This window comes from Podarcis vaucheri, assembly GCF_965113315.1.
Source record: "Podarcis vaucheri genome assembly, chromosome: 7".
NCBI classification, from domain to species: domain Eukaryota; kingdom Metazoa; phylum Chordata; class Lepidosauria; order Squamata; family Lacertidae; genus Podarcis; species Podarcis vaucheri.
In genome coordinates this window covers 72,995,144-73,056,091 of record NC_138765.1, presented here as the reverse complement: position 1 = coordinate 73,056,091, position 60,948 = coordinate 72,995,144, and the positions used below count along the sequence as shown (strand labels likewise).

The 60,948-nt window shown below is 43.7% G+C and overlaps 1 protein-coding gene across 5 annotated transcripts; it reads right to left on the bottom strand.

Annotated features, from left to right (window-relative positions):
• Window positions 1-2,867: 2,867 nt before the first annotated feature.
• TTC34 (tetratricopeptide repeat domain 34) lies at window positions 2,868-34,781 on the bottom strand. Of its 5 annotated transcripts, none has more exons than XM_082229887.1 (9): window positions 34,724-34,781; window positions 31,711-31,825; window positions 29,928-31,553; window positions 28,559-28,784; window positions 19,646-19,838; window positions 17,623-17,789; window positions 12,399-12,669; window positions 11,064-11,278; window positions 2,868-3,725 (listed from the first exon to the last, which is right to left on the bottom strand). In XM_082229887.1, exons 2-9 carry the CDS (start codon window positions 31,725-31,727, stop codon window positions 3,204-3,206), a joined length of 3,237 nt encoding a protein of 1,078 aa, XP_082086013.1. In that variant the 5' UTR covers window positions 31,728-31,825; window positions 34,724-34,781; the 3' UTR covers window positions 2,868-3,203. The 5 variants fall into 5 exon arrangements, with proteins under 5 accessions (XP_082086013.1, XP_082086011.1, XP_082086012.1 ...); XM_082229885.1 differs by lacking the exon at window positions 34,724-34,781 and adding an exon at window positions 32,910-33,074; XM_082229886.1 differs by lacking the exon at window positions 34,724-34,781 and adding an exon at window positions 32,992-33,074.
• Window positions 34,782-60,948: the final 26,167 nt, after the last annotated feature.

The window sequence follows — 60,948 nt, the reverse complement described above, 5'->3', positions numbered from 1 at the left end:
CAGTCAAACCAGAAATTGAGGAAGGAATGGCAGTGTTTTGAGGATTATATGAAAAAACACTGTTCCAAAGAAAATCTATTGATATGCATGGATTAAGTATGTAAAGCTGAACTGGATCACGACAAAATTAATAATATCGAATAATATAAAAAACACAATGTAAATAAGAACATAGAATATCAAAAGATGTCAAGTTGAGGTGGAGGGAAGTCACAGCGGTGGAATTTTTATTTTATGTTTTTGTAAAGGATGGTATATATTTTCTAGAATAAACTTTATTTTAAAAATAGAAAAAAGAAAGAAAAGAAGGGTTGTTCCATTTTCTAGAGAGGTCACTTCCTGGTTTGCAGGGAGAAGCCACTTTCAGCAGAGCCCAGTGATGGAAGCGTTCATCTGTATTGAGGCAGCTCCGGGTTTTGAAATTTTGTGCCCCCTAACAATTTTGTGCCAAGGGAAACCCCCCATGCTATGCCACTGCCCTGTGAGAGGCAGCTTAAGCTGAGAGATGGTGCCTGGGCCCCAGGTCATGCAGCAAGCTTCCTGGCTGAGTGGGGATTTGAACCCTGGCCTGCCAGGTCTCAGTCTTGCACTTTAGCCACAACACCACACTGACTCTTGTCCCAGTTTCTCTCTATCCCTCCTTAAAGTGTGACATCCCAGAACTAGACACGGTCCTTTAGAAGAGGTTAAACCAATGCTGAATGAAGCAGAACCATTATGTCCCATTGCTTGGCAACAACAGCTCTTTTAACACGGCTGAAAATCACATTAGCGATTACAAACATAGGTTCTTGCAGAAACTTGGAAAGTAACCTAAATACGATCATTTGCTTCAGCTGCAGAAATCTGGGGGCTTCTGTTTTCCAAATTAAAGGCCTGTAAATTGCAGCAACCCCAGGCCACAGTAAGCTGGAGACTCTGCTTGCAAAATACCTGGGAAGACTTGATTGCAACCAGACGCCCTCCAATTTGTCTGTCAGAGCGCAGAAGTGGCTCCGTATGACAACAAAAGCACCGGCAAAGTGGGAATGAGGGTATCATATCCATCTTCCGATGGATGAAAGGGAGGCTCGTTTGCTAAGGAGGAAAGGCTGTCAGCTGTTCCTTTTGACACCAATTGTTCAGAACAGAAGAAGCAATTAAAAGGGAGGCGATGATATGGCGGAATCACTGACATTTTTCGGGGAAGGGGGAATATGATGGGTCTCATTACACGAGTCAATCACATTTCCTTCCCCAAAACTTCGACAGTAAAACTCTTTCATTGAATGTCTGCCACTTGAAGTGTGTGGGCGTGGTGGAATGGAAGTCAGAACATGTGCCTGGGAAGAAAGTGTTCTGCGGATTTCCCCCCTCCCCTCTTTTTGATCAGGAGAAACAATTATGCACCAGTGATCCCCCTGCCATGAGGTCTTTGCACAAAAGTTGCTTGGCTTTGGAAGGAGAATTTGGTACAACCAGCCAGGGAACCTGGTGCAACTGGGGTGGTGTGGGGAGGTGGTGAAGTGATACTCAAGTTACACAGCTCATTCTTACACAGAGGCAATCCCTACCAGGCTGAGTATAGCTTACTCTGTAGGAGTTGCATGGTACACAAAAGGGATGAGGGTTGTGATCACTGCATTGCAGGAGGTTGGGCTAGACAAGGGTCAGCAAACTTTTTCAGCAGGGGGCCAGTCCACTGTCCCTCAGGCCTTGTGGGGAGCCAGACTATATTTTGGGAAAAAAAAGATGAATGACTTCTTATGCCCCACAAATAACCCAGAGATGCATTTTAAATAAAAGGACACATTCTACTCATGTAAAAACACACTGATTCCAGGACCATCCACTGGCCGGATTTAGAAGACAATTGGGCTGGATCTGCCGCCCGGGTCTTAGTTTGCCTACCCATGGGCTAGAGGACCCTTTGGGTCTCTTCCAACTCTACAACCCTGTGATTCTATAAGGGGACCTTTTTCAATATGAAGGCCACATTCCTACCTGGACAACTTTCCAGGTGCCACATGCAAGTAGCAGATGAGGACGGGGCAAAGGTGGTCAGAGCAACGAATATTAACTTCATCTTTCACATAGTTTACAAACACACCTCGTCCATTTGGGCAAGCAAGAGGCATTACCAGAATTCAATGACACAATCAAGCCAGGCAAAAACACTCAAGGAGGATATGAAGCAGACCACTGAGGGGTGTGGTCTGGGGAGAGTTCCAGAGGCCATATAGAGAAGCCACAGGCCACATTTTGACCTCTGGACCTGAGGTTCTCTATCGCTGATACATGCTAACATGAAAGCTGCCTTGTACTAGGACATAGCCTCTTGAAATCCTTCACTCTGTGTGCAGGCAGAGAAATTGGAGAGACCATTTCACTGAGATTCTCCATTTTGATAATGCTCACCCTCCTGCCATCCGCGAAGTAGTATGGAGCAGCTTTCTCTATGAGAAGGTCTATGAACTGGGACCAGCAAAAATCCTTGGCTGAGGAAAGCAAGGATGATAAATAATGATGTCAACTAATCCTATTGCTCAAAAGTAAACCCCATTGAGTTAGATCACTCTTACTCCCCAGTAAATATGTATACAAACAGCAGCTGTAAATGATTCTGAAAAATACTGTGTTCACTAGTTGGCTGAAAAAAACTTACCTTCTTCCTGCCTTTCAAATATTCGTTTGATTTAAAAAATTAAAAATTCACAACTTGGACAGTATGATTTTGTTATATGGAGGGCATTCAAGAAACAGGGTGCTACAGAATAAGAGACACCTCCATATATGTTCTCTGGTCTTTACAAGCAAAAGAGAGAGAAAAGAAAGAATAAAGTGTGTGCTTGTGGAGGTTTGCTGAACTAAAGCACTGAAGAATAAGGAAGGATGGATCCATTCATTTGTCTGTCTGTGCCTGCATTGAATGTGCTCGTTCCTAAGTCCATTTCCGCACTACTCTGCAATTTAAAAAAATGCACCAAAAATCACATTAATTTTCAACACACTGTTTCATAAAATACACACTTGTATGTCTCGTCTCTATAATATGTGCTCTGGTACATTTTGGGGGAGCTATAGTATCACAACATTGGGTGATGTGCGAAAACTGATGAGTAACTATGCTCTAGTAAATATGTTACTTTGGAAAATGCAAATTGAGATGGTTGATTTAAAAATGCAGGTCATGAGAAAGCCTCCTGCGACCCAGACTGAATAAATTATTGTACTCTGCATCCAGATGCCTCCCGTTTAAGTCTTATTTTAAGTCTCTTAAGCTCAGCGTTGTTTGGGTTGATCATCAGCCCATACTCTGCAGTCTTCCAGGATTCTTCATAACGTTTTGCTGCAAAGGAGGACTGAGCAGTTTGCAGGAATGCTTTGGACAGTGCATCCCCATCGTGATCGGCAGCAATGATGGTCAGAGCCAAAGACTGTCCCAGCTGAAGAGCTTGGATGTACCGCTTGACCGCCAGTTCTTCCTTGGAGGTGGACAAGAGCAGATGTCCCTGCAAGCAGTAGTCCTCAATCTGAGTCTTCAGGCTGTTCTTCCCGTGGTTGGAGATCACCTTGTCCATGTCCGTCAAAGCCTTATTGTACTCCTTCAGGTGGGCTAGGCAAACAGCACGTTGGCGGAGATATCGTGGATTGCCATTACTTGCCAAGATGGCCAGTGAGTAGTAGCCAACAGCCTTTGTGTAGAATTGCTCCTTCACCAGTGCATTTCCTTCTTTGGAAGCAACCTAGAGACAGGAAGAATATTGGTTACCCCCAGTCCAAAATTAGGTTCTTTTCTCAGAAGTAAGTCTGACTAAAGAGCTGTAGCTCAGTGGTGGAGTATTTGCTTTGCATGCCGAAAGTCCCAAGAAGTTGGCTATGAAGGGTTAGGGTATGTTTAGCCTGGAGACTGTGATATGAGAACCATCTTCAAATATATGAAGAGCTGTCACATGGAGGATGGAGAAAGTTTGTTCTCTGCTGCTCCAGAGGGTAGGACCCGAACCCATTGATTCAAATGACAAGGAAGGAGACTGTGACTAACCATTAGGAAGAACTTTCTCACAGTAGGAGCTGTTCGATAGTGGAATGGACTCACTTGGAAGATGGTGGACTTTTCATTGGAAAGTTTGTAATCAGCGGTTGGATGGCCATCTGTCAGGGATTCTTTAGCTGTGATTCCTGCATTGGACTAGATCAGGCATGTCCAACAGGTAGATTGTGACCTACTGGTAGATCACTGCACATCTGTGGTAGATCACTGGTAGATCACTAGCTCTCCCCAAAGAAGCTCAACAACTTTGGCTCCCCTAAAAAAAGATTAACATGTTTGACCTGAACCCCAGAAAAACGGGGCTTTCCTCCTCCCTAAGAAAAGCACAACAATTTTGACCTGATCCCCCAAAAGGGGGTTAGGTCACTGCCAGTTTTTAACTCTGTGAGTAGATCGCAGTCTCTTGGGAGTTGGCCACCCCTGGACTAGATGAACTTGGACATCCATTCCCACTCTACAATTCTATGATTCTATAATTTTAAACTCTTGAATTTCTGGATAACATTGGGAATTCCCCCTGTCTGTTTTGCATAGATGTTGCCCCAGAATCAATCCCTGGCATTTTCAAATGGGACTGAGAATACCCCGTATCTGAAAACTCGGAGAGGCACTGCCAGTGGGTGTAGACAATACTGAGCTAGATGAACCAATGGTTTGACTTGACCTAAGATAGCATCCTATGTTCCTGTAAATTCACCATGACTTTACTTCCTAAGCACACATGCTTAGGATCCAATAACTCATGATGCTTTCATTTGAAGAAAAATACATAAATGAGGACCGTGTGCTTTTAAAGTTGCTTGCACGACACCACTATTGCTCTCGGATAGTATGCTCTATGTCATCTACTAAAGGGAACACAGAATTCAGCCTGAAGTGACAATTTGAAACCAATCTGGATTTTCCACGCCAAACACTTGTGAGCTATGCAAGAAGAGGTTTAAGTAGCCGTAGCGACATTTCTGCCAGGGGTGGTGGGTGGGGAGGTCACCATGTACCAGCGCAAATTAAGGCAGTAATTTGGTTGTTTTTTCTCCTTCTCACCAGTTTTGGATGTCTTTTTAGAATCCTGGGGCTGATGAATTAAGCTCTCTGTGAAGTGGGTGAAGCTAAAGTGCCTACTGGATCTGGCCAAAGGCGCATCTGATCTAACATCATGCTCTCATAGTGCAAACTGGAAGCTTTGAGTAATATTCTGAGGAAATGGAGGAAGGATCACATTGTAGCTGATCAATCACAACATGCAAAGGATACAGAAAATCCAGTTGCACCATACTAAGACCCCAAATGCACTATACATTTAAAAGCAGTATCATACCACTTTAACATTCAACACATGTTGAGAGTTGCTAGAAGACCCCTATTCTTCACACACAGCTACAATTCCCAGAGCGGGTTGAGAGACAATCCCTCTTCTCAGGGAGCTCTGGGAATTGTAGCTCTTGGGGGGAGGGAGTCTCCTAACAACTCTCATCATCCTTAAGACTCATTGTAGTGCCATAGAAACACAAGAAGTTGTCTTCTATCATGTGAGAACATTGGTCCATCTAACTCTGTAATGTCTAGACCAGTGTTTCCCAAACTTGGGTCTCCAGTTATTTTGGGACTACAATTCCCTGACCACTGGTTCTGCTAGCTGGGGATGATGTGAGTTGTAGTCCAAATACAGCTGGAGACCCAAGCTTGGAAAACACTGGTCTTGACTGGCTCTCCAGGGTTTCAGATGGACTTTTTCAGCTCTAATTGTAGATGCTGGGAACTGAGCACAGACCTTCTGCATGCAAGGCAGATGCTCTACCACTGAGTGTTGGACATCTCTAGGATTCCAGACAGGGGACTGGAAGCTGGGCAGGAAGAGGAAGATTCAACAGCAATGGAGGTGAAAGAGAAATAAATATGGAAAAAGATGGATTTGAACATTCTAACTTGGAATGTAAACGGACTGAATAATAAGACTAAGAGGAATAAAATTGAACATGTTGTAAAGAAGCTAAATTTGGATGTGATACGCCTCCAAGAAAGACACATTGCAAAGAAACATAGAAGAATTTTGATAAATTGAAGTCTGGGAAAGGACTTTGCAACCTCTGATTTAACAAAAAAGAGAGGAGTTGTAATGTATATAAAGCCAGAGTTGGACCCCCCCAAAAAAACTATTTAAAGATGAACAAGGAAGAATATTGATAACTCAGATAACATCACATGGAGAAAAAATCTCAAATATTTTATTACGGGGACCGAAGCCCCCACAGCTCATAGGAGTTAGCTCTTTCCTTCCATTTCAATTCATGAAGGACAATCAGGAGACCTTCATTAGGACACCGTGGCTCTAATGCATTTCTCATTACTGCTCCTATAGCACTCAGAAACGAAAACAGTGCTTTCACCACACTGCTGCAGAGCAAATGTTTAAGTAATAAACAATCAGGACAAATAGGGCATTGCCCCACCACTCTGAATCTTCACTCAGCTGGTCACTTACAACCAGTCTAGAGGGTGGCATTGCCCATCCTCTTCCTTCTTTGTCCCAGCAGAACTCAGCAGGGAGAAGGACGGGGATGCAACTAGAATGGCTCTGCCTCTAGCTTAAGAACATTAACTCCAATGGGTCTGCTCTGAATGCATCCATCCTGAAGTAAATAACGGACCCACTGAAATAAATGGACATGACTTAGATTAGATCTATTAATTTCAGTGGGTCTCCTCTGAGTAAAAAAAGGGGGGGGCTAGTTGGCAATCCTTGTTTTGTTGTTGTTGTTTAGTCGTGTCCGACTCTTTGTGACACCATGGACCAGAGCGCGCCAGGCACTCCTGTCTTCCACTGCCTCCCGCTGTTTGGCCAAACTTGTGCTGGTAGCTTCAAGAACACTGTCCAACCATCTTGTCCTGTGTCGTCCCCTTCTCCTTGTGCCCTCCATCTTTCCCAACATCAGGGTTTTTTCCAGGGAGTCTTCTCTTCTCATGAGGTGGCCAAAGTATTGGAGCCTCAGCTTCAGGATCTGTCCTTCCAGTGAGCGCTCTGGGCTGATTTCCTTAAGAATGGATTGGTTTGATCTTCTTGCCTTATTCTACTCTTTACCAAAAGGACCTCATCCATGCCTTGTGTTCTTGAAGGACTGTGGCATTGTGGTTAAAGTGACTATATCACTGGCTATATTAATAGAATCATAGAACTGTAGAGTTGGAAAGGACCCCGAGGGTCATCTAGCCCAACTGCCTGTGATGCAGGAATCACAGCTAAGAAGTCCCCTACAGGTGGCCATCCAAAACCCCTCCAATGAAGGGGTCCACCACCTTCAGAGGGATTCTATTCCACTGTTGAACAGCTCTTACCGTCAGAAAGTTCTTCCTAATGTTTAGAAGGAATCTACTTTCTTGTCCTTTGAATCCACTGGTTCCGGTCCTGCAGGAGAAAACAAGCTTGCTCCATCTTCCATGTGGCAGCCCTTCAGATATTTGAAGACAGCTATTATCTCACCTCTCAGTCTTCTCTTTTCCAGACTAAACATACCCACCTGCCTCATTCTTTTCATTCCACACTGGAACAGCAGCTCTGAATTTTGAAAAGAGCTATCGCTGAAGACTTTGACCAAGGCCAGGGAAATGCTTCATGTTTAAACCAGCTGCCAGTAAGTTCCTTTATTGCATCTCACATCTTACAGCTGGCAACGCGAGCTGGAAAGAAAATTGCTTCTGTTAAAATTACTGCTAATGCACACGGCAGCCTAATTTAGCTCCCAAAATATCAGGGCAACTGGAGGGATGCCAAAATAACTTGTATAGTTATACTGATTTTTTGGTTGGTTGCTGATTGATGACTGTAGGGGATCAAGGCAGGGGGCTCTGGGGTTGAAGGTCTCACTCCTTTTTCCATGGGGCAATGGTTGGGACTGGGAAACAGGCCCACTGTTCAAATTTCCCATAATGTCACAGGCCAGGGGTGGGGAACTGCAGGCCTGAAAACTGCAGGCAGCCCTCCAGTCCTCTCTATCTGCTCCCTAGGGCACACCTCCTCACTCGCTGTGCTTCACCCCTTCCCCAATAGTTTTCCCCTGGTTGCAATGTGTCTTTAAGCCTGGCTCATGCCTCCTGGCATGACCTGGGAGTCATTGAGAGATACAGTGCTTAGAACAGTCCTGTGTAACCTGGGAGTATCAGGGTTGGCACCATCACTAGACAAAACAGGGCAGCTGTTGGTGGACAGAGGCATGCAGGGCTTGCCAGTAAAATGGACTTCTGCACAGGTGTCAGAGCTGAAGTCAGATGCAGGTCACCACGAACGAGGCAGAGTGCCATGCCAGTGAAGTTAACACTTCCCAGTAGGTCTTGCCCCTATGGAACTGTTTCCAGGACTGAAGGTCCCTGCCTTCCACCCCTTCTAAGGCTCCTCGTCTCCCAGCTGTTTCTCAAGCAGTCTCAGACTGCATCTGCCCACCTATGGCCTCTGTTCTGCTCTCCCCATTATTCTCTGTGTTCTTGCAGACCAGGGTGGAGGGGAGCTTGTCACAGCAGGAGAGGGATTCTTCAGCTGTCTCTTTACCCCCCCTCCTCTGCTGCAGCCTCAGAGTCTGAACTGCTCCCTGTCACAGTTTCCTCCTGCTCACTAACCCCTGTTGCCCCTTCAGCACCCAGCCTCTTCTCCCAATCTTCTCCTTTTGACCTTTCCTCAGTTTCCTACCACCAATCCCCAGGCTTTGAGCCTTTCTCCTCTGGAGTTTCCCTTGGGTTTCCGGCTGGTGCCTTCCACCACTCCACTTCGTCCAGCCAATCCCTGACATCAGGCAAGAAAATGTCTTGGGGTGTCCCTGAATTTACCGTCTGGGACTCTCCCAAAGCCACACATGTCTCTGAGCCACTCGCCTCACCAACCCTGCTTTGAATCCTCCTTGAGTGTGGAATGTGTCCTTGAATTCTGAGAATGCTTCCTGTCTGCCTTGGAGGAGGACAGATAAGGGTGGGTGGGAGTGTTTAGAAACTCGCCTACTGTCCCAAAAGTAAAAATAAAAATGCATTTTTTCCTCTTCCCATGTTTTTCTCTGGACCCACCCACCACCGGCATGCGGCCCCCAAGAAGGGAACATTGCCCTGAGTGTAACTGATGCTGAAGCTGCTGATGTATCTCAACATAAAAAAATTCCTTCCAGTAGCACCTTAAAGACCAACTAAGTTAGTTCTTGGTATGAGCTTTCGTGTGCATGCACACTTCTTCAGATACTTCTTTCGTGCATGCACACGAAAGCTCATACCAAGAACTAACTTAGTTGGTCTTTAAGGTGCTACTGGTAGGATTTTTTTTTTTTTTTTACTATGGCAGACCAACACGGCTACCTACCTGTATCTCAACATGTAAGGAATGAATGGGACAACTGCATTGCAGGGGGTTGGACTAGAAGATCCTTAGGGTCCCTTCCATCTCTACAATTCTATGATTTTATGAATATATACACAAGTCCACTTATGCATGTCAATTTGGAAGTGTCCCTCATTTGTGTGCCCCCCCCAGTGCATTTGTTTATTTGGAATAGGCAAAAAAAGAGGCTTATTTGGAATAGGCTAGGGTTGCTCCCTAACACCTTGGGCGGGGGAAGGCTTGCAAATCTAGTTTGCTAGAAATGCAAACCTCTTAGGGAAAAGGCAGCTAAATGCATGTAGCTAAGAAACATTTCACTTCTAAGTAAGGAGTCACTTTGCCCCCCTGGAGTAATGTTCTTGGTCGTCCTTTTAACTCCCACATTAAGTCGGTGATTGGCAATTAGTTCTTAAAATCTCCCAGCTTCTTTCTCCCAGAAGAGATATGCCCCCTCCGACTGCCTGCCTGATTTAGAGAAGAGAGGTTCTTTGCCTCAGGGATTGATAAATTAATACTTGCTTACTTAACACCCTCCTGCTGGCTTGCGAGGGGTGCATACAAAACAGTCCTCTCCAGGCCCTTCATTTATTAAGCATATCAGCACACAACACAGGGTGGTGTTTTTTGTGGCTGGTTTTTTTTATCGGGAGGGGCTGTTTTGTGTTTGTTCAGGCCAGCCTGATTCACAGAATCCACAAACAGCTTGCTTGTTTTTGAAAAAGGATGGGTGTCACTTGCAATGGGAGAGAACAGGATCAGGGGAACAAAGCCAACATCCTGGGTAACCTGAACAGGCATCCTCTGGGAGAACCAGGATGCAGGATCTCTCTTTCACCTCCAAACTGATATTGGTGCAATCCTGAGCAGAGTGAGTGAGTGAGAGAGAGAATGAACGCAGATGAGGTCCCAACTCCCTTCTACCCCAGCCAGCATGGTGAACAGCATGGTGAATACAGAACATAGGAACAGACATGATAGGAGTTGTAGTCCAAAAATATGGTGATGAGGAACCTGTGGCTACTCTATACATTGTTGGGACTTTTCCATTGGCCCCAGCTGCTCTGGGCAATGGTGAAGGACAGGGTTTCCCAAACTTGGGTCTCCATCTGTTTTTGGACTACAATGCCCATCATCCCTGACCACTGATTCTGCTAGCTAGGGATGCTTGGAGTTGTAGTCCAAAACAGCTGGGAAGCCATGGTCAAGGATGATGGTATCTGCAGTTCAGCACTATATTGAGGTCCACAGGTTCTCCAGCTTGCATTGTAGAAGAGATTGTGAATCTGTGATCCTCCAGGTGTTTCTGGGCTCCAACTCCCATCAATCCTACTGAGGAACACAGAATGTAGGAACAGAGTCAGACACGATAGCAATTGGTGTCCAGCAACATCTGGAGATAAGGAACTTGTGGTCCTCCATGCATGATAGGAACTCCAAGTCCCATCAGCCCCAGCCAGCTTGGACAATGGTCAAGGATGATGGGAGCTGCAGCCCAACAAGATCTGGAAGGCCACAGACTCTCCATCCCAGATCTATCTGTTCAACTGCTCTCTTGTTTCTCCAGCATATCTCCCAATATGATAGTGTTCAACTAGACGAGTTGGTATGTTCACTGGTGGAGAAGCGGGGATAACTTCAGCTGAAAAACAGACATCATTTGCATCAAGCAGGCAGCTTTACCTGAGCAAGGCTTTGCCGTTGCTTGGTGTCCAGGAAGCTCATCAGGTATCCTATGTCTTTGTAGTTATTTGTGGCCAAACTGGCCAAAATATGGGCTGCGACATTCATGTGGCTCTTCTTGGCCTGGAGCATTCCAAAGCGAGCATTGATGGAATCACTGGGTGCAGAGTGACCAAACTCTCCCTGGAGGTGCGCCAGAGCCTCATTGTCTCTCCCTGCCAATGAACATCAATAAAATGGTTACCGGGATAGGCTAATATAGTTCTTGCTTCTCTCAGTTTCTCATTTTTCCTTCTTAAATTTCCACATCAATTTGAACTTAAAAGGAAGAAGATGACTTTCTCATGAAAATTCATCAGAATCTTAGCATGCCTTTCCCTTAACATGGACATTTTTGTACAACCAAAGCAGAATAGAGTGGTATTATTACTTTCCTCTGGTCACTATACTTCTGATGATGAAGTAAATGGCAGCTGCCTGCCCAATGGATCTCTGAAGGGCTCCATGGAAATATTGGTATCAGCCTACCTTACAAAACTGTTGTAAAGGTGACTGACATGAGACATGCACATGCAACATACTCTGAACATAGTAAATTGAAATGTGTGCCCACATTTCAAACTGTGATTTTAATATTCCGTGCACTGACACAAAGGATTTTTCCATTAGAAAACCAGTTCATAACTGCTGTTGATAAAATAAGGAAGCTTTTGGAACCCCTTTGTGATCAGAACAAGAAGAAGCAAAATGGGAAAGTTATTTTCTCAGTCTCTCCCTGCCCACCAGGGAAGCTCACCTGGAGCTTATTTTGATAGTGTTCCATGTGGCGCTTTGTCCTGGATCTTAGGCAAGTCAATCAAAAAATCACTTTTTTTGCGTTTTTGTTAAAATGTTTGGAGTGTCCTGGTTTTTACTTTTTGAAATATAGCAACCCTAGATCATTATCACCATTCTGCTTAATGTCAGAATAGACTTTGAAGCTGTTTACGAAGTATAAAAACAAGCTACAGAAACATTACAACCTAAACACCCACAATTAAAATGCACAACAATGACGCAGCAGTTCAAACAGGAGACTCAGGTGAAGAGATCAAGGGAACACCTGGGTAAACAGCTGCATTATCAAAAGCCGGCAGAATGCCAATGCTGATGAGGCCTCTTCCATGTTTCAGCAGGGAGCGTATCCTGCAACACTGGGGCTTCCACCCTATCATGAGCTGATAATCATCACACCTTGGCAAGACTAACCAGGTTCCATTTGTTGCTAAGAAACAGTGGGTGACAGTAATGCCAAATAATGAGATGGTACTCCAAGATATTTGAAAGTTCTCTTACCATCAGCAGCTAAAAGGTCCACATAAAGCGTGTGACTCTCTGTGTCCTTGCTCTTTATTTTCACAAGCAATGCCCCAGCTACAGCGAGGTCCTTCAGTGTATCTCCAATGGGTGGCTCTTTGGTAGCAATGAACTCCGAGAGCCTAGTCCTGCAGTGGTCATACAACCACTGATGGATCAACACCTGGGCCTCCTCCTTTAATGAAAGAATTTCTGGAACTGCTATGGCTGGGTTGGCTCTTAGGGCTGAGGTCAGATCGTGCACAGCCTCCTATGTGGATAAAAGAAGAGTAGTTTTTGAAAAGCCTGCTAATTGTTTGCACAGCTCTGGTTGGTTTATATCATCTGTTGTCATGATTATCAGTTGTCTCCCATCCACAGGCTTGTGGTCATCCCTGGGCACCTGGGCCAGGACAATGGGGAGGCTGCCTCTTCTTCTTCTTCCTCCTCCTTGCAGTGATCTGCTCACACCATGGCCTGGCTTCCCCTCCCCTCCCCCCCTCTCCTTGCTTGCTTCCTCCAGCGCCATGGGCTTCCCTGCTGCCTCCTGCTAGAGCAGCCAGAGTGAGGAGGAAGAAGGGACGGCTCAGCAGCCTGCGGGTAGGGCTCACAGCGGCCTCTACCTGTGGGGAGGAGCAATAGCACAGTCGTGTCAGCGTTGGTTGTGTGTGTGAGGGGGAAGGATGAAGAGTCATTGGTTCAGGAGTTGGTTCATGCCAGGGCTCAGCACCATGAGTTGTTGTTTGGAGGCTCCGGAAAAAGGTGCTCCAGCACACTCTGGCTGGGGGGGGGAAAGCCCTGATTATCATGATCAACAACAGAATTATTTGCATTTATTTTCCACCATTTTCTTCGAGGAGCTCAAGGGCATACAATGACTCTGTGAGGTACGTCAGGCTGAGAGGCAGCGACTTGCTCAAGGTCACCTCTTGCCTTCCGTTCTCAGTCATTGTTGCGACACCCTCTTGGCTCAGCGCACAGTGCGCACAGACCAGTCACTCTCCCCTATACTGGCTTCTGCCCTGTGCCAGGTGTTATAAGACACTCCTGTGTGCCCTTCAAAATCAAAGGAGGCGCTAAAAGAGTTTAATTAGCCAGAGCAAAAGTATTGTGAGCTAATTTCTATGCTTCCCCTGCCCGCCTGCCCTGCTCAAAGCCAAAATGACATTTAATTATCTGCCTTTTCTATTAGTTTGGTAAACAAAGGGCTTTCTTTTCAATCCCGAGGTATTAAAGATGCAAGCAAGATGCATGCGACAGGGAACATTAAAGCCTCTTCACTGTCATGCGCCTGCTATCTCGGAAGGCAGATAAGCTAGCCATCACAACCTTCCCCATTAAGACGGGCCACTTGGGGGCTGCTGATACGGACACAGTTTGCATTTAATGGTTGAAAGGGGGGGGAGAGAAGTGGGGGGGGAGGGTTTCAAAATGTTTCAAAATGTTAATCCTGTTTAACCTTTATCAAAATATCCCTTTTTGTCCCCTTGCAGGCCTTTATGGGATTTAGCAGAGAGAGAAAGGAAAGCCTTTATAGCTCAGTCAGATCTTCTCTCTCTCTTGTTGTCCCTCTTATTCTTCCCCTCCTCTTTCTTCACATAATTATCCTGGCATGACATGAGAGCCAGCGAGTGGTGCAGTGGTTAGAGCAGCCCTGAACAACTCCCCCTCCCCCAAAAAAAATCAGAGTTGGCACCGCCATTTGGGATAATTGGGCAACAGAGGTTGGGGTCCTGTTGGAGGGCAGAGATCTGTCAGCCCCACCAGCCCAGCTGACTCCCAGACTCTGACTGAGAGCATTGTCTTGTCCTTTGCCTCAGCCAGCAATAGCAGGGTTTGGGCTTGATAACCCTTGGGGTCCCTTCCAACTCTACAGTTCTATGATCCCATGGTTCGTCTCGGACTGTCCTTGTATCCACTAGGCCAGGATGGGGAAAACCTCAGGCCCATAGACCAAACGCAGCCCTTTTTGCCTCTCTGTTTTGCCCTTCATACTTTCCCTAGGCCACACACCCCACTGAGCCATGTCCCTCACTAGCCTTGTTCTGCACCCTCCTTGAATGTTTTTCCCTGGCTGGACTACGTCATTGAATGCTGATTTACACTCGTTGGTCAACCCACTTTCCCCTAACTTCAGGTGAAGATCATCTAATCCAACCCTCTGCAGGAATATACAGAGGTCCAACTTGCAACCTTGCAATATCAGCACCATGCTCTAACCAACTGAGCTATGATTCTTCCTCTGGCTCAAAGTCTTGTTTAGTAAGTAAGTAAGTAAGTAAATAGAAAGACAGAAAAATTTTGAATTTGCCAATAAGTCAGGGAAATGGCTTGCATGGCAAGTCAAAAAGAGAAAGGAACAAAAAACAATTAACAAAATACAATTAAATGGAGAAGAGGTAATAGATCCAAAAAGAATTAGAAAAGGATTTGTGGATTTTTACGAGCAACTATATAGAAACAAGGATAAAAACAACAATAGGAAAATAGAAAGATATCTAAAAGAAAAAATGGTGAGGAAAATCTCGACAGAGCAAAAAGAAAGGTTAAATGCCCCAATTCTCAGAGAAGAGGTGGAAGAAGTGATAAAGGAATTGAAAAGAGGGAAAGCTCCTGGCCCGGATGGGTTTACTTCAAGTTATTACAAAGAAATGAAAGATATATTGATGACTCCGTTAGTTAACGTGATGAATAACATCTTAAAAGAAAGAGAGATCCCAAGTACTTGGAAGGAAGCATTTATCACAATAATTCCAAAACAAGACGCAGATCTAACTCAAGTAAAAAATTACAGACCCATTTCTTTATTAAATACAGACTATAAGATCTTCGCTGGAATCTTAGCAAAAAGATTAAAAAAGATATTAATAAAGACCATCCACAAAGACCAAGCGGGCTTTCTACCGGGAAGGCAAATAAAAAACAATACAAGAAGTATAATTAACATAATAGAATATTTATCGGATAGATATGACAAACCAGCTAGTTTAATTTTTGTAGACGCGGAGAAAGCCTTCGATAACGTAGCCTGGGATTTTATGTTGAGAAATTTGGAATTTATGGATGTGGGTCAAAAGTTTTGGAATGGGATAAAGGCAATATATACAGAACAGAAGGCGAAGTTGATAATAAATAATGTCATCACTGAAGACATAAAAATTTCCAAAGGAACAAGGCAGGGCTGCCCGCTTTCGCCACTCCTCTTCATAATTGTTTTGGAGGTTCTACTAAATGCGATAAGGCAAAACAAACAAATTAAGGGAATAACATTAGGCTCAAATGAATACAAGGTTAAAGCCTATGCTGATGACGTGGTCTTAACGGTAGAAGAACCTATAGATAGCATAAAGGGAATTATGGAAGAGATGGAGGAATTCGGGAAGCTAGCAGGATTTAAATTGAATAAGAGCAAGACTAAAATGATTGTTAAAAATCTGGACCAAGATAAGATACAACTATTACAACAACAAACAGAAATCGAAGTCGTAAATAAGGTAAAATATTTAGGTCTCTGGCTCACTAATAAAAATATTGATCTATACCAAAATAACTACATCCCGGTTTGGAACGAAATTAAAAAAAATTTGGAGATCTGGGCCAGGATGAAACTATCTTTCTGGGGAAGAATATCTATGGTGAAAATGATGATACTCCCTAAAATGCTATTCCTATTCCAAACGATACCCATAATAAAAGGCACTAAAAACTTTAAAGAATGGCAAAAGGCGATCTCCAGATATGTCTGGGAAGGAAAGAAGCCCAGAATTAAGTTTAAGTTTTTAACAGACACAACGGAAAGAGGGGGCTTTGCCTTACCAGACATGAGATTGTATTACGAGGCTGCATGCCTTTGCTGGATAAAAGAGTGGATAAAGCTGGAAGACACAGAGTTACTGGATCTAGAAGGGTATAAGAACAGATTTGGGTGGCATGCATACCTGTGGAGGGATAAAATAAGAGTACATAAGGGATTTTGCAACCATATCTTTAAAGGACCCTTGATAGAGGTCTGGAATAGGTATAGGAATATATTAGAACCAAAAACCCCACATTGGTTGTCCCCATTAGAGCTGATAAGTGTAAAAAAAGTTAATATGGAGAAAAAATGGGGCAGGTATGGAGATATGGTAATGAAGGAAGGAGCGAAGTGGAAAATAAAACCATATGATCAGGTTAAAATATTTACATATGACTGGCTGAGCTACTTCCAGATAAATGAAATATTTAAAAAAGAGGTGAAGGAAAGGGGTTATGAAGAAAAGGTATCGATATTTCAGAGAGAGATAATAAATAATGATTGTAAAAACCTGTCAAAAATGTATAATATACTGTTAGAATGGAACACGAGAGAGGAGAAAGTTAAAAAGGTGATGAGTCAATGGGCAAAGGACTTCGGCTACGATATTCAACTAGAGAATTGGGAAAAACTGTGGAGAGTGAATATAAAGTTTACTGCTTGTGTGTTACTGAGAGAAAATATGATGAAGATGCTATTCAGATGGTATATGACACCTGTAAAATTAGCTAAGATGTATAAAACAGATAACAAATGCTGGAAATGCAGACAAAAAGAAGGAACGTTCTATCATCTATGGTGGGAATGTACGAAAGTTAAAGGCTTCTGGGATGAAATTTATAATGAAATTAAAAAAATACTAAGCTATACTTTCGTAAAGAAACCTGAAGCTTTTCTATTAGGCCTGGTGGGAAAAGATATTAAAAGAAAGGATTGTAAAATCTTCCAGTATGCGGTAACGGCAGCCAGAATTGTGGTAGCGCAGAAGTGGAAGCAGGAAGAAAGCCCAACGATAGCAGAGTGGAGACTAAAACTGATTGAATATGCTGAGCTGGATAAATTAACAGGGAAAATTAGATATATTAAGGATCAAAAGTTTATTAATGACTGGGGGAAATTTGTGGGCTATCTGGAGAACAAATGTCTTGTAAATACAACGCTAGTGGGATTTAAAGAGGCACTGTAAAGCATTAAGAGGTACTGCTCATTGGAAATAATGTATGAAGGGAGGTATAAATGGCAGTATGAACGATCGGAATGTGCTATAAAGAAACAAATACGAATGAATGTCAACGACGCTGAAGGAAGTCTAAAATGTATGAGATGTACGCAATACGAATATAATGTATATATATGGAATATTAATAAAATTTTAAAATGCAAAAAAAAAAAAAAGTAAATAGAAAAATAAAACCACCCCGTTCTTACCTTTTTCTGGTTCAGAGCTAGATGAACAAATCCTTTCCCACTCAGTGCCTGGGCATTTGTGGGGTCTTCTTTTAGGATGGCATTGAAATCAAATATGGCAGTTTTCTTCAGCCCAAGATGCCCGTAACACCGGGCCCGGCTAAGAAGCGAATCGACAGCATAACCTCCTGGAGTAAAACAGAAAGCGTGCATGAAAATGAAACATTATCAGTGAAACATTAATGAAAATTGCTTGCACAAATGTTACATCAGTCAAAATGCTGCATATTAAGAGAAATTTGCACTAAAATCCTTATGAATTTTCATGAGGATCGTAGGTTTTTTGTTTGTTTGTTTTTGCTTTTTGCAAATTGCTGCTAAATGTGTAGAAGTGAATTTAAGATTGGGGAAATTAGTGATTGGAGAAGTGAATTTGACAGATCCTTACATGCCTAATCTGAGATAGAACCTTTTCCGTCATCCTAATTAATTCTGATTAGTACTTGTTAGGATCTGTCTAAGATTAGTATTTAATAGCTGCTTTTTTCTGTTATTGTTTTTAATTTTGCATTTTGCAGTTCAAGGTGGTGTGCATAGCTTCTCTCCCTTTCTCCATTATATCTTCACAACAACCCTGTGAGGGAGATGAGGCTGAGAGAAGCAGTGACTGGCCCAAGGTCACCCAGTGAGTTTCTTGGCTGAGTAGGGATTTGTAACCCTGGTCTCCTAGTCCCTAGTCCCAAGGCTTTAACTGCTGCATGGACAGGATTATTATTATTATTATTATTATTATTATTATTATTATTATTGGAGGTGCCCTGGCTCTGCTAAGCCCCAACTTAGTCACAGGTTCACCAGTTTAGTCGAAACTAGACCTAACACCCATTGGTTCCTTCTCTGGGCTCTTGACTGCTTCTCAGTGACTGTCAACTGACTATCACACGACCCAGTCTGAAAAGACTTGTTGCCTCAGCAATCCTCCCTGCGAGGTACAACAAGTCTCTTCCGTGATATGCTCTAGCTGCAAGCAATTCGGGTAGACAGGGGTGCCTTTTATCTCCCTGAACAAAATGGAGCTTTATTCTTTTGCAGGAACTCATGCCATATGCCCAGGGCCCAGAAAACAACCAATTCTGAACCTGGCATCTGGAGAAATAACAGGCAGACTTTTCAAATATGCAAAGATAGCAGGCAGATCTTTCAGATATTTGGGGCCCAAGTCATTTAGGGCTTTTAAGCACTAACGTGAGTATCTTGAACTGGGCCCAGAAAGAACTGACAAATGCAACTGTTTTAAAATGGGGGTAGGGGTGGGGGGTTACACTGACATTTAAATTCTACTCAGTATTGATCCTGAGTAGATTCCAATGTATAGTTAGCAGAGTAACAACTTAAACACATTGCAGGATTCTCCCCAAAATAGACCAGAGGCATTCCATCCAGTAGAGCTTTATTGCTACTGAAGGCAAATGAGCATAATAGTCACAAATCCAATACAGAACACCACACCAAAAGGAAAAGAGAGAGAAAGAGAGAGAATGAAACCCAGGCTCCTTCTGGCCTTACTTTTATAGTTAGCATGACCTTGACAGAAAGAAATAACAGAACCAGTTTAAACCAGCTGAACTCAGCTTCTCTGAAGGAATAACCCAAACATCATGAACCTTCTGCTTGTTTCTTTCACGTAGAGAAGCTTCCAGAACCCCCTTGAATTAAGTAGAATAGGAAAGATCACTACGCTATCAGATCAATGCTTTCTGTACTAAGAAATGCAAACTGACATATATGAGATCTGAATGCAATCCCAGGCAGTAATGTGGCTGCTATGATCTGGAAGCCATTAAAGTTCCCTTGCCGTCTTCAAAGGCAGCCCCACAAAGAGTGCATTGCAGTAGTCCAGTCCCCATATATATATATATATATTCAAGAACATGGGGAATTAAAAAACCCCTGTAGAAATAAAGGAGGAGAGACAGGTTTTGCACATTAGTATTGACCTGCGTGCCTGGTTTTGCGCAAAGATGGCTATAGTGGGGTGTCTCACCTGCTGCGGTGATGGCAAAGGAGAGGTAGACAATGGCTTCTTTGATGTAACCTCCCCCTTGCTTGTTCTTTAGGATCGTCATGGCCCTGGAGTGACAGTGGCTTTGCAACAATGCTCGATCTTCCTCTTTTAAAATCTTCACGACCGTCAGGAGGCAGGAGGTCTCCCCAGTTTGGGTCATTTTCTTGAGCAGCTTCAGTAAAGGAAACACAGAGAAAAGAGGATTCAGCATGAAGATTTAGGGATGACTCATAGAACTGTCGAGTCGGAAGGGAACCCAAGGGCCATCTATAGTGCAGGAATCCCAACTAAAGAAACCCAGGCAGATGGGTGGATCTGTCCATTCTGAGTTTTGGACATTTCTCATCCCCTCGCCTCCTGTCTTAGGTTCGGTTCTCCACATTTGCATGTCAGTTTGCAATTAAAAAAATAAATAAATTCCGTTGAAATGTGTCAGCATTTTAGTGCAAACTTCTCCTAACTACAACTTTTGCAAGCAATTTTCCCCAACACCACATATTTAGATGCACTACATTTATTATTCACACTTCCCCCCAATACACACATTTTTGGATTGGAGAAAGGCATTGCAAAATGTGGAGAAGTGTGAATTCCGAAGGATGGCTGTATTTCAGTTCAGGTATTGTTTTGGAAAGAACAAATCGGGTGTATGCAGATAGTTTCTGGGAAGCGGGGTAGATAGAGTAAAATTTCCAGCAGCTGGGAGCAGAGATTTCATTGCCCCATCTAACTCCTTTCCCTTTCCCAATATGCCTGGAAAAAGCAGATCCAATCAAGCAAATTCCTTACAGATTATAGGATCTTTTTTCAGAGTTGTGATGTGTTAAAATAGCACAGGATTAAGATGTTTTTGTTAGCTCTCCAAAGCCTAGACAGCCATGCCCTTGCATGTAAGCCAGGGCTATATGTCTTAGAGCATCTCTACAAAAAACAGCTAAAATAGGTTCCTATGTGGACACTGTGAGTTTCTGTGAGTCCTAAGCAAAGATGAGAGTGCCCTCTGCTGTTAAGTTATAGGTTGTTCTGAACTAGTTTTCCAAAAGTCAACAATCTTAATTCATGGCCAAAGGACGTGCGTTTGATTTTTGATTTCCTTTAAAAAATAAAAATGCTTACTATGCCTACAAGCACTTTGTGGATGACCCTTGCAAAAATTCCTGCCCTACCAATGGTTCACCGCACATCTGGATTTCAGAATGGGGATTTAGGACACAGCACGGATAGGGAATTGGAGTTCATAGCATCTGTAGGGTACCACAATTGTTACTTCTGGTCTGCTCTGACTGGCAGCCTCTCTTCAAGGTCTCAGGATGAAGACATTTTCCTTGCCTGCTACTTGACCCTTTTAAGTGGCAAAGTCAGTGACTGAACAGTGGCCCACTGAATGCAATGCAGATATTCTGCCCCACTTTCCCATGTGATGGGCTATTCATATAGTTTAGGTCTTAACTGATAGCATAAAGGCACTGGGTTGTATTCAACTGAGTCCTGCACAGAGTAGACCCATTGAAGTGAATGGGGCTAAGTTGGTCACACTCATTTACTACAATGGGCCTGTGCAGAGTAGAAATACCACTGTGGATTATTTCAGCTACCATGCAATGGTTGTGTGCTAAAAGCTAGTTATTATAGTGCAGCATCATTTGGAGTACAGTCACTCAAACAGTGAACGCTTCTCTCTTTCTAGGGTAAGAATCAGTTGTGGGCTGGACTGGAAAACCTGACCAAGAACATATTCTGGTGGCATTTCAGCATATCTAAAGAATATGACTGAGGAACTACAAGAGCATATCATACACAGCTTAGACAGTTTCTTTTTCTTTTTCTTTTTCTTTTTTTATATAATTTTTATTAGAGTTTCAAAAAAAGAAAATATCATATACAGAAAAAAAAGAGAAAATAACAATAAAAGTAAAACCATATGTACAACCAATCATTTTCCTTTTGGACTTCCATCAGCGTTGCTGACATCATTCATAGTTAACCTTTTAATACACATTCCATCTTTTTTGTTCCTATTGCCAGTTATTCCATCCTTCCTCATAATCTCTACTAAACAATATTTATTGATATTTTACAAAGCCTCTTTAAATCCCACTAGCGTTATTTTTGCCCCATAATTATTTTCCAAATAACACACAAATTTCTCCCAGTCCTTTATAAATTTCTGGTCCTTAGTATATCTGATTTTCCCTGTCAATTTATCCAATTCAGCATATTCTATCAGTTTTGTTCTCCACTCTTCCACCGTTGGAACTCCTTCCTGCTTCCACTTCTGGGCTAACACAATTCTGGCAGCTGTCACCGCGTACTGGAAAAGTCTACAGTCCTTTCTTTTGACATCCTTCCCTACGATACCTAATAGAAATGCTTCTGGTTTTTTCACGAAAGTATATTTTAGCATCTTTTTCATCTCGTTATATATCTCTTCCCAAAAGCTTTTAACTTTCTTACACTCCCACCACTGATGGAAGAAAGTCCCTTCTTTATATCTACATTTCCAGCACTTGTTGTCCACCTTATAGATCTTTGCCAATTTGGCAGGTGACAGGTACCATCTGTAGAGCATTTTCATCATGTTTTCCCTCAGTGAAATGCAAGCCGTAAATTTAATGTTCTCTTTCCACAACCTTTCCCAATCCTCTAGTTGAATGTTATAGCCTAGGTCCCTTGCCCATTGTACCATCACCACTTTCACTTCCTCATCCTTCATATGCCACTCCAGTAGTATTTTATACATTTTTGACAGGATTTTATGTTCGTTATCTATTATCTCTTTTTGGTAAGTTGACTCTTTTTCTACGTAATTTCTTTCCTTCAACTCCTTTTTAAACATTTCGTTTATCTGAAAGTAATGCAGCCAATCGTGTGTTAACTCCTTAACTTGATCATAGGGTTTTAATTTCCACTTCCCTCCTTCCTTGGTAACCATTTCTCCATAGTTTCCCCATTTCCCTCTCATATTAACTTTTTTTACAGACATCATTTCTAACGGGGATAACCAGTGCGGGATTTTTGGTTCCAATATGTTTTTGTATCTGTTCCATACCTCTATTAGAGCACCTCTAAAAATATGATTCGTAAATCCTTTATCTGCCTTCTTTTTGTCACTCCACAAATACATATGCCACCCGGCTTTGTTGTTGAACCCTTCAAGATCTAATAATTCCTTATTCTCCAACTTTACCCATTCTTTAATCCAGCACAGACATGCTGCCTCATAATAAAGTTTCATGTCTGGTAGGGCGAAGCCACCTCTTTCTTTTGTGTCTGTTAGTAATTTAAATTTAATCCTGGGCTTCTTCCCTTCCCATACATATCTTGAAATCGCCTTTTGCCACTCTTTAAATATTTTTGTGTCTTTAATTATGGGTATAGTTTGGAATAGGAATAGCAACTTAGGAAGAACCATCATTTTTACCATCGATATTCTTCCCCAGAATGATAATTTCATTCTGGTCCAACTCTCTAAATCTCTTTTTGTGCCTTTCCATACTGGGATATAGTTAAGTTGATATAAATCTATGTTCCTATCGGAAAGCCATATTCCTAAGTATTTAATCTTTTTCACAACCTCAATTTCCGTTCTTTGTTGTAATAATTTGATCTTATCGCCATCCATATTTTTTACTATCATTTTAGTCTTTTTCTTATTCAGCCTAAATCCTGCCATTTTTCCGAATTGTTCCATCTCCTCTAATATCTCTTTTATACTTTCTATGGGTTCTTCCACCGTCAAAACCACGTCATCCGCGAAGGCCTTGATTTTGTATTCATTTACTCCTAATGTCACCCCTTTAATTTGGCTATTTTGTCTAATTGCATTTAGAAGGACTTCCAAAACTACAATGAATAGTAGAGGCGAAAGTGGGCAGCCCTGCCTTGTACCTTTACATATCTTTATTTCTTCTGTGATAGAGTTGTTTACTATCAATCTTGCTTTCTGGTCCGTATATATTGCTTCAATGCCGTTAAAAAAGTCTTGACCCACCTCCATAAGCTCCAAGTTCTTCAACATAAATTCCCAAACCACATTATCGAAGGCTTTCTCCGCATCTACGAATATTAGGCTTGCTGGTTTATCGCATCTATCAGATAGATATTCAATAACGTTCACTATGCTTCTTATATTATTTCTTATTTGTCTGCCGGGTAGAAAGCCTTCTTGATCTTTATGTATGATCTTTACTAGTATCTTTTTTAATCTCTTAGCTAAAATTCCTGCGAAAATCTTATAGTCTATATTTAATAGCGAGATGGGTCTATAGTTCTTGACTTGTGTGAGGTCCGAATCTTGTTTTGGTATTATTGTAATAAATGCGTCTTTCCATGTTCCAGGGATATCTTTTTCTTTTAAGATGTTGTTCATTACTTTAATCAACGGAGCCATTAATATGTCTTTCATTTCTTTGTAGTAGCTGCAAGTGAATCCGTCCGGTCCTGGTGCTTTCCCTCTTTTTAACTCTTTTATAACTTCTTCTACCTCTTCCTTGCATATTGGTGCATTCAGCTGTTCTTTTTGATCTACCGGGATCTTCCTTACCATTTTTTCTTTCAAGTATCTTTCTATTTTTCTTTTGTTATTTCTATCTTTATTTCTGTATAGTTGCTTATAAAAGTCCGTAAATGCTCTCCTAATTTCCTTCGGTTCTGATGTTTCTTCTCCATTCAACTCAATTTTATGAATTGTGTTTTGTTCTTTTTTTTTCTTAACCTGCCAGGCGAGCCATTTTCCTGATTTATTGGCGAACTCGAAGTTTATCTGTCTTAATCTTTTCACGTTCCATTCAACCTCTTTATTAACTAACATTGCAAATTGGGTTTGGAGAATCTTTATTTCCTGTTTTATCTTCACGTTGTTGGGTTTTTTAATCAACTTTTGTTCATTGTTCATAATCTGTCTCAGAATCTCTTTTGTCGCTCTTTCTTTGTTGTTCCTTTTCCATACATTCTGTTGGATGCAGAGGCCCCTCATCACTGCCTTACTCGCGTCCCACACCACACTCGTTTTTGTCCCTTTATCCATATTATTCATAAAGAATTCAGTTAGATTTCTTTGTACTTTTTCAACAAACTTTTGGTCATTCCATAAATTGTCGTTTAGTCTCCACCTAAAAGATCGTTCTTCCAAACTTTTTAACTCCATTACTATTGGATTGTGATCGGAGATCACCCTCGCTTGTATTTCAATTCTTTGTATTCTTGGGGTTAACTCGTTCGAGACCCATATTTGATCTATTCTTGAGAAAGATTGATTTGGTTCTGAGTGATGGGTAAACTGCTTCTCCAATGGGTGTCTGAGCCTCCACATATCTACCAGATTACAGTTCTTCGTCATCATAAAGAAAGTTTTGGGTAGTTTCCCTTCTTTATTCATCGTTTTTCTTAATCTATCCATTTCTATTGAAGTCACACCATTCATATCTCCCATTAGTATAATTTTTTGGTCCATATACTCAAATAACTTCTCTTCGAGCGATCTAAAAAATTCTGTCTTGTTCCCATTTGGTGTGTAGATCCCAACAATTATTAGTTTTTCCCCTTGCCAATTAATTTGGACCGCAATGATTCTCCCTTCTTCATCTTTAAATAATTGGTGTGATTCGATTTTGTTTTGAATATATAGAACAACGCCTCTTTTTTTCTCTTTATCCGAAGATATAAATTCGTTCCCTAATCTTTTATTGATCAGAATTTTCCTATGCTTTCTTGCCACGTGCGTTTCTTGCAAGCATATGATGTCCAACTTTTTCTTTTTCAAGATATGTTCAATTCCGTTTCGTTTCTTCTTATCGTTCATTCCATTGATGTTCCAGTTCCATAATTTTAGCGTCATTCTTTTAGCTGTTTGGATTTGAGTTTACTTTAAAGTTTTTCTGTCCTTTCTCCTTCTTCCTCTTCCTCCTCTTCTTCTGATTCTCTCCCGGTCAATTCTTCTTCTCCTTCTGATGTAGAGTCTTCCTTCCTTCTTGCTCCTCCTTCTGCTCCTTTTGCCTCTTCTTCTCCTTGTTGTAGTTCTTTATATCTTCTTGTAAATTTTCCTATTTCCTCCGGACTTACTAGTCTTCTTTTTACACCTTTATAGAAGAACGAAATTCCTTCAGGGAATTCCCATCTAAAGTCGATCTTGTTTTTCTTAAGTAATTGCACCAGCGGTTTGTAAGCTTCTCTTCGTTTCAACAGTCTTATTGGTATGTCTTTGAATAAAATTATGTAATTCCCGTCTATGTATAATCTTCTCTCTCTATTCCTTTGGAGTACCAAATTTCTCATTTCTCTATCTTTAAAGATTATTAAACAATCACCCGGGAATTTCTTTAACTTATTTGTTTTGATTTTCATTCTAAATGCATTTTGTATTCTCTTTGCAACTTCTTCCTCCGGTAAGTCTATCCACTGCGCAATTTCCTTTGTCAATCTTTCTTTTATATTTTCGTTTTGTATTTCCGGTATGTGTCTCAATCTTAAATTCACTTCTCTCTGTTTTAGTTCATTCATTGCAATAGAGTCTTTCATTTCTTCCTGTGTTTTAATTAAGTCTGCAATCTCATTTTTCATCTTCTCTTCTTCCCGTTTCAACTCTTTCATTTCCTGCTTTGATTTCTTAAATCCTTCATCCACTCTCTTTGAAACCTCTCTGATCTGTCCCTTCAGTTCACTAACTGTCTCCTCAATCTTTTTATCCATCTTCCCGATTTTATTATCTACCTGTTCTAATTTCGTCTCTAAATTTTTCTCGCTTTGTTTTATTTCTGCAAACATCTTCAATATTTCTGTTCTAAATTCTGTTTCTTGCTTTGAGGGTCTCCTTTCTGTTGGAGTCCCCCCCTCGCCTCCTTTTTTTTGTGTATGTGACATTTTCTTAGGTATTGAGATATCAGGTATTCACACCACTTGCTTACTATACCGTTGCCACCCAATTCTAATTAATTATTAATGAAGTACCAACCAGAAGCCAACAGTATAACAGATTCAGCCTAAGGAAGAAAAAGAAAAATCAATAAAACAGATACAATTTCTGCTTCTTTGACTTATCACACCCGGAAGCTTTCCATTAAATATTTCTACCCCCCCCCCGGGGAAGGGGAGAAAGAACAAAAAAGAAGTTAAAAAAAAAATTGTTAATTTATCGCCTCTGTCTGTATCTTTCTGTTTTCTTCTTGCCCCTAATTGGGCTAATCCATCCGTGGCATTGGTTGAACAGTACACTAATTTGTCAGACCAAAGTCTAATTTCTAAAGTCAGGTAAGATTCAGATGTAGTTCAATTATAATCCAGAGGAGGGCGTCGAAGTAGAAAAAGAAGTCAAACCAGATTCTAATTTATAGGCTCCAAAATCTAATCAATATACTTTATACTGAGCAGTTCATAAAGTGTGAGCTGTTAGGAGAAGGAGTTTCTCTAAAGAAGTTTCTAATCAGCTGAGTTCACAAACTTTATACGGTTTCCTTTAGAGGTTTCAGCATTGGAGTGTAGTAATTAGATCAAGCCACAAGATGGGGCCAGAGAGCCAAGTTTAGAGGGAAAGTTTTAAATGGTTATTTCCCCTATTCTTCCAGCTCTGCCCCTTAATTTTGATAGTCTTATTCAAAGGGGAGGAGTGAACCCTCAAAAGACGGCCAAAGGAAACATCTAAGTACTCTTATCTTCTCAGCCACACTGTCTTTTAAGTCTCTTAGTCTAGCGTCAGAGTCGGAGATTCTTCTTAGCCCCGGGTTAATATGGCGCCGGAGCTTCCTCCTTGTGAAATAGTTAATTGCAGATACAGCAACAGGTGGTCCCTCTATATTCAATTTACAGTAACTCAGTGTTCACTGAGATTTCTGTTCTGTCCCAAAGTTTCGCTACTCCCCTTCTCAATCCTTTAGAAGGAAACTTAATGTCGAAAGTTACAGGGGAGGCGGCAACTGTAACCGCTAGCGGCAACTTACTTTCGCTTTCAGCTCTGCTGGTAACGCTGCGTCTTTCTTTTGTGATACCAGACAACCGCTGAGCTCGGATTCTTCTCTTTGTTTTCGGAGACTTCCTTGCTGTTTTAAAGCCTCAGGTCTTACAAACTTATTGTTGGAATCCGAATTTCTTTGTGTTGAGAGCAGAGCGCTATTCCCTGCAGGCTCGGGGCTTCGCTATTTGGCCGCTGCAATGGCTGCCCGATTGCCCGCTGCGCGTTCCGTCACACTCTTCACCTAGGGCTACCTGGCGACCGAACGATCAGCTTTTGGCTCCGCCGGGAACTTGTACCTCCAGACACCCTCCGGAAGGTCAACGGGGGGTTTTCCGCCCTCAAACCCCCTTTTTTCGGCCAAAAATAGCTAGGGCTTTCTCTCCCGAAAAAACCCTCGCCTGCCTCGGGTCCGCGCTCTACCGGAAGTCTTCTAGACAGTTTCTTTTTCACTTAGATTATTCTATGGTTGTTCACACACTGTGTATATCTTATTTTGACATACATTCAGTTTGCATGTTTATCTATTTCAGTTGTTGTATTATAAAGTTTTTATATTTGATATTCTCATAGAATCATAGAATTGGAAGGAATCCCAAGTGTCATCTAATATAACCCCTGATAATCACAGCTAAAGAATCCCTGACTTGCAGCCATCCAGCCTGTTTACAAACCGCCAATGAAAGATTGTCCACTGCCTTTTGTTTTCTGTACGTTTGTCTCTTCATGTGTGTGTGTTTTTGGTTTTTTTTACTCTAAGATTCAACCCCATTTTCATGTAATAAATGTTGTTCACATATCTATGGGTATCAAAATTGTTAGGTTTTCTTTCTATATATAGTGACTGAAAAATTCATTTCACTCTGTTATCCTTTATCATTTTACCTTGTTGCTTCCTTAGTGATGATTTCCCCTTCTTTTGCATGCCTTCCCCATCTTGCTGCTCTTACCTGGTTGCAATCATATAGAAAGCCTTTCTTCAACTGAAGCAGAGCCAGCCTGGCCAAGAAGGCAGATCTCTGGGAGGTTTTGGAGAGAGCCACCAACAGGACCTTGTGAGCTTCATCTAATTGATCCATTTGGTACAGAGCATCAGCACTGAGGAGCTGAGATGTCTCATCTGAAGCATCCAGGTCCAACAGGAGAGAAGCCAGCTGGTGAGCTCCAGATGCATCGCTGGAAAAAAGAGGGGGGAAGTAGGGGTGTTGCCACAGATTATCTCTCTCTTGTTCTCTAACACTTGTATATTAGGTCTTTCCAGTATCCAAACAACATGTCTACAGTAGCCCTGAAGGCAGCCCAAGAAAGATGGACAGCATTATTTAGGTCTCTGCAGGGTGTGCAAAGCAGTGTGTGCATAGCACAAGGAGCGGCTTAAAAGGCAAGAAGAACAAGGAATATTCAGTGTTATGTTGGAGGGCGTGCCAGGAAACAGGGAATTATATTCACATGTGGTGGGGGTGTAAATATGTACTATTTTTCCAGCAAAGGGTGTTTAAGGAGATAACAGAAATCACTGAGTTAAAGCTGACCGAAGGTCAAGAGGCAGCATTATTATCAATTTACAATGGGGTGGAAGGTTCGCAGACTATGAAGGACTTTATTGACAGCTTAAAATTTATTGACAGCTGCATGAAAGTGGAAGGGGCAAGCAGAATGTAAAAAGGAAGAATGGTATAAACAGATGTGGAATATAGCTATTAAGGATGAATTAACATGAATAATAATAATAATAATAATAATAATAATAATAATAATAATAATAATAATATTTTTTAAAAAATGGAAAGGAGTCAAACCATCACAAGAGGTGTTGAAATTTTGGGAGGTTGGATAGTTACAATGGAATGGTCTCGGTGGTGGGGTGCACATTTTATTCTTATTTATTTATGGTTATTATTTTGTCAAAATAAAACATTTTTTTAATTAAAAAGGTCAAGGAGAGCTTCACATGTGCAATGGGGAAGTGCCCAAGAGAGGTTGTTGGCCCCATCCATCTGTCAAAGTTGGACTGTGGGTGGCTGGGGAGATAAAGATTCGACCTGATGGGTTAAAATGCTTCCCCACTCCAACACAGGACTTTGCAGGTGCCACCAATCTGCTGAAAGGTGCCTGAAACACTTTTCCAGGCCTAGCTGCATCTTAACCTGCCTATAGGTATAATGATGCCAGATGGATGTCTGGTTGAGTGTGGCATAGCAGAATTGGCCTCCGTTTCCAATTTGGGGATACCTGCTGAGTCTAATTTGGCCCGCAGCCCTGCACTACAATATCAACTCATCTGTCTTTTAAATTATTGGCCCAGGGAGATTTGCTTACCCTTCTTTCACCTGGAATCCATCCAGCCCTCTTGGTTTGTTCTGATGGGGAGCTGTGCCCCTGGGGTCTCGGTTCCTTTCCAGTATCTTCCTTGCTTCCTCTTGTAGAACGATCAACAGGAAGCCCCTCTGGTTCCACGGTATGTAGGACTTGATGACAAAGCTGGTCTCCTCAAATCTAAACCTACAGGCAGTGATGTAATCCAGGGCGGTCAGGTAAGGACTACTGCCCCAAGCTCGGATTAAGCCACGGCCACAGAGAGCCTTGATGCAACTGCTGGGGTGTGGAGAGCTGTACTCTATGATCTTCTGGAAATCCTGAAGGGCTTCTGCACAACGTTTGTCATGGAGGTGGCAGAACCCCCGGAGGGCAAGAAGCTTGTTGTAATAGGTCTCCTGCTCAGAATCCAGAAGGTGGTTGCAGATTTCCAAGGCACTCTGGACACTGCCCTCCAAGAGGAAGCAGTCTGCCAAGCGGACATTTAGTTCGCGCCTTGTGCCCGGAGAAATCTGAATGAGGAAGCGAAGGGTTCGGATCACTGGGGAGAGAAGCTCCTTGCCACTGTCACTCCGGACTTCAGGTCTTGCACGGACAGCTTCTCTGTAAGCAGCAAACTCCAGATCCAGGGCTGCTCTGGCATGTTTTTCTATCCTCTCAGCATCCCCAGTGGTGAAAAGGGCCTCAAAGCGCCTCGCTGCCAGGCTGGGGTTTGCTTCAAAGGCAGCTGTCATGTCCTGTATCATCTCTGCCACCTTCCCGCCCTGAGAGAAGTACACAGCAGCCCTGTCCATAAGGAGTCCAGATGCTCTTTTGTCCCAGAATGCACCACTGGCTGCCTCACTGTAGGCAGAGACGCCTTCCTTGCATTTGTGCTTCTCCAAGAGGTGGGCTGCCTGGGCATGGGAGGTGTGGATGTCTTCTGGTGAAATGGCAACCAGGAAGTTGTAGCAGTCGCTCTGCCAGTTTTCCAACCCCCCCTTGCCGCAGCGAGTCTTCTCCTGAAGTGAGACGAAGTCAAAAAATGCCTGGATTATCCGCTGAAGGTGCTCCTTTTGCCGATTGCGCACAAACTTCACCGTCTCATCCCGGCGTTCTGCAAAAGCACGCAGATAACCTGTGACGCCATTTTGGAAGTGGGTCCGCGAGAGCACCTGGGCCAACGCCCTCGTGAGGGCCAGCTCCACACAAGGCTGGGCATCCACTAGAGAGTCGCATCGCCACAGCACTTCCTCGTAGCGGCCCAGTTTGAGCAGGGCCTCCATCTTGCAGAGAGAGGCAGCCATGTTGTTGGGGTTGAGGGTCGAGAGAAAAATGGCTGCCATTTCGACGGTGAGCGACGTGTAGTTCAGGCCACCATACTGAATCTTTGGTATGGGGCCGCCATCCCGACACCACTTTGATAAAGTGACCGTCACTTTGGCACATGACTCTTCTCCCAGGGAAGCCACTTTTTCGACAGCTGTTGCGACGCTGCAGCTGAATGCAGCTGTGTAGAAGGCAGTGGCAAGTGAAGGGTCATCTGCAGCCAATTGTTGCTCCGCCACATCACAGAGCTGCATCGCCTGGTCCTTAGAGGACATGGTGCCCTCTCTGTTATCAGCAACCATGTTTACTCCACTTCCAGGCCTGGTTTTTAAATATATATGTTTTTAGAAAAACAGATAGAAAAATGTCAAGACTTACCTTGTTTACATGGCTGCAATCCATCAAAATACATCTGAAGGGGTCATAAGGGGTCATAAGAAGAGCACTGCTGGCTGTTTTCTACAACACCCTCTCTCACCTGTTTCCATCCTCCATCCCAGCAAGCAAAAGACATTATCAGAGTCCAGGGACTCATCCCAGCCAGGCAAAAATACTCAAAGAGGGTGTGAAGCAAGGTTGGTGAAGGGTGTGGCCTGAGGAGAATTCCAAGGGGCAGACAGATATTATTATTATTATTATTATTATTATTATTATTATTATTAGGATTTATGCACTGCCCTATACCCAGAGGGTCTCAGGGCAGTTCACAGATAGGTCTGGAGAGTCACATTTGACCCACAGGCTGGAGGTTCCTAGAAGAAGTGTGTGTTTTTTTCTTAAAAAAAATGTTTAGAAGCTGCCATCGGAGGTGGTAACAATGAAACTGGTCAATCACCAAGCTAGATTCCAACTCCTGCCCCACACATTAAACACTCGCTTCTGTCTGAGACTCAAGAAACACCATAACAGGAAATGAGGCCGCCATCGGGGGTAGCAACGGAACTGATGGTTCACCGTGCTAGAGAAGAAACAAAAAATGTGATTTTAAAAAAAGTTTCTTCTTCCGTTAGATTCACAATATGTTTAGGGTTATGCGTACCCCTGCATCCCCCCAGAAAAAAGCACTGTCTAGAAGCATAGAATTGTAAAGTTGGAAATGGTCCCAAGAGCCATCTCGTCCAACCCCCTGCAATGCAGGATCCTGCCCACAGTCATCCCTGGGTGGGCTCAAACCACCAACCTTCTGGTTAGCAGCCAAGCACTCCAACCCATTGCACCACATGAAAAAAGAAGAAGACATAAGCTGTGCTCTTGCCGGAGCTTCAGCTCTGAGGAATCTTTGGATAATTTGTCCTGCCCTTCGAGAAATTTAATTCCTCTACCGCAAATGGGAGAGTTTTGAGGGCCCAGTTGCCAACAGATCTAAAGATAATATTGGTAGATGGACGTACAACTCTCTCTTCTGCTTTTGTTTATGAGGAAGAGCACCCAGTTCCATAAAATTATGCTAGAATAATGCACCCATGCACCTCCCCTAATTTTCTATCTTGGGGTGGGGGTGGGGGTTCTAAGCAGGGACTTGCATATCCTCTGAGCCCTAATAGGCAAGTGTGGGTTTTTATAGTGGGAGGGGGAATCCTCTTCCCATTTATCTGGCACCTTCCTCATCTGCTGATGGTAGTGGGGGGAAAATCAGAACAGAGAAAGCAAGAGTCTGTCAAAGGGGTGGGGACTCACATTTAAGAAAAGCGGTTGCGTGAATTCTTGGCTGGGGGTTCCTGGTGGCCCCCATCCTGCTTTCACTGGAGAGAATGGATACCTGTTTCAGGCTGTGTCTCCATCGTAGAACTTGTCTTCCATAAGCAGGAAGGCATGGGGGGGGGGACGAAGCAGGAGCAGCTCAGGCAACCACATGCTCAGCTGTTTCCCAGGAGACAGTAAACACTGCCTCAGACTGCTTGGTCCCAGCAGGGAGAGAGAGAGAGAGTGAGAACATGAAAGGCCCTGGGACTTCAGCCAGAGAAGCTATTTGTGTCTGCGGGCGGTAGCTGAGTGGCAGAGAACATGTTTTGCATGCAGAAGGTACCTGGTTCAATCCCCAGCATCTCCAGTTAGGGCTGGAAATGTCCCCTGTCTGAAAGCCCAGTCAGTGTAGACAATACTGAGCTGCATGGATTCAATAGTCTGATTTGGTAGAAGACAGCCTTCCTATGTAGAGCCACGTACACAGATAATGGGTTTTATCTAATGTTGGTGCTACTCAGAACGGACCCTTCAACACTAATGGACATGCTACCTCTGGTCCATTAATTCTGATGAATTAATATACAAACCAGGACACAATTATTCTTTGAAATTTGCACTACCCTGAATTTTGCAATTTCGTTCGTCAAGCAATGTGTACAAAAATACATCAGAGGAAAGTGTGCAGTTTAGTTAAAGCAGCACACAGAAAATGCCCCAAATTAATCAATACTGCATACAAAAAGGTGTAGATTAGGAGAAATCTGCACATAGACACTGATAAATTTTAATGAGAATTTAAATGTAAAAAACCCAAATTGTGGAATAAATGCAGAAAACTGCACTTCAGATCAGGAGTGCCAGCTTAGCCCTGCGACCGTGGATGCCCAGGGCCGTGGACGCCATGCAGCATGCATGCCCCTGGCATTGAAATTTGTGGGTGCCTAGCCCCTTCATGGGGAATTTTGTGGGTGCTCGGGCACCCAGGGCCCCAGAGAGTTGGCACCTATGCTTCAGATAAAAAGCAAACAAACAGAAAAACCATGCCTAACAGTTATGCCCATCCATATATGTGAGCTCAGTGTACAATTCAAACAAATTACCAACATGTTCTCTTGGCAAATGGTATGTTCCAAAAACTGTGTTTGCCTTGAATGTGAACTTAGTGGCAGAGCCAACTTGACAATTTTCTTACAATTCCTGCCCCAAGCCACTGCTTCCACTTAACTGAGTCTGTGTCTGGTTTTCCCACTTGACTGGGAGTGGCGGGGTAGGGGGAGAGTTAATTTTAAATGACTTAAGAGGGGTTCATTTTCTAGGTAGGGGAAAAACAGTGGGTGGCTGAAGGGTCAAGTTGCTGACTTCTTCCCATCTTGAAAACATCCCCATTGACCTGAGCCTAATGAGAGAGCTGTGGCCTAAAAGAAGATTAAATCATGCTGTAAGCCACCCAGAGTGGCTGGGATAAATAATAAAATTATTATTATTATTAAATACAGAAAGTGAAAGGTTGTCTGCAGCTAAAGCTGCATTCAGGTGGCAGTTTATTCCATTTTCCTAATGTTTCCCCAACTGTTAAGTTCCACGTTATATTTGCACTTTCACACGATGCAGCAGCTGGTCTGAACTATAGTGGAATATAGTTCAAGTTTTGGCAATCATTTCGGTATTCTTTGCAAATGGACCTGGAAGCAGATAGCGTGGAAATGAGCAGACCCATTCAAATAAATGATGTAGGCTACTTTCAGTGGGTCTACTGTATGGAGACAACTCAGAGGAACAACAGCAACATCAGGCATGCAACTTACCAGAATTTCCTACACGATCTGCCATGGTCAGGTAATTGTGGTGAGGTGCTTCTCCCACATGGCTTGAGATTCTTGCATTCAGAATATCTCCAAAACTGTATCAGAAATAGAATGAGAGAGGGAGGGAGAGGAAGAGAATACAGTTCTCCAGAACCCTGGTTAAATATTAAAGCATGCTACAAGGTATTTCTTTTGTCACTGCGCAGACCATGAATTTTTTAAAAGGAGGAGGCACCCAGGTGGTATGATCATTGTCACACAGAGGAAAGAGAGCTTTCGCCCTTCGATGGAAGCAGAAGTGGTGTATCCTAGGGGTGGACTTCTGGGTTATCTGCCAGGGCTACCTGCAAGTGGTAGGCATGGCCAGAAGCAAAAGTGGACAGGGCAAGGCATGTGAATTTTACCTTGCGTACAGTGGGCACAAGTACAGCAATTTGTGTGTGCTCATCCCTCTCTGTCCTCCATCTGGGTAAGAAAGAAACACAATCAGTTATCAAGGACCAAATAAGCTGTTTCATCTCAATCCATTTCTGCACATGTCTGTGACACCTTCCTCTTTCATCATAGAAGTATCTGGCACCTGACCACTCAAACCATTGCAGGATATTTTTAAGAACATCTTTGGATTTCACCACACCAAGCCTTCCTCTGGGGGCACTGAGCTGTCAGAAAGTAGAAACAGAACTTTCCTAATCTTTCCCTACCCAGCATCGTGTAGTGGTTAAGAGCACTGGACTCGTAATCTGGTGAACTGGGTTCGCTTCCCTGCTGCTCCACATGCAGCTGCTGGGTGACCTTTGGCTAGTCACACTTCTCTGAAGTCTCTCAGCCTCACTCACCTCACAGAGTGTTTGTTGTGGGGAAGGAAGGGAAAAGGAGATTGTTAGCTGCTTTGAAATTCCTTAGCGTAGTGATAAAGTGGGATATCAAATCCAAACCCTTCTCCTTCTCCTTCTCCTTCCCCTTCTCCTTCTCCTCCTCCTCCTTCTTCTTCCCATTAAATTCATAAAGAACATAAGAACATCCCTGCTGCTTCAGACCACTAGCTCATCTAATTTAGCATCCTGTGCTCAAAGTGGTCAACCAGTTGCCCCAAGGCCAGTTTTGCATGTGTTCTAACATAAATTTGTTTCAACACATTCTTCACATGTGGATTTAAATATATATATTACATTTATGATAAAACTGAGTGCATTTTCACATAAAATACAGATCTTTGTATGCATTTCCCCTTAGAATTTGAAATAAATTAAAAAATTAAAAAATTGTCCAGTAGCACCTTAGAGACCAACTAAGTTTGTTCTGGGTATAAGCTTTTGTGTGCATGCACATTACTGGACATTCCCCCCCTCCCCGACTGCATCAGACCAACATGGCTACCTACCTTCACCTTAGAATTTGGTGTGACTTTGCCCCTTTGTAAATGGTCTTGTGCATTTCCCTCTACAATAGCATATTTTTGTATGTGTCTTACTATATAGAGATGTCCACCACTGCAGGTAGATGACAATCCAAGCAAAGGGTAGGTCAGTAGTTTCAGGAAAGCAAGTCACGTACAATCAGCACCTTGGAGAGGGACTTGGATGCAGGTTTCAGGATCACTTTTTGTGTTCCTGCTGCTGAGCCAGAACATGCAAGTTGTTTCAGCAGTGACCTGGTGAAACAGGCAGATCTTTACAGGCTATGGTAGATATCAACTGAACTAGAGCCCCCACCCCTCTGAATGCCACATCTGGCCAATTAAAGGGCCGGTGTCTTCTTCTGCAGCCAATGACTTCTTTCAGCCCCTTTCATATGGCTGTTTCTTCTGGGCTCTCTTGAGCCTCCAAAGGAATCTGTGGACCAGTCATTAGAGTCTGGTAGCAGAGATTCAGGGTTCAAGGAAGGAGTTCAAGTGTTCAAGGAAGGAGATGCCATTCCAGTGACCATGACTCCATATGGAATGAACCAGGAAGTGGGTTCATCTCTACTTTGGGACTGCCATTGTCAGATTCCTGGTCTGGAGCAATTATGGCATCCCTCCCACACCCTCAAATACACACATTTTTGTATGCTTTCTCCCTGCTAAAATATGCAAAATCGTGCACATCTCCCCCATAAAAAATGCTCACTTTTTGTATGCATTTTAAAAACAAAACTGCATCAAAAATATTGGGGAAGTACAGAGTCTAAATGGTCACTGGGTTCCAACCCATACATTATTCTGAGAGCTGAAAATCAGGCTGATTAACTTAAAAATCCTTCCTGGATGAAATTGTCCTCCATCCTGTAGCTTTTATAGCTCTTAACAAAAGATATCAGGGGAAAATGTATGGAGGACAGATTTATTAACTACTATTACTTTTGAACTAAATAGAACCTGCATGCACTGCAGCAGTATAGCACTAAATATGAGACACTAAGGGGAACTAACAAGGATGGACAATCATCAACATCTATTGATACCAAGCTCCCAAAGGTATATGCTTGGCTGTCATTAGAAGCAATATTCTGGAAAGAGGGAAAACTTTCTAATCAAACAGTGCTGGCACTTAAGTCAGCCTTTCCACAACCTGGGTTCATCCAGCTGTTTGGACTACAATTCCCATCAGTCCCTGCCAGGATAGCCATGCTGATTGGGGCGCATGGAGGTTGTAGTCCAGAGCAGCTAGAAGGAACCAGGTTTAGAAAGACTGGCTTAAGTCAGTGGTGGCCAAACTTGGCCCTCCAGCTGTTTTGGGACTACAACTCTCATCATCCCTAGCTAACAGGACCAGTGGCCAGGGATGATGGGAAATGTAGTCCCAAAACAGCTGGAGGGCTGAGTTTGGCCACCACTGACTTAAGTTTTTCACTTCATTTTACTTAAAGCTAAATGTCAGCTCGTCTGAATTTGGAAGAAAACTGTTGGAGAAAATGTCTTTTTTTGTGAAATAGGGGGCACAAACACAAGTGTGAAAAAATAAGTTTTCCATTTCTTAATACTTAGGAGTGCTTAGGAGGGAAAAACACCCTCCATTCCCTTCTGACTTCATTAATCTAATTCTTGCTCATATATCAAAGTGTAGCGCATTTCCTTGTAAAAATGATTAAGCTGCTAATTAAGCTGTTTATAACTTGTTTCCCTGGTTGCTAATGATAATTAACATGCAAATTAGCTGAGGGAAGAGAGGCGCAGGGGTCCTCAGTTCATTACGAAGTTAATTACTGTTTGCATACTTAAACATTACAGTTATAAATGGTGGCATTTAATGTAATGGGCAAGCTGATAATTATGCCAGCGACATTTTGAAAAGTCATTTTCGCTCTGTGTTTCTCTCCCCCCCACCCCAGCCCCAACCCCAGGTGATTAATGTCTTTATGCTTGGCTGATAAACTTAGTTCAAAAACCAATATAAGTTGGGTACGCTAGTGTAACCAAATAACTTATCGTTTAACAATAATATGCTGCTTTCTCTGTTCTTGATTTAAAAGTAGGGAGGAGCGGAACTTGCAGAGAAAATTGGCAGCCCATTTGCAGTAACAAGCAGGTGAGACCTGAAACAAAATGCTGCAATCTATCCTTCCTCATACCAGGAATGCTCCATTTCATGGTTCCTGCCCTCCATGTCCTCATCCAGGACACTCCGTTCTACAATCTCCATTTTCCACCCCACCCCCCAAAAAAACCATGGCACCCAGTATTCTATGGCTACTATGCATGCTTAGCCAGCCATCATTAGGCTTTGTGAGGTATAGGTTATTAAATATATATATAGGTATTTCTGAAAATTGGCAGAATTTCTCCAGGCATGCTGATCTCACTCTCTCCTTCCTCAAGGCCCTCATTTTGCTCCAATACTTTTGGCACACACCACATGAGTTCATTGTTAAAGGCAGTGGCGTAGCGTGGGTTGTCAGCACCCGGGGCAAGGCAAGTAATTTGCGCCCCCTAACCCGTGGATTTGCGCCCCCTAACCCGTGGATTTGCCCTAACCCCAGATGTTGCGCCCGGTGTGGCCGGCCCCCCCTGCACCCCCCACGCTATGCCACTGGTTAAAGGGAAAGTGTGCTGGTCCCGGGGGCTAACCGAGAGGCGAGGTCAGAGTCCAGTCCGAGGTCGAGGGTGCTGTATTGAAGCCGTCCGTCAAAGCTGAAGCTGGGTCCAAGGCAGGGAGTCAGGTGGGTTCAGGAGATCCGGCAGGGCAGGGTGCAGGCAGGAACTGGCTACCAACAATGTTGCTCCTACAACTTGGGACTGGGGCTGGCTGGCTTTTATCTGCCCCAAGGCATAGGGCGGCCCCGGTCCACAGGTGACTCGCCTCTCCTGGCCTGGAGGTGAGCACTCCTCCTGCGGGAACTTAGTTCCCTCTGCCTCTCTGCCCTGAGCCTCTGCAGCTCAGGAGAGGCTGGAGGGTTACCGGACCCAGAGGTAACCTCAGCTTCCCCTGACGGGGCTGAGAGTGGAGCACCTGCGGGCAATGGGTCCGCCATCATCTCAGGAGCCAGAGCAGACTCAGCTGGTGCCTGCACCTGAGGATCCAGCACAGGTGAGGACCCTTCAGGCTCAAGCCCCAGCCCCGGCTCAGCTGGTTCTGGAGGCGGGGAATCCTGTGCAGGCTGGGATTCCTCAGGTTCAGCCTCCGAGTCAGAATCCCAGGCCATCACAGAAAGGGGTAGAAGTTCAATCCAGCAGCTCTGGTGCATATAAGAACCACCTGGCTGATTGAGACAAATGGTTAATCCATTCCAGTATTCAGTCTGCAACATTGGCTAAGTCACCAACCTTTCTGGGCCCATCACCACATATGGATCTTTGAGTGAATGCCATGGGTGCCAGCCACCCCTGCTCTGGTCATGTCCAGTAATCTGAACCTTGGGAAGGACATGGAGCTGGAGGATGAAGTGGGGACAAATATTACTCTTCCAAGTTCCTCCTCCAGCTCACTGTTCTTTCCACCTTGTGACCAGTGTAGGTGGGTTTCAGAGACTTCATTGGCACCAGGAGAAGACCCCAAGGGCACCACTGCACCCACAGGCATGGAATTCATGACGCCAATACCTCTAGAAGCATGATAAATCTAGACAGTTATTCCGCAATGCTCACTAATAATAGGTGTATTGTTTCTGAATGTGGAGGCTCAGAACATTGGGCTGTATCCATTGCTACTCCTACTCAGATGTTGGTGGACATTGACTCATTTCGATCCATTGATTAAAATGTGTCTTCTCTGAGTAGGATTGAGCTGGAGACAACCTACTGTCTCCAACAGAGCGGGATGAATAGCCATTGGGGCTCATAGCCATTCTTAGCTTTATCGTCTATGATTTGACTAATCCTCTTTTAAAGCCATCCAAGTTGGGTCCAACCCCATCTGTGAACTATTATCATAGACATCTTATCAACTGCCCCCCACAATACTATGAAATATTTGGAAATAGCCAGAACCCCACCAAATTCATATCTGTAGCAGCTAAGCTTGCTTCATTCTCCCCTCCACACATTAACTTGATAGTTTTATATTTTTTTGTAGGATGCTTTGAGGTTTTGCTACAATCAAGAGGCATATAAATTGTGTTAAATACATAAATATGTTATCTACTGTAATAAGAACTGAGCATCCATGTTCAGAGATGGGGAACCAGATGCAGGAGACAAAGAACCAGGAGATCATAGTCTCCTTCATCATGTACTCCTTAAGAACATCTTGTCATCCTAGGCTGGATAAGGTGTTGCTGTTCTTTAACTGGTTAAGGTGTTGTTGTTCTTCAACACCTGTCAGCCCTAGTCAGAATGGTCAGTAGTTAGGATGGAAGCTGTAGCCCAGCTACAGGTCCCTCAGCCTTACTTTAAGGAAACAATCCCAGACACTTGATGGCATCACTTTCCCAGTGTATGACTGCAAGCCAAGTTATCTCCCTCCCTCCCTCCCTCCCTCCCTCCCCCAGAATCAGAAAATAGTCTGGTTTATTATAGAACCCAGCCAAATTTGGTAGCCCTTTCATCCCTCAAGCCCTGTGGAAGCTGGTCCATGCAGACAAATGGGTAATGAGTATGTCAGTTTCCACTTCCCCCTTTCAGTATTCATAGAATCATAGAGGGTCATTCTAGCCCAGCCCCATGCAATGCAGGAATCTCAGCTAAAGCATCCATGACAGAAATCCATCCAACCTCTGCTGAACCTCACCTGCTTGCCTTCTTCCCTACCCCCACTCCATCGACTGTGAAGATTCCTCTTCCTTTGTCTTCGTGCTGCCCTTGTAGAGCTCAGCAAGGAAGAAGATGGGGACAAAACTTAGTTGGAACAACTTTGTCATTGGCTCTGGCTCCACCTGCTGTTGAGTTCCCTGCCTTCTGCCCTACCAACCCCAAAGGGCATCACCCCCTGAACTATTTCACATTCACCCACCCCATCACACCCACCAAATCCCCTCCTGCTTTCCTTTCACTCCTTTTTACCTGGCTGGGCTGGTGGCTGTGGCGGCAGCATTTGAGACAGGTCTTTATAAGCCCCTCTCCTGAAGAGCTGGTAGCAAGCTGCGGTAGGTGAGATTTATATCCAGAAAACAGCACAGGGAGAAATGGCTTGCAGACCTTTCCCTTGCCTTCTTGTTGCAATGGATATTGGATCCCCTTGCACCCAGGAGTTCTGCAATCAGATCTCTTGCATCACAAGGGGCTCACTTGCTGAAAATCCATGGAGTTGATTCCTGCATTGCTGGGGGTTTGGACTAGATGACCCCTGGGGTCCCTTCCAACTCTGCAAGTCTGTCTCCATGATTCAGTGATTTTCTGCAGAAGGGAGACTCTTCTAGGGCACACATCTGGTTCAGAGGGGATTTTTATTGAGACTGTAGCAAGGTGGTTTTTTTTTTGGAAGGGTTAACCTCCCCTTCTCTGTTCACTGTGGATCTGATCTGATTGAGAGTCCACCCGCCCAGAATACATATATATTTTAAAACAAAGATATTGAGTTGCATACAATGCTAGTCTGACTCAGAGTAGATCCATTGAAATTAATGGACACGACTAACTTGGGTTCATTGATTCTAACTGATCTATGCTAAGTAGGATTTAGCTGGATAGAGTGCAATCTGATTTATCCAATCTGAAGCTCAGCTTTCCACTTTACACATCAGTTCATGGCTGTTGTTTCTTTTAAGTCCTCATGAAAATTCACTAGCAATTTAGTGAAAATTTAGTGAGATTTATATGTAATCTTGCCTAACAGAATGCACTGGGGGTTTTTGAACAGAGGTAGGGTGGCCATCTGTCAGGGACTCTAGCTGAGGTTCCTGCACTTAGGTGACCTTTGGAAGTTCATTCCAGCTCCACAGTTCCATGATTCCATAGAATTCCATGATTCTATGTTTGTATGTTATTTTCAATAATATATGCATTTGTCTGCAAATTTCAAAGGGCGGCTGTGTTTCGCTTTGCACGTTGTTTCAGAAAGTGAACTGAATCCAGTTTCTCTACCATGCTTACTTCAGACCGTTGGCCTTTGGGGGAAACACTGCTTTTTTAGCTGGCCAAACTGTAGATGCAAAATCATTTCTCCCCCCTCCCCTTCCTTGTCATTTCAAGAAAAGCCATTAGAGGGTGCCAGCATTCTGTATGTAGTTCTTAAAAGTTCCAAACAAACATAGGAAGCCTGTTTGAGCTGGAAAAAGCAGAATTAATGAGAGGAAAGTGTGATGGAGGGGATCTTGGCTACTTTTTCTGCAACCAGAAATCTGCATTGAATGGGTGGCTTAGAGCAAGAAGAAAAAAGCTAAGGGGCTCCTTGTACCGGTCTCAAAAAGAACTGTTCGAAGCAAAGCATATCCATCCTTTTCTAAAATGTCACTTCAGCCTAAGGGCCTCCACTCACTTTTGCACCTATTCACCTGTTTTAGGCCAGTTTATAGGGAAGAAAACAAAAATAGTTTAAGAACTACAACAGCAATCAAATTCATCAACCTTGTTATTGAAATATTCATTCTTATTGAAATATTCATTCTTATTTATGATTCTGATCATTTCTCCCTTATTATTATTTCATAAAATGTATACACTGCTTGATTGTGGGGGGAAAAAGCCCTCAAACAATTTACAAAAAAAGGTAAAACAATAAAATGATTGGCAAAAACAAATAAGAACAATAATCTAAAGCGTTCAAAAAATTAAACCAACATAAAGACTCCTATTTACATAGGAGAACTTGTCTCCTGTATGCTTGGTGGTGGGGTCGTGAGGACTCTAAGGTTTGCTTAAGTGTTAAACAACTTTAGAAAAAAGCTAGGGTGGGAATAGCTTAAAGAGATCAGTGGGGCACAAAATACCGAGTTTTAATGGGCTGAGGGGAATGCAGGGGACCCTGTATCCTAGTACCATCTCTGACCAAATTTGCCAAGGTGGTCTCTGGTGTTGTGTTAGAAGACTTCAGTATCCACATGGAGGTTGCCTCTGTGCTGGCACTGGGACATTCCTTCCTTCCTTCCTTCCTTCCTTCCTTCCTTCCTTCCTTCCTTCCTCCCTCCCTCCCTCCCTCCCTCCCTCCCTCCCTCCCTCCCCCCTCCTCCTCCTTCTTCCCCTCTGCATTTTTCATGGCCACCATGACAACCATGGGGCTGTCTCAAACAGTCATTGGGAAAGGGTACACCCTTGATGTAGCCTTAAACCAAGCAATATGAAGGATGGACAATTGGCTCCTGTAGGGCTGGTGGGCCCATATGGAAGGACCACACCAGAGGGTGATAGGGTTCCTGAATGGTAGGTGGGATTTTCCAGTGGAGAATCCTGTCAACGTCCTGGTTTCACTATGGAATGACAATATGAAAGGGGTTGTTGGAACAATTGATCCCAAGTGTCCTCTTTGGCTCAAGTGGGTCCTTGGTATTCTGGGAAGCTTTGGTCTACATAGCAAGCTGGATGAAGACTAGAGTGCAAGTGGTGCAAGTTCAGCTCAGACGACTGGTTAGTGCACCTAATCATGCCTTCCATGTGGCAGTGCAGGCTACAAAGAAGGTCCATTCCACAGCTTGCATTGCCTCCTCTAGTAGCTGGCCAGCCGAGTCATTCCAAGTTACTAATTCCAACTGAAGGGGAGGAACTTGAGAACCTGCTGCAACCACCCACCCAAACATTTTGAGGATAAAGTCACTTGACTTTGGAGTGACCTTGACTCTTCAGTTATTGCAGTTCCAGGTGATGTATCCAATGCCAGACTTGGTGGTGTGTTGTGGGATCAGTTTCAGCTGATGTAGTCAGCTGATGTGGACAAGGTGCTTACAGCTATACAGTGACTATATGCCCTCTTGACCCTTGTCCCTCCTGTCTTATTAAATCTAGTAGAGTGGGGTTTGATTGGTTGGGTCTAACATGTGGTTAATGCTGCCTGCTACCTTGAGAGAGGCAGTGGTGTGGCTTCTCCCCAAGAAACCAACTCTGGACCCTTTGGGCTGGAAAACAACTATTGACCAGATGCAAAGGTCAAAGGTTGAGCTAGCAATGTCGTCCCAAATGCCTTCTCCAGGGGTTAATTTGTTTACTTAATCTACTATTCCACAATGACCTTGAAGACTAGCAACTCAGCGGCCTGCAGTTTAGCACTATGGGAACAAGAATGGACAGGCCTCAAGTTCAAACACTTCCTTCTCACTTCTCCTCTTCCTTCCCCCACAAAACTATGTAGAGGAGCTTTCTAGCATGCTCCTCCCACTGTAATTCTAACCACAGTTTGTTGTTACGTTCAAAGTGAAAACTGATTAAAATATGGTTTATTAAAACAAGCCAAGATGGAAGCTGTGCTTTCCAATATTTCAAAAAGAGTTTAAACTAGCCATGGTTTCTGATTTGGAAATAACAACAAACTGTGGTTAGTTTAAACTAGGAAGTGGAAGCTTTCATTGTGGGTCTACCAGAGAAAGGCAGAAGGGAGTGTTGAATTCACATTCCACTAAACTGAAGATAGGGGACCCATGGCCCCTTAGATGTTCTTGAAATCCTGCTCCCACCAACCCCAGTCAGCACAAACAATGGCTAGGGATGATGGTGGGTGTAATTCAGCAACACCCAGAGGCCCACATGAAACTGCATGAAACCAAGTCAATGTGTGAATTGCTGACTGAACAGTATGCATTTAAGGGGAGATGAATATTGCATTTGTGATCTTACGTTTGGCTCCTTCACCACAGAGCTGAATCGAACACTTATCAGAAAAGAATTTTGACACCACACTGATAAAATTTTAGTGATTGCATTACACGTAAGGGCCTTTTCTGTAGTGGTTCCCCAGTTGTGGGATGCTCTGCCAGTGAGGCATGCCTGTCTCCATCATTCATAACTTCCAGGAGGGATTTGAAAACATTCCTGTTTACCCAAGCACTTGGTGGCTGGAGAATACTGTTTCTGACAACACTGAGATTGCTGGATGGACAAAGGCTTTTTTAAAAACTGTAGCAGTTTTTAGAATGCTTTAACTCTTTCAGTTTGTTTTTTCTCTGCATTCATTTTTAAATTATGTATCTGGTTGCTGCCCTGGGCTCCTTGGGAAGGAAGGGAAGGATAAAAATTCAAATATTATTTTTAGTAGTAGTAGCAGCAATTGTTGGGTAATATTTATTAGATTTTCTAGATGTATGCTGTAATTATTTTACATGTTGATGTTCTGTCTATAATTTTATTATTATTATCTATTTTACTTATTTGTATACCTAGGCATATTGTCTGGAAATATTGACTGCTGCTTAGTTGTGTTACTTAAAAATGCAGAATCTATTGCTATGGCAATGATTACCGCCATCAGCTGCAATGCTATCAAATGTGAAATTTGCACTGTGTTTTCTAAATACTGATTTTTGTTGGGATGTATATATTCAAACACATATAATTAAATAAAAGCCATCACTTGACACTGAAGCTATCATGTGATGAAAGGAGTGCATGAATCAGCTTTAGGTCGATGAGGAACACTTTTGCACTTGTTTGGCTAAGCCGGCAAGCAGGGCTCTAGAAGTGGCAGCTTGTCTGCAGCTAAGCTCTACACAGAGGAGGCCCGTTGAAATGATTGGCTCTCAGTTAGCCATGACCATCAATTCCAATGGGTCTGCTCTGAGTAGGGCTAACTCTGGCCACAACCCACTGGAAGCTTTGAAACGGCTACAAATCTTCCGTGGCTTGAACCTGCTCCTTACGGTTCTTAGCCCAAGGCTAACCCATGCAGTGGCCTCCACATGTTGCTGTACTACAACTCCCATCATCCTCTGACCATTGTTCATACTGCTAGGACTGATGGGAACTGCAGTCCTGAAACAACTGGAGGGCATTGTGTTGGTTATTCTTGCCTTAGCCTGTAAAATTAACGGTGAGCTTGTTCAATGCAAAAGACCAGTTTTCGTTTTAAACGAAAATAAGTCCATCACTTCCCATTTCAGTGGCTCCAAATGCTTTCTCACAGTCTCAGCCTGCCCTCTAGACCAGCATCCAATTTTAAATTGGGAGAACAGGAGAAAGCAGACTTCCTTTGCTCTATAGTCAGTAGATCTCTTATCAGCCTGGGTAATCTGAGACAGACTTGCTGAACATTGACTTTGTTACAGTACCTGGAGCAAGTTGCTATATGTTAATGTAAAGCCGTAGAAATTACAGCCCAAGATTTCAGCATCCTAATTTAAACTTCCTCTTCTTTCGGGCTGAACAGAAACCAGAAGCAGAAAGCGAGGGGAGGGGAGGGGAGGAACGGGTGGATTGTGATGGGGAAGGGAGAGAAGAGGGAGACCATTCAGTGCATCATTTCAAGAAACCCCTTGTCTGTAGGAAGAAGGAAAAAGGATGGAAAACCTTGAAGTGTTAACAGAGGGCATTAGTATTTTCACTACGGATCTCAGCCATCTTAAGGGTACGGGTCCTCTGCACAATTGCCTGGGAGTAAACCCCATGGAGCAAAGTGATGCTTGCTTCAGAGTAAACACACAATAGGATTCTGCTCTAAGAAGTCCTTTCTCCCCAGATTATTCTTGTGGCGCTTTAAAAAAATAGAATCATAGAACTGTAGACTTGAAAGGATCATTTAGTCCAACCCCCGGCAATGTAGAAATCCCAGCTAAAGAATCCTAATGAGAGCATATGCAGAGTGTAAGAAATGCTAAACTGCACTTTCAGCCCTCTCATCAGGCAACAGCTTGCAAGACTCTTGTGGTTGATGGCGAAAGTTAAACCACTATAAAATTGCCATAGGCCAGGAATTGCTCATCTTCTAACACTGTGTATGCCATCAAATGCCAACAGTGCTCTTCAGCTCTCTATATTGGACAAACAGGACAAACCCTATGCCAAAGGATAAATGGACATAAATCTGACATCAGGAATCACAAGAGAAACCAGTAGGAGAACACTTCAATCTCCCAGGACATTCTATACAAGATCTCAAAGTAGCTGTCTTATTACAAAAGAATTTCAGAAATAGATTGGAAAGAGAAGTTGCTGAATTGCAACTTATTACCAAACTTAAAACCATGGAGAGACCTGGTCTGAATAGAGACATTGGATTCTTATCTCATTATACATGATAAAGCTTTTTTTTTGCCATTTCACCCCTTGCTTTTTCCTGTAAGACCAATTGCTGTCTTTAAGAGTAGTCAACAGGTTTACCACACCTATCAGCCAATCACCCATTCCCACCACCCACCACCCACAGGGTCTGGTGACTTCTGTTTCAGTGTATCTGAAGAAGCGTGCATGCACACGAAAGCTCATACTAATAACAAACTTACTTGGTCTCTAAGGTGCTACTGGAAGGAATTTTTTTATTTTGTTTTGACTATCTCACAGGGTTGTTGTGGGCAACAAATGAGAGGGGAGAACTCAAGTACAGTGGTACCTTGGGTTAAGTACTTAATTCGTTCTGGAAGTCCATTCTTAACCTGAAACTGTTCTTAACCTGAAGCACCACTTTAGCTAATGAGGCCTCCTGCTGCCGCCGCATCGCCGGAACACGATTTCTGTTCTCATCCTGAAGCAACGTTCTTAACCTGAAGCACTATTTCTGGGTTAGCAGAGTCTGTAACCTGAAGCGTATGTAACCTGAGGTACCACTGTATACCACCGTGAGCTCCTTGGGCGAAAAGTGGGATAGAAATACAATAATAATAAAAAAAGACAGGCAGCTCCCCACTTACATGGGAGCTAACATTCCTGTGTCCTGTGTGCACGAGTGAAAATTGCGCACGTGCCTTTCTGCCAACCGCTTTCCAATCCAAATCAAAAATATGGTACCAAAATTATCCACAACTGGAGCTGATTTTCTGGGGCCATCTGAAGGCTAGAGGATGTGCGGAAACCCAGCATCTGCCTCTGCACTACCATGCACATCAGATGTGGCTGAACAGGAGGCTGAGCAGCCTAAACAAGGCACCGCTGCACCTCTGGTCTCTTTGGGGCTTCCTCTGTCCTCTTCAGGCTCCGGGGAAGGTCTCATCGTGAGCCATGAGAACTCTCCAGCTCTCCCCTGCCATTTCTTGGTATGAATCAAATTATTGAATTATTTCCCAGCGCCGTGTATATACGCGGTCGTGCGCAAGGGGGGAATGCCTGTCATAAGCTATAGGTAAAGGGTAAAGGTACCCCTGCCCGAACGGGCCAGTCTTGACAGACTCTGGGGTTTGTGCGCCCATCTCACTCAAGAGGCCGGGGGCCAGCGCTGTCCGGAGACACTTCCGGGTCACGTGGCCAGCGTGACAAAGCTGCATCTGGCGAGCCAGCGCAGCACACGGAACGCCGTTTACCTTCCCGCTGGTAAGCGGTACCTATTTATCTACTTGCACCCGGGGGTGCTTTCGAACTGCTAGGTTGGCAGGCACTGGGACCGAGCAGCGGGAGCGCACCCCGCCGCGGGGATTCGAACCGCCGACCTTTCGATCGGCAAGCCCTAGGCGCTGAGGCTTTTACCCACAGCGCCACCCGCGTCCCGTCATAAGCTATAGTCACCATTAAAAGTTAGTGATGCAGCAGGGGGGGGGGTCCTGCAAAATGGTGAAGGGGAAACTCCCCACAACCTGATTCAGAAGTGAAGAAAGAAAACAGAAGCATTTTCTCTCACACAAAAAATGGAACTAGGTTTTTGTTTTGGTTTTCCTGCACAGTTGGAGGCAAAACAAAAGGAGTATAAGGGCCTCTCTCAAGCCCAACCTGCTTTACAATTCCCTCAAGTTTAAGAACATAAGAATTAGTCCTTCTGGAGAAGGGGAAAGGCCTATCAAGTCCAGCATCCTGTTTTCACAGTGGCGAACCAGAAGCCCCTAGGGAAGCCTACAAGCAGGACCCGGGTGCAACAGCATCTCTCGCCACTTCTGAATGCCAGTTGCTGGCATTCAGAGGGAAATTTCCTCCGGCGGACATATTGTTATTGATTTGCTTTATGCATCACTTCCCATGAGGCACCCCAAAGTGATATATTTCTGTTATGTGCAGTGGTACCTCAGGTTACAGACACTTCAGGTTACAGACTCCGCTAACCCAGAAATAGTACCTCAGGTTAAGAACTTTGCTTCAGGATGAGAACAGAAATCGCATGGCGGTAGTGGGAGACCCCATTAGCTAAAGTGGTACCTCAGGTTAAGAGGTTTCAGGTTAAGAATGGACCTCCAGAACAAATTAAGTTCTTAACCCGAGGTACCATTGTATTGAAGTTCTCACCCTAGCCACCAGGGGTATATAGTTTTCACTCAGGTCCACGTAAGTTAATTTAGGCGGGAAAACCCTGGGTTGTTGTCGTCACAATGTTGACAGCTGGCTGCCTATAAAAGCAGGCCGGCTGAGCTGTTTTCAGTTCAGTTCAGTTCCAGCTTACTATAAAGAACCACTTGGAGAAATCTCTGTGTCCACCCACAACTTAATAGTTTCACCTACGTGTTGTTCTGATTCGAACGTTAAAGATTTCCGTAGAAATTGCAACCTGGTTTGGAGTTCCTCCTTCTGCAGGAGCCAGGAGAGAGAACTTCAGCAACTGCTGCTTCTCCCACCACTGGGCTGCATTTGCAGGAAAAGCCACCGGTTAGAACCGTGGAGGAAAATTAGAATGTTAAAGACAAGAGTCCGTTGACAGAATCACAACGCTGACATGTATATAGTTCAAGGGGAAACCACACCATTGGAGTGATGTATGTTGGCAGCTGATAAGTTATTCATCACCAGGTAACAGACTGATCAATTTCACGCCTGGAGGTTTTTCTCTTCACCTGCTTCACACGCACACCCTGCTCTTTCTCCCTGCCCCACCACTAACTCTGAGAGAGAGAGAGAGAGAGGAGAGCACAAAATATTTTTCTAATTAAATAAATGTATGGTACCCACATTAGCAGCAGCCAGGCTTGTGAGCCTGCAACCGGGTGAGGGGGGGTGCGCGGGTGTTGCGTTGGGTGGAAAGGAGTCGAGGGAAGCGAGACTGAAAAAATGATTTTATTTTTTCATTAAATAGAATTATAGGCAGTTACTCAAAGCAACTGTGGGCCTAATTGAAAGAAAACCATTTCTTCTTAATTTACTTTCACGGTTCCGGATGATAAAAGAGCGTGCTGGCTGGAAAATTAAATAATAATAATAAAAAGAAACACGGCGCAGCTCCAGAAAAGTTTGACATAATGACAGGCAGGCACAGGTGGAGCAAGGCAGGAGGTGATGCACATTCCCTTTTCACTTTAACAAGATGTCGTTAAAACACCAGATGGGGGGGGGGCAGAGGACCCGACCTCCCTTGGCCAACCCCAACCTCCCCTCTCTTCCCAGGATTCACGCCAGTATTTCGCCATTAGCGAAACCAGAGAAGAACAGGGCCACATGCATGCCATGTCTTTAAACAGCTAGGGTGCTTCCTTTAGCAGTAATGACTCCCCCACGAATAATTTTGCAAAACGTAGTTAAGGGTGTCAAATGATGTTAGAAGACCCCTGTCCCCGCTGCTCCCAGGGCTACAATTTCCCAAGTTACCTGCTAAACCCTTCTGGGAATTGTAGGTGTGGGAGAAGGGAATAAGGGTTACCTAACCACTCTCAGCACCCTTCACAAATGGCAGCTTTCAGGATTCTTCAGGAGGGAGCCATGACTGTTTGAAGTGGCATGATCCTGCTTCAAATGTATGGCATGGCTGTGGCCTGGACAGGGCTGCATGGGGCTAAGTCCTTTCTCAGAGCAAGGGATGGAAGGATCTGTCAATTTCCGTTCTCTCAGTTTCTCATTTCTCCAATCTTAAATTCTGTTCTCCAAAATTCGCAGCCATTTCCAATGTTTTGATTTTTTTTTTAAACTCCGCATGAAGATTCATTAGCATTTTGGTGTGATTTTTTTTTTTACACAGTTTTGACAAATGTACCCATCTGTGCAATCAATTTCCCTTAGTATAATGCATTTTATATGCTATTTTCACTAATATCTTCATGTGTGCATTTCTTTGTACACAAGCTGAAGAACTGCAATGAAATTTTTTGATAAGAGCATAATTTTAATGGTAGCTTTTTTTTTGGTTCATCGATTGTTTCAGAAATTGAAGATAATGTTAGATTCTGTTTTAAATGCATACTGAAAATCTCCTCTATTCTTACTCAGAGTAGACCCATTGGAATCAATAAACCCAAGTTCATTAACTCCAGTGCGTCTATTCTGAGTAGAACATGCATTGACTGCAACCCAAAGCAATTCTTGTGTAAGAAACAAAATCGAGATTATATTACGAGCGGAAGAGATGGGGGAATCTGTCAATTTCAGTCGTCTCCCCCACAAATCTTGAATTCAGGTCTCCACATTTCTACATCAGTTTCAGTTTTATTTATTTAAGTCCTCATGAATATTTGTCAGAATTTTAGTGCATAGTTCTTCTAATACACACATTTCTGTATGCACTTTTGCCTAATATACACATTTCACACTGCATCTTTTGTATGTTATTTTCAATAATACTTTAGCCTGATGTGTACATTTCTTTACACATTATTTGGTTGGAGAACCACATCACAAAATTTGGAGAAGTGCAGATTTTGAAGGATAGCTGCGCTTTCAGTTCACTTACAATTTCAGGAAGTGCAAAAAAGGTAGATTTGTCTTTAAATGTGGGCTGAATCACTCTACCCTCCACTAAATGACCGGTGACATTTCTGGGGGAATAATCTGCAGATCACTGACATGTTACTAGGGGTGTCTGAGTAATTTAATATCTGCAAATTCTAAAGCACACAGACACAATCTGAGCTTCCCAGGCCAATGAACAGATTGGAAGGTAATGGTTGTTCAGATTTCGAATGTCTCCAAACTGTTTGATATAGTCTGCAGCTCAAAAAGAAGGAACAAAATGGTTTGGAGCCCCCATACATTAGGAAAAAAAGATGCTATGAAAAATCAAGGCAAATATTTTGTGATAAAATCAATACATAATGAAGTATACGGTTTTTGTGTGCAGATTTCTCTTAAAAAAAATTCAGGTCAATGTTGAAATGGATTTATGGACAAACATGTACACAATTGGAATAAATGGATCTGTCCATCTCTAGCTGCCACTAGATTTTGCCCAGAGTGAGCTTTGGAGTCAAAGTTGAACCAAACATCAATAAATAGAAATCTGAAAATAGTGTACAGAGGCAAGCAGTATTTCTCAGGATGCAGGTTTGCTTTGCCTAAGGTAGAGCGCAGTGTTCTCTGCAGAATACTTTCAGCTGCAATCTTGGGGTGCTAGGTGAAAAGGGAATCCCCTACAATGGGGGCACACCCCAGTGAGAGTTATTGGGGAGCAAACACTTTGCAGTGTGATGGGACTTTAACTGCAATGTTGCTCCAGGGGATTCTGGGAATGGCGGCTGCAAAATGGTGGCCATCAGAGGGAGCCTACTGATCTGTACTGACAAACAATGTTTTCTAGAGCATTTAAAGTATCATTGAATCCAGCGGCTGAGTATATGCCCATGCTTCCCAGGCAGGGGGTGCTTTGGGGGTGTGTGTGTGCAGGATGTGGAGGGTGCCGGGGCAGAGCAACCCATCCACAGGGGTGGAGTGGGCCGCCGATGGTGGACATTTGGCATGCCGCCCGCCTGCAACTCCCAAGCCTCCCCAAGCTGTCAAAAGGAAAGGAGAAGAGGGGAATACCACCAGCAAAGTGGCGTGGCTGACCCCTTCCCCTGACGGCTCGGGGTAGACTTGGGAGTCGTGGGCGGGCGACACGCCAAATGTCACTCCCTTCAGTGAAGACACCCGGGGCGGTCTGCCCCCACCACACCCAACTTCCTCCGCCTCTGATTGAATCACAGAATTGTAGAGTTGGAAGGGGACCAAGTGTTAACTAGTTCATCTAGATCAGCGCTTCTCAACCTGTGGGACCCCAGATGTTGTTGGACTACAACTCCCAGCATCCCTGAGCTCTGGCCTTGCTAGCTAGGGGTGATGGGAGTTTTAATTCAACAACATCTGGGGACCCATAGTTTGAGAACCGCTGATCTAGATGCTGTTGGTAGGTGTCATCCGCAGATAGATGGGAATTGATGGGTTGAAGATTCCCCATTCCTGCTGCAACATTTCTCCAATGAAAATAGGGACATCTTATTCAAACAACAACAACAACAACAACAACAATTTTACTATTTACCCCCTGCACATTGGACTGTGTTGCTGCAGCCACTCTGGGTGGCTTCTGACATATATAAAAAAAGATTATATATTAAAGCAAAACTTCCCTATACAAGGATACTTTCAATTGTCTTCCAAAGGTTGTGCAGTGGTACCTCGGGTTACAGACGCTTTGGGTTACAGACGCTTTGGGTTACAAACTCCATTAACCAGGAAGTGGTTGCTCCAGGTTAAGAACTTTGCCCCAGGATAAGAACAGAAATCACGGCCAGCGGTGCAGCAGCAGCAGGAGGCCCCATTAGCTAAAGTGGTACCTCAGGTTAAGAACTGTTTCAGGTTAAGAACGGACCTCTGGAACGAATTAAGTTCTTAACCCGAGGTACCACTGTATAGTTACTTATCTCCTTGGCTTGGGGGGGGGGTTACATAACTCCATTCCGTCCAATGAAAATAGAGATGTCCTACCATACTCTCCAACATTTCTCCAATGAAAATAGGGACAGCCTAAGGAAAAGTGGGAAATTCTGGGATCAAATCAGAAACTGAGATGGAGTCTGTGTATCTGGGACTGTCCATGGAAAATAGGGACACTTGGAGGGTCTGCTGCTCTAGGAACATAGGAAACTACCATCTATAGAGTGAGAGGTTTGAGCCATTCTAGATCAGTCTTGTCTGCTTATTGTTTAAAATCTCTGGAAGGCATCATGCCTACCATCCAATCCACATTCGGCAAGTTCCCTATCTTTAGGAAATACTTTTCAACATGGGCATGTTTACACCCACACCAACATAGAGGATTCTGGGGCACACATCAGAAGGTACTAATGGGAGTTGTAGTCCAAAACAGCTGGAGGGCACAAGGTTGGAGAAGACTGTTTGCCATGAATCAGCTCATAGAATGTAGAGAGATCGCATTTCGAGCAGGAGAGACAGAAAGGAGAGAAAGCCCAATTTTGGCAGAGGAGAGAGAGAGAGAGAGAGAGAGAGAGAGAGAGAAGGAAGAAGTTTATAGGAGGATTGGGGTGGGGTGGGGGAGAGCAGGAGACATGGTAAGTTAAGCAAATTTCCAGTTCTTTCCCCAAGAATTTGCTTCAAAGGCTCTTTCTGCCCTCAGCAAACGTTGGCTGTCAGAGCCCGTCTCCACTCTTAGGCCAGAACAAAACCAACCCTGTGTTCCTGTCCCAGTGGCCAAGGTGAACGGAGGGTCACTGCCAAGCCGCTACGGTGCTCTCCACCTGAGGCGCTCTCTGTGCGTGCGGAAGAGCAGGCTGCCTGGCGCGGGGCCACCATGGATGGCTGTCTTGGGCCCCCTCTGTGCTGCTGATTGTAGCTGCAGATCGAGGATAATCTCACCTCTCTTTGGAAAGGCTTCCTTTAACTCCTCCTGCAGTCAGCTGCATGCATCAAGCTCCCTTGCAGAGGTGCGGGTGCATTGACACAAACACACACACACATCACAATGGTGTAACTATATCTCCACTGCCAACCAGGTGATGGATCACACACACACACACACACACCTCCTTAAATTAGGCCCCAGTGAAAGGGCTTTCAGCACCAGGGAAGGCCAAATTATTTTTACCCTTAGCCTAACCTCATTCATCCCCTGCGCAACATGGAGGAGATATGCTCAGGCTTATCAGCACTACAACAAACCTATTGTCTGGGCAGGGCAGGAGGTTTTTTTTTTTATAAAAAGGACAATGAGATGCATTGTTGATGCTTCATTGCCAAAACGTTTTCATAAAGGATGCCCAGCCCAGGTTTGAGGGAGGGCATCTGGGCATCTGCAAAATCCCCATTTTCCATCTCCAGTATTTGCTCATCTCCTATCTCCCTATAGTTTCATGACGTGCTGTTGAATATATAGATAATAACTGTCATTTCCTGTTATCAGCTGATTGATGCAACGGTCAAGTCCCATGATCAGAAGTAATTCAGGCACAGAACCCTATATATTCTCTTGAGAATCTCAGCTTTCAGCTGTTGGTTTTCTTCACAAGTTTCTAGCCCTTATGGAGTCAGATATGGTTGCATGTTGGAAGATTCAGACCAGACCACAGGAAGAACATCTTTACATTGTTTAGTCGTTTAGTTGTGTCCAACTCTTCGTGACCCTATGGACCAGAGCACGCCAGGCACTCCTGTCTTCCACTGCCTCCCGCAGTTTGCTCAAACTCATGCTGGTAGCTTCGAGAACACTGTCCAACCATCTCGTCCTCTGTCGTCCCCTTCTCCTTGTGCCCTCAATCTCTCCCAACATCAGGCTCTTTTCCAGGGAGTCTTTACATAGTGCATAGATAAAACTATAGGATTTGCTCTAACAAGCGGTAAGGATGGCCACCAACTTCGACTGGACCAGATCAGTGTTTCCCAAACTTGGGTCCCCAGTTGTTTTTAGACTACAACTCCAATCATCCCTAGCTAGCAAACCCAGTGGTCGGAGATGATGGGAATTGTAGTCCAACGATAGCTGGAGACCTAAGTTTGGGGAACACTGGACCTATAAGCCTGATCGAGGAGGACCCTTCTTATGCTCTTATGGCTGTGTTTGTGTCTCATGAATGGAGTCCATTTAAACAGCTGTTCATTTAGAACCATGAGGACGGGAAACTTGCTTTATCCTAGAGGGGGGCCAGCAGCTCAGAAGTAGAGTAGCTTCCTTTGTAGCATAAAGGGCTTGTTTGGGGAGAGCAGAGCTGGTGTTTGATTGGAAGGGGCCCTGGGCTGTGCTTGCTAGAGGGCAGGACAGCTGGGTGGGCAGTGGCTGGCACCAGAGTGATTCAGCAGCAGTGGGGTCAAGCAGCAGCAAGCAGCCCAGGCATCTGAAAATGCCAGGAGAGGTAGCTGCAGTCTTTGCCACCTTAATTTCCCAAGAATGCCTCTGAATGTAAGAAGAGCCCTGCTGGAGAAAGCCAAGGACCGCTACCACTTGCTGGAAACTGCAAGAGAGAAGAGGGCTGTTGGAGTAGGCTTGCGAAGATGTATGAGACTGAATCAGATAAGTGCTGGAGATGCAATGAGGTTGAGGGTACATTCTTTCATATGTGGTGGAACTGTAAAAGGGTAAAAGAGCATTGGGAAATAATTTATAATGAACTAGAAAAAAAATGTTTAAAAGCACTTTTCTTAAAAAAACAACAACCCCAAAACAGAGTCCTTTTTGTTGGGAATAATTCAGATGGAAATTCCCAGGTGTCAAAAAAAGGTTATTTATGTATGCCATGACGGCGGCCTGTGTTTTTTTAGCCCAAAAATGGAAAACGGCGGAAGAAGATTGGAAGAAATTTAAAGTTTATCTTAAGAAATATTGTAAAATTAATGAGTGCTAAAATGTCGAGATTTGAGGGAAAAAAGGGGTTTACAGCTGAAAAAGATTAAGTAAAAGGAAAGAATAAGGGATAAATCTGAAGAAATTAAGTGTTAGAATTTGCTGAAATAATTTTGGGAATTGGGATGCAGAAAGGGGAGGTTTGGGGAAGTCTACGAAGTAAGGTTTATGAAAAAAAGGATATGAAATTATACATGTTTGTTTCTTTATTTGTTTGTATGTGTCTATAAAATTTTTTGTAAAACCAATAAAAATTTTATATATATATAAAAAGGAAAACAAGCGAGGTCCCAACCAAAGAAGAATGGCAACTTAAACTGATAGAATATGTGCAGCTTGTGGATCTAATTTATAGAATAAGAGAACAAGAAGAACATTCGTTTAAAGAAGATTGGAAAATGTTTATTGAATATACGGGGGGGTTGTCTAAACTTGAAAACGTTGGCAGCATTAAGATAAATTCAACAGGGTAAATAAGTTTTGAAGGAAGTAATAATGGAATACGGAATGGCTTAGTTTATATAAAATATGCAGGGATTTATGCTGTGCAAAATGAACCGTGGAAAGAGAAGAAAGGAAGCCATTGATATTTTAAGGTTGTTTAAATGAATATTCTAAATTGTGAAAGAGAAAATTTAATCAAAATTATATAGAAGAAGAAGAGAGAAGAGGGCTATTGCACTCAGGTCTTGCTGGTGGGCTTCTCAGGGGCATGTGAGAAGAGGGTGTGCTGGACAAGGAGGGCCACTGGCCTGATCCAGCGCCCAAGCCCATCTTACTTTCTTAATTGGTCTCTTGATGTAAAAACTCCATGAAGCTTCGTTGCAGAGCATTTTCTGCAGAGTAACTTTCTGTCAAGTTCCCTCCATGTAGTGATGGCCACTGACTTGGGTGGTTTTAAAAGAGGACTGGGCAAATTCATGGAGGAGAAGTCCATCAATGGCTGCTAGCCACCGTGGCTATGCTGTACCCTGGCAGCTGGAGGCAATAATACTGGGAACAGCAGGTATGGAAAGCGCAGTGGTAGAGCTTCTCCTTTGTACGCAGAAGGTCCCAGGTTCAGTCTCAAACGTCTCCAGGTAGGGAGAGCCAGGAGAACCACTGCCTGTTCATAATACTGAGCTAGATGGATGTCATGTCAGGCAGCTTCCTACATTTGCTTGGCCACTATGAGAACTAGGTGCTGGACTAGATGGGTCTCTTCTGGCTTGACCCAGCAGGGCTCTTCTTACTTAAAAATCTGTGGACACTGCATAGTGGAGCAACAGAAGGCTTGGGAAAAAAGGTGGCTTTAATTCTTAACCGTTTTCCTTTACAAATGCAAACATAATGATGCAAATCCAACTCACTAGTTTGCATATGTTATGCAGGTTGCAGAGTCCAACTTTTGGGAAACTCCACCCCCCCCCGGGCTATGTAGAGCCCTCAAGGGGTGTGCACTTTCTGATATACCCGTGACCCTTTTCAAATTTCTTTTAAGATGCCTTCTCATTAGTCAGCGCCAGAGCCAGCCCAGCTCCTAAGTGCAGCTGCTCTCAGCAAGATGCAGAGGTTCCAGCAGCAAGCTGAAAAAGTTACAGTCACCCGACAACATCTTTTGCCTGCCTGCTGTTTGAGCAGCCAACAAAAGCTGGGGCTCGCATTTGAATACAGCACTGTCCCTGGTTAAGCAAGGGAGGGAAACTTTTGAAAGCATGGAGCTAGAGCATGGGTACGCAAACTAAGGCCCGGGGGCCGGATCTGGCCCAATTGTCTTCTCAATCCAGCCCACGGACAGTCCGGGAATCAGCATGTTTTTGCATGAGTAGAATGTGTCCTTTTATTTAAAATGCATCTCTGGGTTATTTGTGGGGCCTGCCTGGTGTTTTTACATGAGTAGAATGTGTGCTTTTATTTAAAACGCATCTCTGGGTTATTTGTGGGGCATAGGAATTAGTTCATTTCCCCCCTTCCAAAATATAGTCCAGCCCCCCACAAGGTCTCAGGGACAGTGGACTGACCCCCTGCTGAAAACGTTTGCTGACCCCTGAGCAAGAGCAAAAGGAGAGCAGGGAATTTTGGAGTCCATAATTTAATCCCTGTAGCCAAAACTTTTTTGAATGCTGGAAAGAAGGGGGGGGGAATGTCCAGAAGTGCTACTTTTCTTAGATACATTTATTAGGGGGGGGGGATTACATCTTGTCCTGAGAAAAGTGACTGTCTAAAGTACTATGGAAAACATCAAACAACACCCTGGAGTTGTGATCAGTGCTGACAGTGCTCCAAAATCCTGATGTGTTGAACCAAGAGAGGGATGGGGAACCTTTCACCCTCCAGAAGTTGGCAAGGACACAACACCCATCAGCCCCAGTCAGCATGGGCCAATGGTGAGGGATTATGGGAAATGTAGTCCAACAGCATTGGGAGAGCTGCAATCTGCTAATGCCATTCAATCATGCTCCATTCCCATATTGCCGGTAGGGAAACTCATGCTTGGGAGGCTGAATGTTATCATCTGGGTCTCTCTATCTTGGACCCCGGTAATGCTACTTGCTTGCATGGATGGAGGATAGAACCAAGGGATTCAAATTACAAGAAATGAGATTCCAACTAATCATTAGGAAAAACCTTCTGAATGTAAGAGCTGTTTGACAGTGGAAAGGACTCCCTTGGAAGGTGGTGGATTCCCCTTCCTTGGAGGTTTATAAACAGAGGTTGGATGGCTATCTGTCAGGGATTTTCAAGCTGTGATTTCTGCAATGCAGGCGGTTGCACTAGATTACCTTTGGGGTTCCTTCCAACTCTTTGTTGTTGTTTAGTCATTTAGTCTTGTTCGACTCTTCAAATAAGTGCATCCGTTGGGAAAGGGCTGTAGCTGAGTATAAGAACATCGGTTTTGTACGTTGAAATCCCTGGGACCTCCAGGTGGGGCTGGGAAAGACTCCCATCTCAAACTCTGGAGAGGTGCTGCCATAGAATACTGAGTGAGATGGATCAGTGGTCTGACTAACTAATTTAGCCTGGACCAATCCATTGATTCCATCTTAGCAGTCAATAGCCTTGGATAACTGTGAGCTAGTGCAGCAGTTGTTGTTGTTTAGTCGTTTAGTCGTGTCCGACTCTTCGTGACCCCATGGACCAGAGCACGCCAGGCACTCCTGTCTTCCACTGCCTCCCGCAGTTTGGTCAGACTCATGTTGGTAGCTTCAAGAACACTGTCCAATCATCTCGTCCTCTGTCATCCCCTTCTCCTTGCACCCTCCATCTTTCCCAATATCAGGGTCTTTTCCAGGGAGTCTTCTCTTCTCATGAGGTGGCCAGAGTACTGGAGCCTTAGCTTCAGAATCTGTCCTTCCAGTGAGCACTCAGGGCTGATTTCCTTCAGAATGGAGAGGTTTGATCTTCTTGCAGTCCATGGGACCGTTAGTTCATCAAGCTCAGTATTGTCTGCAATGAGTGGCAGTGGCTGTCCAGGTTTCTGAAGACAGGAGTGCGTCCCAGCCTAGCCCTACTTGAAGATGCCCGGGATTGAACTTGGGACCTTCTGCATGCAAAGCAGATGCTCTGCCACTGAATTATCCCTTCCCCGGATTTACAATTCCTCATTCTCTCGCATATCAATTTCCTTTTACTATAGGTAGCTCAATGTCACCACTTGAGAACCCAAAGATACAGATACTTTTTTTTAAAAAAGGATTTGGGGAAACTTCCTGAAGAAATAAAAGATAGTTTCTCCACTTTTCATTCCAGATCTCCTCCCACACACCCTTGGTCTTGTTATGTTACTTTGGTGATAAGTTGTCGTAATAACCCAAAGATAGGTCATCGCTCACCATTGTGGAAATTCATGAAGAGCATAAATCTGAAATGAGGGCCATTTGTTTGGTTTGGAGAATCCAACCTCTCATACACTGGACAGATTCATTTCCCTTATCCCTGTCAGTTAATCATTCACCAAGTTCACATAAATCAAGGGAAGGCCTCTGCTCAGCTTGCCCGGGGAAGTAACGCCATGCTAGGAGATTCAGACCTCTTCCCAGCTGCCTACAGAGGCAGTCAAGGTGATCTGCTTATCTGAGGTATTTGCATCCAGGAGGAGAAAAGTAGAAGAGACTGCAAAATGCCCTTATGCCCTACAGCAGGGATGGGGGATCTATGGCCCTCCAGATGTTGCTGGACTCAATCTCTTGCCTCAATCTTAAACATGTCTACTCATAAGACACTCTTGTTTAGTTCAGTGGGTCTCACTCCTAAGTAAGTGTACATTTAGCAGGGGTAGGGGGCCTGTGGCCCTCCAGATGTTGGTGAATTACAACTCCCATATTCCACGTTTTCAGGAGTTGATGGGAGTTGGTTGTTTGCCAACACTTG

Excerpts from the sequence above, each read along its gene's own strand:
- TTC34 (XM_082229887.1), bottom strand. Across the intron at positions 28,785-29,927 it reads GGATTCCAGGTGAAAGAAGG|CGATGCATCTGGAGCTCACC; the intron begins GTAAGCAAATCT and ends TCTTTTTTCCAG. Across the intron at positions 11,279-12,398 it reads GGACCTTTTAGCTGCTGATG|GGAGAGACAATGAGGCTCTG; the intron begins GTAAGAGAACTT and ends GTTCATTGGCAG.